Below are 72,089 nucleotides of genomic sequence, written 5' to 3'. Positions count from 1 at the left end.
AAGGCAATAACAACATACAAGCAAGTCAAACGCCTTGAACAATCATGCTTCTTCACAATAACTTCTTCATTGCAACACCCTTTTGAAATTCTCTCAATTTCTCCTTCAAGACCACTAATTTTTCCAAGCAACCCACAGATCATGGCTCTGCCATGCTCACAAACAGGTTGTTCAATGCATCTAAAATATTTGCATCCAACTCGAACTTCAACACAGCTCACAAACCTCCTTCCAGCATTATTATTAGTCCATGCCATCCTTACAACCACCAATCGTCCACAATTGCAAAATTCGGACATTTTGATTCTACTGTCCATCTTTTTAGTTTGGTAAAGTTCCCAGCTGCAGTGTATGGGATGGGTGTGTTTTTATGCATTCATTTATAGTCGTTACTAAGGCTTTTTTCAGATAAGCCACTCAACTTTGCAGCCCTTTGCATCACTACTTAACGTTTCTAACGGTGCACATAACAGAAGCACACAATCTGCACCTTAGTTCAGGTACACATCTTGCTATTTCTAAAGTTGAGGTACATATATTGCACCATTCTTAAAGTTGAGGTACACAACCTGCATTTTACTCATGTATTTTGAGTACACGATATAGGTTACAAAATTGAGATATTGTGTCAATTTTGTGTTTATTTTTTGGGTACATGATACAACACGTGATACACGAAATATATATATTTATAATTGTTGTGCAAGACATGTCTGTACATAACAAGACTAAGTAATCTTGACAACGCTAAGGATAAGTTGGATGATAATCTAAATTTGTATTATGTAATTGTATTCCTTGAGTCTGTAAAAGTGTTAAGTAGATTAGAATGAAGAATTTTTCTGTGAACAATCTTCAAGCTAAGGAATAAACTCTGGAAGAAGATCAAATTCTGATCATGCCTCAGAGTGAAGTGTAGTTACTTGAATTTAAATAATACTGTTCTAGGAAAAATGTTCTAATTCAGATATCGATAAGTCACAGATCAAGGAATATCGAGAAGTCTATCGAGAAGTCCAAAATGACTTATAGAGAAGTCCCAAGAGATATCGAAAAGTCAATATGCATGTAGAGATCTCAGATATCGACAAGTCAAAAAGAACATGTCGAGAACTGGAGATATCGACAAGTCATTTCTTCATGTAGAGATATAGAGATATCGACAAGCCAAATCTTCATGTAGAGAACTAGAGATATCGACAAGTCAAAAGCCTATGTAGAGAACTGGAGATATCGACAAGTCATTCTACTTGTAGAGAACTTAAGACCTCGAAAAGTCAATAACACATGTAGAGAACTCAAAATATCCATAAGTCATTTAATTATCAATATGTGACGACAAACAACTCAGTAATTCAGAATGCAGACAAGTTAAAGATTCAATATTATCAGTCAACAAACAATTCTATCACTGAATTGGAAAGACTACAAAAGCAGTTTGAAGAATTCAAGATCAAGGGCCAAGATTCACTGGATAAAGAAGGGTCACAGACCTATTAGGTTCTGCAAGATTTGCTCAAACTGGAAATGAAAAATATACAAAGTAGCTTTAGAAACTGTGTTAGTCCATTTTAGTGCAAGTCTTGTAACCCGTGCATGTTGATATATAAAGCATTCACGGGTACTTTATTTTAAAAGTAACAAATAATTCTAAGAAAAATTTTGAATTCTCTCTCAAGAATTGTAGATGAGTTCTTATCTTTAAGAACACAGATTTGTAGAAAAACAAATTTGATTATTACAGTCAAGTGAGTTTTTGATAACTTGTTTGTGTGTTTACAGTTAAACATTTTATCATACAAGTTCATATCTGTTTTGTTCAAATATAAGTCAAACACCTTTACAAGTAATTAAAATCAAAGAAAACACATTCACCCCCCATCTGTGTTATATTTCACTGCACTTAATATCTAACAAGTGGTATTAGAGCAAAATCTAAAAGAAAATAGATAAAGATCTTGGAAGTATGAGTGTACAAAAAATAAGCAGTATCAAGATACTTGTCTTTGACAAAATAAACTAAACCTTATTGAAAAAGAAAATAATGTTATTCATAAGGATCGCCAATCCAATGTACATTGAGATTCTCAGGCATGGACCCTTTATTCCTATGAAAATAGTTCCTGAGTCAATATATAGAGACATGGTCATACTTGCACACTTTGCACATAAAATCCCTTTACCTACACAGAACTAGAGAAAGAGCCAAGTGGCTTACAACTCCTATTAATTGAGTCTCTTGATAATGTAATGTACAATAACATTATTAATTGTGAGTCGGCTAAACAAATCTGGGAGAAGATAGAGATCTTGTGTGAAGGAACAGAAGAGGTTAAATCAAATCAAAGAAGAATCTTGGTTTCACAGCATGAGGGTTTTATGAATAAACCAAAGGAAGGTATGAATGAAGTTTTTGAAAGGTTCAACAAACTGATTAATGATTTACAACTTCATGATAAGTACTATGAAGCTGAAGAAGTTAACCTCAAATTTTTGCTCACTCTTCCTGACCACTTGGAACAAAAGATCTCTACAATTAGAGAAGAAAGAGATTTAAGAAGAATAACCCTGAAAGTTTTGTATGGAATTCTCAAAACTTATGAACTAGATATGATGCAGAGAAAATCATTCAAAGCTAGTCAAGGGCATATTGTGGATGTGTCAAGTTCCTTGATAGCAAATGATAATAAACTGATTGAAGATGAAGCTTAATCTCAAACTCAGGTTATTCAAGCTGTTGAGCAGAAGAACAAGGAACCTCAAAAGCAAGTCATTTTAGAGCTGGAAAAGGATGAGTTTTACACTCTTGATGAACTGGATGAAATAAATCAGTCAATGGCTTATCTTGCAAGGAAATTTATAAACATCAGAGTCAAAAAGCCTAAGTACTGGAAGAGTAAAGGCCAAACATCCAACAACAGCAACTGGTGAGGAAAAACACAGTTTAATGCAACTGGAAAAGGTGGCTACAAGTCAGGATCTGTAGACAGATCAAAGATAAGGTGCTATAATTGTGATAAACTTGGCCACTTTGTTACATAGCGCATAAAGCCAAAGAAGGTGAAAAAAGACAAGAATTATTTGGAAATGGAAGAAAAATGTGAAGCAATTTTGAGAAAAGCAACAGGGAAAGGCTTATATTGGTGAGGGCAAAAGTTGGGATGATACAAATGATGAGAAAGATGGTGAAGAATATGGATATTATGCTCTCATGGCTTTGGAGCAAGGAGAATCATCTACATCTAAATCAGAGGTACCTATATTTACTAAAATTGATTTAAATGCCACACAATATAAAGAAGCTGTTGAGAAAATGAGTGTATAATGTTTTATATTCATACAAGCATGGTGACAGCTACTGAGGAAGTAAGTAGGCTATGAAAAACTTGAGATTGAGAAACAGGAGGTAGAACTGCAACTTGTTGGTCTTGAAATAGTTAAGAAAGAAAATGAATACCTCAAGAACAAGCTCAAGTGTGCCGGAGAAGTAGAGGCGGTGTTGAGAGAAAACTGAGGAAGCTCTACTTGATCCTGACTGGATAATTTCTATGCAAGAAAAGCTAAATCAATTTGAAAGAAATAAAATTTGGGAGTTGGTTCTTGCACCAAGAAGCAGAAGCATCATTGGAACTAAATGGGTGTATAGGAACAAGAAGGATGAAAATGAAATTGTGACAAAGAACAAAGCAAGACTTATTGCCAAAGGCTACTCACAAGATGAAGGAATTGACTATGATAAAACTTTTGCTCCAGTTGCAAGACTTAAAGGAATATGAATTTTCCTTGCATTTGCTGCACATTATAATTTCAAGGTGTATCAAATGGATGAAAAAGTGCATTTCTTAATGGTGAATTGGAAGAAGAAGTCTATGTGCAACAACCACCTGGCTTTGAAAATCAAGAATTTCCAAATTTTGTTTATAAACTGTTAACGGCTCTCTGTGAATTGAAGCAAACATCTAGAGCATGGTATGACACACTGTTAGAATTTTTACTCAAACATGGATGCACTAGTGGGACAATTGACAAAACCCTATTCTACAAGCAACATGGTGATGACATCATTCTAGTTCAAATATATGTGGGTGATATTATTTTTGGTTCTACTAATAAAAAGTTGTGTCAAAGATTCTCAAGACTCATGCAGAGTGAATATGAGATGAGTATGATGGGAGACCTATATTACTTTCTTGGACTTCAAGTTAGCCAAAAAAGTGACGGAATCTTTATCAGTCAAACCAAGTATGTCAAAGATTTATTGAAGAAATTTGGAATGGTGGACTTCCCACCTGCATCAACTCCTATGTCTACAGCTACCAAGTTAGATAAAGATAAGAAAGGAAAAAGTGTAGACATATCAAATTACAGAGGAATGATTAGATCTTTTCTGTACCCAACTGCTAGTATATTAGACATCATGTTTGTAATATGTCTGTGTGCTAGATTTCAAGAAAACCCTAAAAAGTCACACTTAATGGTTGTCAAGATGATTTTCAGATATCTGAAAGGAAAAACTAACTTAGGATTGTGGTATCATAAGGGAACTAGTTTTGAAGCTGTTGGATACATAGATGCAGATTTTGCTGAATGCAGGGTAGACAAAAAAGCACAAGTAGAAGCTGTCAAGTCCTAAGTCAGAGACTTGTATCATGAAATAGTAAGAAACAACAATATGTGTCAACTTCCACAGATGTGGCAGAATACATAGCTGCTGGAAGTTGTTGTGCTCAAGTGCTTTGGATTAGAAACCAGCTGATGGATTATGGCATAGTGTTATACAAGATTCCAATCATGTGTGACAATACTAGTGCAATATCTGTTATTGCTAATCTGGTTAATCATTTTATAACTAAGCACATTGATGTAATGTACCGTTTTATTAGAGAACATGTCGCAAATGGTACTATTGAGCTTATTTTTATTCCAACAGAAAAACAGTTAGCTAACATTTTCACTAAACCTTTGGATGAAGCAACTTTCACTAGACTTGTAAGTGAAATTGGTATGTTAAATTCTTCATCCTAAAGGAAGGAACTCATCTAACTAGTTGCAGCTAATTTAATTCCTGATAAATCAAAATTAATTTGATTTAATTAAAAATTAATTGAAATATGATCTATAAATATTTTAAAATTCTCTGAATATTTATTTTTCAAAAAAAAAACTTAACTTAGAATTTTTCTAATTATAAGAGCAACTACCTAAATATTAGTTCACATCATTAATATGTGAATACAAGACAAATATAAAACAGGTAAAAAGTATGTAAAGAACTGAGTTCTCGATAAGTCTAAATGATTTATCGATAAGTCATTTTGTGACTTCTCGATAGAGTTCTCGATAAGTCTCACTTATGACTTCTCGATTGACATCTTGATAAGTCGTTTTATGACTTCTCGACAATCATTGTAGAGATCTCGATATAATTATCGGTATAGAGTTCTCTACAAGTTCAAATTTTAGACTTATCAATAACTCAGAATTGGAACTATTTAATTCAATAAATTATTTCAGTTAAATACTTTTGACATAAAATCATTCTAATTTTATGTTGAATAATTTAGTCCAATAGTGACAAACTGGGTATTTGTACAACATCTCGATAAGTCACTATCCAGTTCTCGATAAGAGTCAAAAAAGTGACATCTCAACATGAGTTCTATATAGGTCATGTGACTTCTCTACAAGAAAATACCTACCGTTCATTCTTCACTTATCGACAAGTCACATTTCTACCCTATAAATACTCAGACATCTCGACATAACCCCTTTTTACGCTTTCAAGATCTCAATTGACCTAATTACTGCAAATGTTCACCATTCGCAACTGTTTCAAGCTTTTTCTCTCTTAAAACACTTACCCATTCAAAACTCAAACTCTTCATTGGCTGCTAACAACGTGAGAGCTGTCATACTCAAAGATGGAACCAACTACTTGGTGTTTGTTGATGCAAACCAAGCACCTAACAATTTTAAGTGCATTGTCAAGTTTATTTTTGAATCCTATCTCTCAGGGGCCTTGACTGGAAATCATGTGCTGTATCTGGATAAACTGAATGAGTTTGGGAACACATCAGTTATCAATATTATAGTTCATGACAATCAAGCAGTTTCTCTTATGGTTAACTGCATAATTCTAGATATAGTTGTTGAGTTCAATACAGATGACATCAACAAAGCACTGGGCATCCCTATAGACAAATTGGGTCGAAGCTCCTACTACTCAAGAGTTGGTTGAATTCATGGACTTCATCAACTATAGTGAGAAAATAGATTTGGCTAGGCTCAACAAGAAAAATCTGAGAAGGGAGTGGTCCTTGGTCTTTGACTCAATAATGAGGGCTTTCACATGCAGGAAGACTGGTTATAACAACATCTCCAATATGGTCCAAAAACTAGTTTACTCAATGGCCTACAACAAACACCTCAATGTTGGAAGCTTGATCCTGGAAGAACTAAGAACAAGGCTAACTATGCCTTTGGTACGTAGAGGTAAGAAGATATTCTTTCCTAAATTTATTATATCTACTTTAAATCATAGAGTTAATGACATACATATGTTAGATGGTATCGATAGAAATTAAATAGACATCTGCAAACAAGTGTCCAAAATTATATTTGGCTCACTAATTACAAATAATCAGGTAAATGTAAGTCTAAATATTACTGATTGCATGTTAGAGAAATTTAGAACTTACCCTTATCTTATGCCTGATACGAGGACACATTATAAATCTAGTACAACTATGGCCTATGCACCTGCAGAAGAACCCAAACAGGATAGCACACATGGGCCTTCCACAGATGAGACCTTTTCTTCAAGACCACTAGATGCTAGGAAACCAACTACTTCATCATCTCAAAAGGGTGGAGTTAGTAAAAAGAAGAGAAAGCAAACACCTCTAGTAGTAGTTAGTGAGAATGATGAGGATCAAACACAAACCTGAGTCACCCTTGGTCAAAAAGCCAAAGAAGCAAAGAAAGGTTGAGTTGACCACTCAAATGACCACATCTGCATCTTCTCAAAAAGATGCAGTTGTAACACAGGGGCATAAACAAACTCTAGTGGCACATTCTCAACAAGCTGTCACTATTAAAACAAGCATTCTCCCCAATGCACCTTGTACAGAGTCTGCACCCCCTTTTAGGCACTCCCAAGAGGGTGAAAAGGTCAAATGGTTGGCACACACACTAAGAGCACATCAATTAAAACTCCCTCATCCATTCAGGGGGAGTTACACTCATGCCTGAGCTTACACACCTAATTTCTCAAATTTCTTCATCTTTTAATGAGGGGCTTAAATATTCTTCTCAAGCCCTGTAAAAATAAAATGACACAGTTCAAGAAGCCGTGCTCACCACTCAGGCACGATCTCTAGATGGTGAGAGGCTATATGTTGAGGTAGACCTTTTTATGCAAGCCATGCCTGTACATAACAAGACTAAGTCATATCGACAGCCCTAAGGATAAGTTGTATGATAATCTATATTTGTATTTTGTAATTTTATTCCTTGAGTCTATAAAATTTTTTAGTAGATTACACTGGAGGATTTTTCTGTGAACAACCTTCAAGCTAAGGAATAAACTCTGAAAGAAGATCAAATCCTGACATGCCTCAGAGAGAAGTGCAGCTGCTTGGATTTGAATAATACTGTTCTAGGAAAAATATTATAAGTCAGATATCGAAAAGTCATAGATCAAGGGATATCGAGAAGTCTGTCGAGAAGTCCAAAATGATTTATAGAGAAGCCCCAAGAGATATCGATAAGTCAACTTACATGTAGAGATCTTAGATATCGACAAGTCAAAATGTATATGTAGAGAACTGGAGATATTGACAAGTCATTTCTTTAGGTAGAGGTCTAGAGATATCGACAAGTCCAAATCTTCATGTAGAGAACTCAAGATGTCGACAAGTCAAAAGCCCATATAGAGAACTGGAGATGTCAATAAGCCATTCTACATGTAGAGAACTAGAGACTTAGACAAGTCAAATATACATGTAGAGAACTTAAGATATCGATAAGTCATTTTACTTATCAATATGTCACTTCTCTATGGAACAAAAAGAGATCTCGGCAAACTATCTCAAATTCAGAATATAGACAAGTTCAAGATTTAAGATTATCAGTCAACAGACAATTCATTCACTAAATCGGAAAGACTACAAAAGCAGCTTGAAGAATAAAGATCAAGGGCCAAGATTCATTGGATAAAGGATGGTCACAGACCTACAAGATTCTGCACATATTTTCTAACACCGGAAAAGGAAATAGATAAGATAGATTTAAAAAATGTGTTTGTACATTTTAGTGCAAGTTTTGTAATCCCGTGTTGTTGGTCTATAAAGCATCCACAGGTCCTTAGTGTAGAAGTAACAAACAGATCTAGAAAAATCTTGTATTCTCTTCCAAGATTTGTAGTGTTGAGTGGCATTTATGACACTTTATAATGCTATATTAATCTTTGAATTGATGTATTTGTACTCAAGTCGTTGGTGTTTTAATGTGTTTTCTAGTGTTTTTGCATTTCAGGCATTATTCTAAGAATCATGTGAATTAGCATTATTTTGGTGCTAATATTGTGTTAGGATGGTGTCCAAAGAATAAAGCTCGGGAAGCCAACTTGATTGCAACATGAATTAAAGAAAATCAGAAGTTTTTCCAGAAGCATGGCGCGTGCGGCCGCGCCGAGTCGGGATCGCGGAATCCTAAATCTGGTTGATTTACAATGGGAGGACTTCTATCTTGCATGGGCTGCTATATATACTTAAATAAAGGACGTTTTCTAGAGATGGATATACCAGAGCACAAGGAGAGTCGTAAGAAAACCGTGTTAGCACGATTCGACGAAGACGAAGAAGATCTTGTTTTTACTTGTGAATCTTTGTTCTAAGTTATAACTTGGATGCTAGTTTTCTTATTCGTGAACCTTACTCTTATTTTGTACTTGGTTTTATTATTTATTCAGTATAAAGACTACATTTATTATACCATGCTTTCATTGGAACCCACGTTGATGATGAGTCCGATAATGGGCTAATCATTATCGTGGGGTTCTAGCGGATTTATTTATGGATTTCTTTAGTTAATTTGTTTCGATATCTTAGTGTGTGGTGATTGTATGATAACCTAGTATCAGTTGTGCTTATTCGTCTTATGAGCGTCGCGAACTTATAAGATAGCGTGTTAATCTTTAATGAAGCGACAGTGAATTAAAGGATTTAGAACTTGTCATGCTAGCATAGGTTCATGTGTTATTGTTATGCATGATTCGTAGGTAATTTTAACCATCTTACTTTCCCTATGTAATCACGATAGATAACTTGTGCTTAAACCTTTATGTTCTCAAATTCTATAGACATATAGGGTCTCAATATAATTGGTTTTTATTCAGCTTCTATCTCTTTTGTGGATGTCTGTTAATATGTTATTCGTGCAACGAAAGTTGGCATTTAGTAGTTTCGTGTTATCTGATTAATGCATCACCATTGCATGTTAAGATTAAGAACAATAAGACTATTGAATGAAGTATTTAATAAAGTTAGAATCCCATGTTTGTCTCATATAATATACAACTCTTCTTACTCTCTTAGTTATAATTGTTAGTTTAAATCATAGTTATAATCAACCCAATTTGTTATCGTCTTAGCATTGGATAATAACCATATCATTGGTGCATAAGTTCATAAATTACATAGGTAACCAAAGCCAGTCTCCGTGGGAACGAACTAGAAATAATTCTATATTACTTGCGAACGCGTATACTTGTGTGAATTATTAGTGTGTGTTTAGCGACTAACATGTAGCTGAGTTCTTATTTCTAAGAACACATATTTGTAGCAAAACAAATTTGATTAATATAATCAAATGAGTTTTTGATAAATTGACTGGTGTGTTTACTGTCTAACAATTTATCTCTACAAGTTTATATTTGCTTTGTCCAACTTAAGCCAAACACTTTCAAAAGAGAATTAAAATCTAAAAAACACATTCACCTCCCCCTCCGTGTTATATTTCATTGCACTCAATATCTAACAAGTGGTATCAGAGCAAAATCTGAAAGTAAACAGATAAAGATCTTGGAAGAATGAGTGCTTAAGCAGTATTAAGATACATGTCTTTGACATGATCAACTACACACTATGGAAGAAGAAAATGATACTATTCATAAGGATGGCCAGCCCTATGTGCATTCAGATTCTCAAGAATGGGCCCTTCATTCCTATGGAAAGGGTTCCTGAATCTACAGATGGAGACTTGGTCATACCTGCACATTTTGCACCGAAAGATCCCTCAACCTACACAGAGCCTGAAAAACAAAAGGTTTCACTTGATAGCATCTTACAACTCATATTGATTAAGTCTCTTGATAATGTGATGCACAATAATATTATTAATTATGAGTCTGCTAAACAGCATGAGGGTTTTATGGCTACACCTAAAAAAGGTATAACTGAAGTTTTTGAAAGGTTCAATAAGCTTATAAATGATTTGCAGCTTCATGACAAGTACTATGAAGCTGAAGAGGCCAACCTTAAATTCTTGCTCACACTTCCTGATTATTTGGAACAAAAGATATCCCCTATTAGAGAAGGATGAGATTTAAGCAGAATGACTCTAGAAGTCTTGTATGGTATTTTCAAGACCTATGAGCTAGAAATGTGACAGAGGAAGTCAATGAAAGCCCATCAAGAGCATGTTATTGATGGAACTAGTGCATTGGTAGCCAATGACAGCAAAACATCTGAAGATGAACTAGAAGCTCAAACACCAGTTGTTCAAGCTGTTGAGCACAAAAATAAGGAACCACAAAAGCAAGTCATATTGGAGCTAGAGGAAGATAAATTCTACATCCTTGATGAACTAGATGAGATGGACCAGGCAATGGCTTACCTTGCAAGGAAATTCTCTAACATAAGGGTTAAGCATCCAAAGTACTTCAAGAGCAAGGGTCAGACATCCAACAACAACAGCAATTGGAAAGGAAAAGCTCAGTTCAATTCAACTGGAAAAAGTGGCTACAAGTGAGGGCCTGTTGACAGATCAAAGATAAGGTGCTATACCTGTGATGAACTAGGTCACTTTTCCATTGAGTGTAGATAGCCAAAGAAAGTGAAGAAAGATAAAGCTTATTTGGAGTTGGAAGCAAAATATGAAGCACTCTTGAGAAAGCAACATGAAAAGGCTTATATTACTATAAGACAAAATCTGGGATGATACAAATGATGATGATGACTGTGAAGAATATAGAATTATGCTCTTATGGCTCTAGAGTAAGGTGAATCATCTGCAACCAATTCAGAGGTACCTATTCCAACCACAATTGAATTAAATGCCACTCAATATTAAGAAAATATTGAGAAAATGAGTGTAAAGATGTTTCATATTTACACAAGCATGATGGAAGCTACTGAGGAAGTGAGTAGGTTGTCAAAAATCAATGAAAAGCTTGAGATTGAAAAACAGGAGCTAGAACTGCAGCTTGTTGGTCTTGAAATAGTCAAACAAGAAAATGAGTACCTCAAGAACAAGCTGAAGTATGCTGGAGAAGTAGAGGGAATATTGAGAGAAAGAATGCATCTCAATTGTTTGGTCAGTATCATGAGAAAAAAACCATGTGCTAACATAACTATTGGTTTGGACTATGAGGCCTTGAACTCTCACAAGAAAACTGAAGCTGATAAAGGGAAAGAAATTGAGAACCAAGATGTTCCTGTAATGCTGAAAAGAGTAAATGGACCTTTATATTAAGCTTATAAAGGAAAATTTCAATAGAGTGGAGTTAGAAATCAAACAAGAAATTCCAGATGAAGACAAAGAGAAGAAAGATGCAAAATCCACTCCCATCATTGAATGTGAGAAGAATCATGTAGTGAATCAAGCTACTAAAACACCAACAAAGGAGATCAAGACTGAAAACACTGGGAAAAAGAAGAAAAACAGAAATGGAAAAATAGGTGTAAACAAGAGCAAAAATTATGTATATGTTGCAGATGCTCTAAGGAAGCAATGTCAAAAATTTGGCTCAAAAAATCATCTAACTCAACTTTGTAGAAAGACTGTTAGTGAACTAAAGTTTGGAGCATGCAAGTACAATGAGGCACTGGATGAAAATCCCTATTCCTTCTCTGATAAGTTTGATTGCATTCCTTGCAATATGAAGGTTATGACAAGTTATCATAAGTTGAGAAAAGATCTCAAGGAAGTCAATCTTGGATCCGTGATTAAAAGGAAAATAAGATCAAAATATAAATGTTGTTCTATTTGAATGTTCAAATTCTACTTCTGCAACTTTCGTGAAAAAGAAAAAAATGCCCAATACTTCTTGGGTAGCTAAGCATACTTAATCCTCACTATGTGCAAGGCAAGAAGAATAAAGTCATATGGATCATTGACAATGGATATTCCAGGCATATGACAGGTGATAAGGCCCATCTATCATAGTTTGAGGAGATGGCTGGCCCATTGGTGACTTTTGGAGACAACATCAAAGGATTCACAATGGGATATGGCAAGTTGACTGGAAATGTTGTCATTGATGATGTAGCACTATTTACTGGTCTTGAAGTAAATCTTTTCAGTGTCAGTCAGTTTACAGACAAAGGTTTCAAGGTAACATTTGACAAAGAAGATTGTTCAATCACTAGCAAGAAAAATTGTGAAGTTACTTTGAAAGAAGCAATGAAAGATAACCTGTTTGTTGCAGACTTGGATTCAGCAAACAAGGATGTAATATGTTGCTTCTACACCAAGGCATCCATTGAGCAAAGAAAACTGTGGCACAAGAAACTCTCTCCTGAATTACAAAGCAATCAATACCTTGGTGAAAAGGAATTAGTAAGAGACATGCCTACTCTGGAATTCGCTCAAGATGAAGTTTGTGAGGCTTGTCAAAAAGGCAAAATGAAGAGATCCAGTCACAAGAGCAAGACTGTAAATTTAATAAGTGCTCCACTGCAACTTATTCACATGGACTTGGTGAACCAGTTAATGTTTTATCTATATCCAGAAAGAAATATGCATTGGTGATGGTGGATGACTACTAAAGATACACTTGGGTGGAATTTATGCATTCAAAGAATGAAACTCCACACGTCATCATTAAACACATAAAGAAAGTTGAGAAACGGGATGAGGATTATAATTATGTGAAAAGATTGAGATGTGATAACTTGGAATTTTCTAATTCTAAGAAAATTCGTCAAATTTTTAATTTACATTTTTAATATATGAAATTAATATAAGACGGATATCAGTTAAAATCAAGAGTATATAAAGAACTGAGTTCTCGATAAGTCTAAATGACTTGTCGATAAGTCAATTTGTGACTTCTCGATGGAGTTCTCGATAAGTGTCTTTTATGACTTCTCGATGGACATCTCGATAAGCAATTTTATGACTTCTTGACAAGCATTGTAGAGATCTCGATATACCTATTTATATGAAGTTCTCTACAAGTACAAATTTTAGACTTATCAATAACTCAAAAATGGAATAATTTTATTCAATAAATTATTTCAGTAGAATAATTTTGACATGAAATTAATTCTAATTTTATGATTGATTTATTCAATATGAGTTGGAATAATTCAGTCCAATCAGGACAAACTAGGTATTTATTTTACATATCGATAAGTCACTATCTAGTTCTCGATAATAGTCGGGATAGTGACATCTCGACATGAGCTTTCTAATTTACGTGACTTCTCGATAAGCAAATATCAAATGTGTATTCCTTACGTCTCAAAAAGTCACATCTCTAACCTATAAATACCCAGACATCTCGACATAACCCCTCTTTACGCTTTTGAGATCAATTGACCTAATTTCTGTAAAGATTCACCGCTCTCACTCATTTCAAGCTTTTTCCCTCTCTAAACACTTACCCACTCAAACTCAAACACTTTCAATGGTTTCCAATAATGTTAGAGCTGTTATTCCAAAGGATGGAACCAACTACTTAGCATTTATGAATGCAAATCAAGCACATGATACTTTCAAGTGCTTTGCCAAATTCCTTTCTGAATCCTATCTTGCAGGAGCTTTGACTGCTAATCCTATGTTATATTTGGATGTATTTAATGAGTTTTGGAATTCAGGTGTTGTAAACACAGTTGTCCATGAGAATCAAGTAGTCTCCTTGGTGGTCAACTGCACAATTCAAGGTATACCTATCGAGTTCAATACTGATGATATTAACCAGGCCTTGGGCATACCCACAGACAGCATTGTGGAGGCTCCAACAACACATGAGTTGGCTGAGTTTATGGATTTTATAAACTATAGTGAGAAGATTGATATGGACAGGCTGGACAAGAAGAATCTAATGAGAGAATGGTCATTCATCTTTGACTCCATCATTAGAGCTTTCACATGCAGGAAGACTAGATATGACAACATCTCGAGTATGGTGCAGAAGCTGGTGCATTCCATAGCATACAATAGGCACCATAATGTTGGCATGTTGATCCTGAAAGAACTCGGCACAAGGCTGACTATGCCTTTGGTAAGTAGAAGTAAAGAAATTTTCTTCCCTAGGTTTATAATTTCTACTTTAAATCATAAAGTAGCTGACATTCATATGCTTGAAGGAACAAATAAAATCAAACTGGAAATTATAAACAGGTGTCCAAAATCTTATTAGGTTTACTAACTACAAAGAATCAGGTAAAGGTAGCTCTAAATGTCACTAACTTCATGTTGGAGAGATTTAGAACTTACCCTTACTCTATTCCTGACATGAGATCAAGTGCTATGACTAGTACAGATATGGCCTCTGCACCTGTAGAAGTACACAAACAGGATAGCACACAGGGGCCTTCCATAGCCGAGACCTTTCCTTCTCAGCCAGTACATTCTAGGAAGCCAACTACTTCATCCTCTCAAAAGTATGGAGTTAGTAAAAAGAAGAGAAAGCAAACACCTATGGTAACTGTTACTGAGAGTGGTGAGGACCAAAAACACATTGAGTCTCCCTTGGTCATAAAGCCAAAGAAGCAAAGGAAGGTTGAGTTGACCACCCAAATAGCCACCTCTGCATCTTCTAAAAAAAAAGTAGTTGTAACATAGGGGCAACAACAGACTCTAGTGGCACCTTCTTAACAATGTGTCACTATTGAAACTAGCATTCTCCCCAATGCATCTTGTCAAGAGTCTGCACCCTCTCTTGAGCAATCTCAATAGGGTGAATGACGTCATTTGATTGGCACACACAATGAGAGCACATCAATTGAAACTCCCTCATCCATTCAGGGGGAGTTGCCAAAAATCATTCCTGAAATCACTAATCTCATTTCTCAATTTCTTGCAAATTCATAATGACTTTACCAGCTGCTTCTAAACCTTTCAATTATGGTGGTGCCAAGTTTGTTACTAAAAATTACTCGGTTATACTGGACAACAACAGTGTCAATATTGATTTTCATATATTTCAGGACTACTTGAGATCTCGTGAGATTGGGTTTGCTCTCACAGCTCCACCCACAATATCAAGTGACCGGGTACTAGCTATCCGTAAAACTGGTGTTTATGATGATGTAGGTGCCGATGGGACTCCAAATATGGTGTTTGAGTTTAACAATAAGACAAAGATTGTAACTCCTCAAACTGTAAGGGATGCAATACAGTTGCATATTCATGACTCCTACTCTACTTTTGTGGGAGATGCTGAAATGATGAGGTTTTTCAATGAGATAGGCTATGACAAGGACTTGAAGAACCTTGGTCAACTAAAGAGAAATGGGCTTATGAAGGAATGGAATTTCTTTTTCGAGTGCATCATAGAGGCTTTCAACAACAAATCTTCCAACTTTGATGCTCTTCCTATCATGACACAACAAATAGGGTACTAACTAATTCATGGTGCAAATTATAATTTTGGTAGAGTGGTTTTATCTTTAATAGGTGATAGATTAACTGCTAATAAAAGTACCGTGTATTATGCTAGATTATATCAGTTGATTTTTAATATCTATTTCCATGATATCCATATCCCCACTAATCAAAATTTGTCCTTATTTAAGCTTATAAAAAAAGCTTTCTCTGATCTCATCTCACAAGATGAAAAGAAAGAGGATTTAGTTCCTTTGAGTTTGCCATTGGTTGCTAGGAACTTGCTCATTTCAAGGCTTTTTATGACTTATGGTTTTCCAACAAGCAGAGAGCTCAGCTGCAGGAAATCAACATTGGGAACCCCCTGCAGCTCACCCCAGCACAATAACCCAAACACAAACCACCTCGGGTGCCTCTCAAAAGACATCTATTATAAAAAGGAAGAAACTTAAGTTGGCTGCTAGGGTTAGAGGCTCCAGTTGAGAAACCCTAGGAGGGTAGGAGATCAGCTGCTACAAGCACTGATGTAGCCAAATCAAAATCTGATGCAACACAAGTTCCTCAATCTTCTAAACCTTTAGAATCTATAAGGAGGAAGCTTGTGCTTGCAGGATTAGAATCAGATGATGATGAGGAAAATGCTACCTTATCTTTAAAATTTCCAAGCTCAAATTTTGATTCTTCTCTAAGACCAGTTGTTCTACCAACTGATGAGGGCACACCTACTGATGCTGTTCAAAGTGCCAGAATACTGATGAAACTGGTACAAGGCCAAGGAAAAGGAAGCTGTTGAAAGCCTACTATGCTCAAAATCTGCTCAAGATTAAGGAAGAAATTATTGAGGAGACACAAAGTGCATCTACTCTAAATCCTGATTTACAGACAAATCCTGATTCTCCAGTAAAGCAGCCAAGGAAAAGAGTGAGGGAAATAACTCATGAGCAAGTAGAAGAGAGTATCAAGAGGCTGTAAAGGGAAGGTCTTTTCCCTGGATCAAGCACACAAGAACCTATATCTCAAAGGGATACAACAACTACTATAAATTCTGATCCTATCATACAAGAACCTGCGCTTCAAAGTAGTGCAACAGATATTGAAGAAATAGAGCCTCTTCCTGAAAAGTCCATTCAACAATGACATGATAAAGAATCTGCTAAGATCACAGCTGAAGTTGAAAATATTAAAGATTTTTGTCATTCTATTGAGAAGCATAGTTCTAAGCATAGAGTTGGTTTCAAACTTGGAGCAGCACATGAGTTAGAAACTGAATCTGAGGAGAGGAGTACACAAGAACATGAATGTTAAAGTCATCCAGCAACCCCTGAATCTCCAGCCCCACAAGAACCATTGCATCAAAGTTGTAATGAAGGATTAACTCCTCAAGCAGTGATATTGGTTGTAGATGCTGAAGGTAGGATTCATCCATCACCACCATCTACTGATATCCTATCAGTACCTTCATTGGATATCTTCAAAGAAGCTGAGTCTTAAGAATCACAAGGTATAAATACCGATTCCACCTTATCAATATTTATTTTAAATACTGATTTTATAGTATCAGCATTTATCTTTCATGTTATAAATCATGTTGGTATGATTATATCTAGACCTTTATTTAAGGACTACCTCTAGTTGTATGACCACATAAAACCTTTCTTTAGCCACCTCTTATTTATGTAGGACAAAATTATCTGAGCCTTTCATGTGAGAATGAGAGAAAAGATTTAGAAAAAAACAGAATTAAAGAGAGACGTGATCCTTCCTGGCAAAAGGAGAGGTAGATGAGAGTCAGGATTTAGTAATCCTTGTGAGGAAATTCTAACTATTAAAAGTTATGAGTTGTGTGGTGTGAGGAGTAGTGAGACTGCTTTAAAAGAATATAAAGATTAAGTGTTACTTGTTATATTTTACAGGTTCACAGAGTACAAAAGAAACACCTGATGAACAACAGTCTGTAGTCCCTCGGTTAAACTCTGATGTACCAAGTGCTGATAATCTCTCTGCAGATCTAAATACTGATACTTTCCTGCAGTCTACTCACTCTATCAGTCCATCACTTGTTATTTTCCCTGTTGTTGTTGAAGATGCAGATGCACAACAGTCCATTTATTAAGATCTATTCATAGCAGGGTCACCACAGCTCTCCACAGGTACTGAGGTCTTGGAGATAAATATTGAAGCTCCACCCCACCTGTCTACTATTCTTGAAGATGTGGAGTTAAAAGCTGATGACATGGAAGTTTCTGAAGCATCTGGATCATATACAACACCAATTTATGATTCTCTCTTTAATGCTGAAGTTGGAGATGAAGTTCAACAGATAGTTCAAAAACCACTTGTTGATGAAGAATCTGAACATGAGACAGTATCTAATGATGGTGAAGAGGTTGATACTTCAAATCTAAATGTCACTCTAGATTCTGAGGATGATCTAGATCAATTATTCTTCCCTGAAGATATTCCCACCCATGTGAGGCAACGGAGTTTGAAGGAGAGAGATGCCAAGAAAAAACAGGAGTTCTTTGATGATATCTGGAATGCAAAATGGAAGGATGTTGAATATCCTATATCCAAGAAATATGCTTTCAATCATTTGGAAACAGCTGAAAACACAATTCAGGATCCTGAGATGCTCAATCATCTAAAAGCATCTACTTTTTTAGTCAAATCTTTACATACCTCTCAAGAATCTACTACTTCTCAAATAAATCAAATAAAATATTCTTTTCTTGCTACAAAGCTGACTATTAATCAAGAAATTCATAAGAAGATCGCACCTATTGTTGACAGACAGACTCAAATTGAAGCTAATCAAGCTAGATTGGAGGAAAATTAGAAGCTAATGTGTGGGAAACTTACTGAGATACAAACTTCAATAGAGCTAATTCTTTCCCTTCTGCTTGGTGATGATGCCAAAAGGGGGGAGAAAATTGATAAATCTAAATACAAGCAGCTAACATTGAAAGGTGGTGATGATGAAAATCTTGATGGAGGTAATAAGGGAGGAAGAAAGGAGCTTGTGAAAAGGAGAGGTGAAGAGCTAGTTGGGACTAGTGCATCAAAAATAACTAGAACTCAATCTAAACAAGGTGGAGGAAGTAGGAGGAGTGAAAGGAGAGTACAATCTAAAGAACTGACTGCAACTACTATAACAACTCAACAAACTCTGAAAGTCACAAATGCTAATGATGACCAAGGCATTCTGGAGATAGAAGTCGGTGCAGAAGCAAGTCAGTATCTACAAACTCTGAAAGTAAAAGATAAGAAGACAACTATTTTTCACAAGGACCCAAATATTCAAGCATTTGATTCTGAGGTGAGTAGAAGAGTCTTTGAGAAAGAAAATCCTGAGTTCTGATATTAAGTTGTGACTTTCAGTAAGTCCTGATTTCAGTAAATCATGATTTGGCCTGTTGTTAAGTTCTGAAAACTAAACACAAATCATATTAGACATGACATCAGTTAATGACTCATCAGCTTTTGAGTCAAAGTGCTCATACTCTTGAGTGATTATAGTTCTCCTGTTCTTTTTGATTGCATCAGTTCCCTGGCATCTTGTCTCCAAAGCATCCCATATCTCCTTTGCACTTGCAATTAATTACCCTGTTTGACATGACATTATCAATGGCACTATGCAGCAAATGCCTTACCCTTGCATCATTGGCAATAGATGAGATGTCTTCAGCTGTGTAATCACCTTTCTCCTTTGGTATTGACTTTGCTGGTTGATCAACAACTGCAAAAGAGAGCTTGGTAGGCTTATATGGTCCTTCATTAATCCTATCAAGGTATTTTGGATCTGTAGCTTCCAGAAACATAGCCGTCTTCACTTTCCATATGGGATACTCAGAAGGTCTCAGTATGGGAACCCTAATAGTCTCATATCGACTGTGGATTTGGGTGTTTTAAGTTTCTTGTGTTTTGGTGGGCTTGGTTGGAGTTTGTGCTTCTTCAGACATGATTGTTTGGATCTTTACTGTATGCGTGTTAACAGATAGGATCCGATACCAATTGTAAGGTCACACAACACTGTAGAAGGGGGTTGAATACAGTATTTATACAATCAAATCGATTTCAACACAAGTATGTAACAAAGATCAAGAATATTTAATAAACTCTGTTACAATATGAACTGTTGTTCTCTCTTAGTGATGAATAAATATCACTAAGAGCTGCTAGGTTACAATGAATAACGTTTCTCGATAATGATAACACATATAGTGTAAACCCTAAGTCTGTGTTTATATAGTACACAGTTACAAGATAACTTCTAATTGATATGGAATATAATTCTGTCTCCTAAAATATATCAATCATATATCTTCCACAAGTTTTCCAGTGTTTTAACTCTTTCCATACATATCTTCTTTTGTTTTAGTCTCGATCTTCTCCTGTAAATCAGTTTCATTCCTTAACTGAAAGTCTTCCCGCACTTATGACCTTAAGTTCTGCTATTAAGTTCTGACTTCAGTAAGTCCTGATATGTCCTGTTGTTAAGTTCTGAAAACTAAACATAAATCATATTAGACATGACATCTCAAATATATCTAACACATTAGCTTCAAGCTTCTTCCCTGGGTCCCATTCCTCATGTTCATGGTTAGTTTCAACATCAGAGAAAGTGGGCTTCTTTGGATCAGTGCCATCATCCTCCTTCTCATCTTCAAAGTTTAGGTGAATGTGATTAACACCCTTCTTTCCTACAGGATTTTGCTTCCTCACCCGCTTGCTCAACCTTGCAGACTTCTTTTCCAACGACTCACTCATGCTGCTAATCTACTACAAGTGGTTCAGGATATCCTTGTTGGTAACTTCTCCATTGGGATCGCCATTATTGTCATTTTGACTCTTTTTCGGTGTTCGTTCCTCGTCCGAATTATCCGATATCTTTCTCTCTCAAAAAAGATATTAGAAGTGCCCTCCTTCTAGCGTCAAAAATATTATGAAAGAAAATTGATTATAACACCCCGCATTATTCGTGTTTGAATAACTAATTCACCCTTGATTTTCGGGTGAAATGTGGCTGCTGCAGCTGTTGAACAGAGGTGCAATTGCAGAAATAAAGCTGAAATTGTGTATGAAAAATGAACTGAATCAGCAAAGAACCAAGCAAAATGACTGAGAAATACCTTCTCAATTCCGTCCAAATATACTTGTAAAATAATTACAATGGTTACACGTGCCAATTTGTGTATAAAGTGAATATTCGGTCACCTTTGCCAATTGCCTACATACCCTATATATAGGGATCAAGTTCAATGTAATTCTCTAAGATTGAACTTCATTCCTTGACTAATAATCCACGTTTTTGATAAGCCAAACCAGTTCACACAGTTAATCCAATTACTTTTAAGTAAGGTTCTAGTGTCCAAGTGCGATTGGACACTAGAAACCTAATTTAATCCACAATCGAGACATGATTATCATTAATCCATGTATTTATTTTTTAATTATTAATGATTATCACGTTTATATTGATTGAATCCTGTTAAAAAACCATTCCATAAAGATAAGAACGAATTCCCTTTTTTCCAAGAGGTATCGTCCTAGTAGAAACTCCAATTCTGCCAACAGAGGTTCACTGATGCAAGACTCTTTATATAGCTTAGCTTTCCCGGCGCTTCTAGCACATCATCTGTCCATTATATACTATTCCCGGTAACAATACCTTCTATTACCAGATTTACCTATTACCTATATTACCTATTGTAAAGCTGAATCTTCCCGGTCAGTCCTAACTTCACCAGAAACCTCTTATCTTAGCACAAATACTTTCAAAACCAACTATCCTTGGACCAAATTCTTACCAAAACAGACCTTAATTTATACTAACAAAACTCAATCTCTTTCTGAACCTTAAATGGAGCCTATATAAAATTTTGGATACTTCGGTTTCTCTTTAAAAGTTTGTAATAAGTATGAAGTATCCGTGGTCGATGTTTATCCAAATGTCCAAACAGATAATATCCACCTACAAATCGCCTACTCATTGCCACTCCGATTCTGAAATAATTGAATTGTTTTTCTCTCGAGGACGAGGTTCCAACAAAGTGAGAATGTTCGGCTCTCAGTTTTATACAAGTTTTTAACTATAATATTTTTGTCGGGCCGTTGGCAGCTTTCACCAATTTACCTATAATATTTAAAGGTCTAAATTCTACACTCTAAAATATGTTAATCCATGAATTGCAAATATATCTGTTTAAGTAAGTTTTTTATTACTATTTCAAATTATAAAATCAACACCGCATTTAGATATGGTAGCTAAAAGTATCTGTAAGTCACGATGTCGATACAAAATTGAAAAGAAATTGAAGGACATCAAATCCTGAGAAATGGTTCAAATTTGTGAAGTTGTAAAAGTAGCTAAATTAGTGCATGTTCGGGTATTTATAATTTCATATTACCCCACTTAAACTTAAATGGATAATGATCTTCTTCCAAGTCATCCACACTGTTTGGTTAAATAAGAAAAAGACCATAAACACGGCATATCAGAATGTTAGATATCCTAATATTTAGTATTCCAGTTTTTATTTTCGGTCATTCATTCTATTCATTTTTCATCTTTCTAAATTTTAATAATTTAAAATTTGTGCAATATACGAAATATTTTTAATATTATATAATTTTTTAAATTTAAGTTAATAAAATTTATAAAATATGAAATTAGTTTATTTTAAAATTTTAAAATGATGTTTGTTATTTTTTATTTTAATTATGGTTGAACCCTTTATAAGTAATTTTGTTTTAAACCGAGTTCAATACACCGACTAAACTAAATCAATCTAATTATACTATTTTAGTTTTGTATTTTTAATACGGGTCAATATTATAATTTTATTTTCGTCGAAATGAATAGTTTTATCCCGAGGTTATTATCCTTGTTTTTAAATTTTCTCATTTAATTTTATATTCATATATTAAATTTTTTTAATTCATGTAATTTATAATTTACACTTTAATGTTATTTCAAAAAATATATAATAACTTTTAAGTTATAATTTACCAAATATATTATCAAGTTGTAAGTAACTTATACGTAAAATTATGTAACACCTTTATAACTTATAAGTTACGATATTAATATCACTCCTATAATATTTTTCAACTTTAAATTATAAGTTACGTTTTTTAAAAAATCACAAACGGGCTTACTCGGGGAGCATTCTTTTAAACATTCAAACTACCAAACTTTCCAAAATCAATCTGTCCTTTTAAACATTCTCTCGATGCCGATGACTACGAATTAATAATTGATAGTGTATCATATGCATTTACATAGATCTTGTCAATAACATTATTTCAAAATTTTAAGTTAGTAATTTCAAGTCATTTGACCAAATTTTAGTAGCTAGGGGCATACAGGAAAATTTTTTAACCTCGCAATCGAACCGTATTTTGCGAATAATCGATAAAAATAAATTAATTATGCATAGAAATTTCAATAATTACATATGTGTGATTTGGATGTAATTTTAAATTTTTTTAAAAATCGTCAAACCGGCCGCAAATCACGATATATATTAATAATAATATTTATTATATATAAACTAATAAGTTATTTTATTAAATATTATAAGATCAATAGATTAACATTACTTTTGTTATGATTTCAAGCCTAATTTATTACTTCGAGTATCAATATTCAAGTTCAATTAATAAATTATTAATCGGCCTATTATCCCGTTCACTTTATTAGCCACACATATGCCACTCAAGTCTAAGACGTACGCTCTCATCATGCTTCGCTGGTATTTTTTATTAGCAGTACTAGGAACAACGGGATAGTTGAGAACCGGAGTTCGAAAGTGTCCTGCAATTTATATAAGTTATAACTTATTAGTCGGAGACATTGCATTTTTTATTTCTAAATGTTAACCTATAAAATAACTCAAACCTAAATTTATTAATATTTTTTTATGATTTTAAATGTTTTATATCAAGTTGTTTAATCACAAGCCGAACCCTTCGCTAGTATTTTTTATTAATAGTACGAGGAACAAAGGGGTAGTTGAGTATCGGAGTTCGAAAGAGTCCTGCAATTTATATTAGTTATAACTTTAGTCGGAAACATTGCATTTTTTATTTCTAAATGTTAACTTATAAAATGACTAGAACCTAATTATTATTAATAATTTTTTTATGATTCTTAATATTTTATATCAAGTGGTTCAACCACAAGCCGAACTCTTCGCTAGTATTTTTTATTAGTAGTACTAAGAACAACGGGGTAGTTGAGAACCGAAACTCGAAAGAGTCCTATAATTTATATTAGTTATAATATTGGTCGAATACATTGTATTTTTTATATCTAAATGTTAACTTATAAAATAACACGAACCTAAGTTTATTAATATTTTTTTATGATTCTTAATATTTTATATCAAGTGGTTCAACCACAAGCTGAACTGCAATAATCAGAAATGATGCGGTTAATTGCAACCGTAAATGCGGCGGCTGCAAATGACAATTTTTTAAAATCATTTTTCATGATTTAATTCGATTTTTACGCTAAAATTAATTTTATTCGATCCAAATTACGTATATCCGTATCTGTAATCTACTTAATTATTATCTACGTTCAAAACTCTCGCAAGGGGCTAACAACTATATCAATCTCAACCACTATATCAACAGTTTGGATTTGATTTCCCGAATTGTTGCAAAACAGGGAGACATTAATTTCTTGTTCTAATTACGATCCCATTTACAGGTTATCGATAATTCATCTCTTGATAAAGATAAATGAGTAGCCAGATTTGTTAAAGATTAGATTGTCCTCTCATTTCCCCACTCCCTAGATCAAATAATGCATTATTACATCTAATTTAATTATATAATTAAAAAAAATCGTAGCCTCGTACGAATGTCACGATCTTTAACTTAAATTATGAATTATTAATAGGGTTATAAATTATCAGAGTTGTTCGTAAACAAAATTCGGGATCAGCTCGTTTAATTAAACTCGGCTCGGTTCGTTTTTTTAAATGAGATGGTCTTGAACATGAAAATAATTTCGGACAAATAAACGAGCCGAGCGAAACTTTTTGTTTGTTCGGCTCGAACTCGGCTCGTTTAGTTCGGACTCGGCTCGAATGAAGTTTATATATATTTTAAATAATAAATTATTACTAATCACTTCAATATTTGTATTCGTACATTTTCTCATTATTTATTAATAATTAATTATTTTAAAATTTTTGTTTATATTTTTAAATTTAACACTTAGTTTTTTCGTAACTAAATTATCAAATTGTTATCATGATACATTTATCTCCAATTATTCATATTTCTTAAACATTATTAAATAACTTGTAATTTACGTAAATCAAATTTAAATAAAATAACAAAACATAATTAAATTTGACATCGTCATTTTAAAAAGTAATGTATGATTTATAAAATTACGAATATCTCAATAATTAAAAATAAAATTGGATATATATTTTTAAAAATCATCTTGAAAAATAAAATGATATAGCTAGATTAAGAATTAAGTGTAAAATGTGAGTGTGCATATATAATTTTAAGGTAAAACTAGTAGTTTATCTCGATACAACTTGTAAAATTATAAATTATAATTTAAGGTTATTCGATTGAAAATTATATTCAAGATATTAGTGGATAACTCGACTCGACCCGAGTTCAGCTCAGCTCGGGTGTTTGTGAACAAACTCGTATTCGGCTCGAGTTCGACTCGTTTATAAATGAGTCGAGCTTGAATATCAATTTTCGCTCGGTTATTAAACTCGGCTCGGCTCGTTTTAAAAATAAATTAATTTCGATTGGGCTCATACAAAACTCACTCCATTCTATTGGTTTGCAGCTCTAGTCATAAGCACCAACAAAGGTTATATAAAGAAATAGAGCAACATAGTGATAAGCAGGGTGTAACGCATATCAATAGGTTAATGCTAGTCTCATATAATTGTTAAGTTCCAATCATTTGGATAAAGTTAACAGGCACAAATGGTTTTCATATCAATAGACAAAAGCCAACGTCACTTTTTTTATATATATTCTATTCTTGATATGATTTTACACGTCCAATTAGTGCACATATTCATGACAAATCTAATGGTGAAAAAGTAGAAATAATGAAGTCTGAATAGACATCCACTTTTGTAATTTTCGTCATCAAAAGAAGTTGACATTTCCACCAACCTCCATCATGAGAATTGATAACGTACCGCATGAATGATGCTTCGTGTATTTTAGTTATCATTTCTTACATTCTTTTATCCAACTTGATAGGCATCAATTTTTTTGATACGGCTTATATATATATATGTATATATATATATATATATTTCATTTTCTATATATCAGGGTGACACTGTGCATTTCCGTGAGGATGGATGGAAGATTCATTTTTAAAGGTGGAAATGATGAAACTTAATAATCTATTCACTGTGAATGTAGCCGTCTCGTAATATACTTCCTCCATTTCATAATAGTAGTCTCGTAATATATACTCCCTCCCTCCGTCTTTAGTATCCGGATTATAATTTGGAAACTTGCCTTGAGAGTTTAGCTCTCAATCTGATTGGATTTGGTTTCCCTTGTCCATCTTCTTTAGTATCGACATCTTTTGCTTCCGACTGAGACTGACAAGGATTTGGCGGGACATCTATTGCAGGTGAGCAGTTAAAGAACTGGTGTGGCTGCACCACCAGATAAGAATTCTCAAGAGGGCGTACAAATAAAAACACAACTTAAATGGTCAAGATTCAGATTTAGATTAGATTTTTCACTCGAGTGCGGGATATCTATTATTGATGTATGCAGAAAATGTGAATAGGATACTGCCAATATTGATCAAGACCGACGATCCATCATGATCAACGATTTCACAGTTTCGAAAATAACGAGACCCATTATACAATCATACTAGAACTTGCAAAGTTGCAATGAAACAATAGTGTGATTTCAACTAATAATAGTGTATGTTATAATAAAAAAAAAAAACTGATAGTAGTAGTGTAAAAATAGGTGCTTAGAAGTTAAAAGCAAACTGTCTGGTAAAAAAACACATGCTGGATGCTTGGAGACGGAACAGAAACAATTTTTTACTATTCTAAGGAATCCTGATACATACATGAAGCATGAAGCTAATGCGTTCTACTGGCACCACAGGCCAGTCTTCCAATCGAGGAACGTGTGTCATTCCAAATACATACCTAGATTAACAAATGCAAAGAGAATTAAGCATTGTCATGATGAAGAATTTCTTGTCTTCTTTTTCTGTTGCCAAACAAAATGTAGCCTATCAAGCTCAACATATGCATGGCGATTTCAGGTCTTAGTTCTATAAACGCATCAGAATACAGATATACGCTGTCCATCTGCAATTATATATTCTATTTCACAAAGTCTGCAAATCGTAAATTGTAATGATGCATCATATATTCTGTATAAGTGTCACGTAGCAGGATGGAATTTGAAGGAAGAAATAAAAAATTAAACTTGAGCTTGCAAATACTGATCTAGGGTGTGCATTGGCAAAGACCACTTCCAAAATGAAGGGTTGCTAAAGTTGCAATCCAATGGCAATCTCGCATTGCTTGCAATTCTGATTTAAGCACCGTTTCTTTGGTATAAAAAGCATTGTTGTGAACATTGTCCTTCCCGAATTCTTGGGCTATAACATCAACCTCGACAACTTACATGATACGTTATTTAAAATAGGATCAGAAAAGAAATTGTGGAAAGTTTCATGGCACGGGAGATAGAGCGCATTGTCAGTAAGGTTTGAAACAATACAGGTCAACAGTACAGAGCATATAAAATAAGTTAATGACACAGAATCAGGCTTAGATCAGGCTTTTAAAAATGAAGATGCCATGCCATATACTGGAACAGAAAAGTGTGCATATAGTGCAAGGGTGAACCAGTAACTAGGAAGTATGTGTGAAAACAATCTGCGATTAATACAAATAATCAAACAAGTGTGTGCGTGAGTAAACGAAATCAAACGGAGGAAGAAAAGATATAAACAGAAGAGAGATCCTCGAGTCCAGTTGAAACTGTCTCCTTAAAGCTATTTCGCCTCTCACCGTATGTGCGAGTCGATAGCCTCCCAGGATAAAACGAGGTAGCGGCGGCGTTACGGATAACGAGCACCTTCAGCGAGCTTGAACGGGCACGAAACTATCACCGAGAGAGAGAGATTTGTGTTTAGAGACGAATATGTTTTTGGTGTGTCTAACCCTAACGCCTTAGAGGTGTTTATATAGGTGTAGATAGACTTGTGCGCTACTCTTTTCCATAATTAAATATCATTAATTATGGAATCGGTGTAATACTTGCAAGCTACTCTATTCCATAAATAATCTGAAACAGAATCAGATTGAATATATCAAGACATACACCATATCAATTAATCTGAAACAAAATCAAATTAATTTATGCCATAATATTTGAGCCAAATTCTAATGGAAAATAATAATTTCCATTATTAAGAGAATATCATCATATCTCACACATCTTTTAGTCATAATGCTCAAAAATATGACTTACCAATATGGGACTTATACCCATATTTTCCAACAATCCCCCACATGGGTGAGATTGGTAATCTTAGTAGCACACACCAGACAGACAGACAGACAGACACGGAGTTTGACTTGGTGATAATTTCTTCGATCAGATATAGCATACGATAGGTAGAGAATGCTCCTTGAACCTTCGCTCGAGTAAGCATACCGACTTTACTGGTAGACAGTAGACGTGCTTGTCCTTGAACTGTTCGACCGTTTATGTAAACGATGATATACTTATCACTATATCGTTTCTGACTCGTTCAGCTCTCATGAGTATGTCCATTTTGGCCATGGAACATCGTCCTGGTTCTGCAGAAGTTTCTAAAGAATTGTGCCTCGCAATTCTCCTTTGAAGCGGCCCCACTTCTCTCCCACATAGGTGATCTTTATCTTATAGAGTAACCCGCGTTTACTCAACTGAATTCCATGCGTTCACTCCTGAGCTCCACGTATTCATCAAAGATCATTAAAGGCTCAAAGCTTAACCTCGTACCTTACGGGTCTCACTGTTTCCTCATCATAGGAACAGGCCAGGGGTTACCCCCACAGTGATTTGGTCATCATGATTTAGTTGTCCCATTGAACCAAGTTCTTGGGATCTCCAGTCAGCAATGGTTGGGTGTCCACCATGATGCCGTTAAGCAATAGGCTTAAGGCCCATCCCTCTCGATGATTTCTCAACCACTTCTCTTGATAACCCTTTGGTTAGTGGATCCGCGATATTATCCTTTGACGGTATATAGTCAATAGTGATAATTCCGGTTGAGATCAATTGTCTAATGGAACTGTGTCGTCGTCGTATATGACGAGACTTTCCATTATACATCGTGCTCTGTGCTCTGCCAATAGCGGATTGACTATCACAGTGAATCCCTATTGCAGTTACAGGCTTTGGCCATCTTGGAATATCCTCCAGAAACTGACGTAGATATTCAGCCTCTTCGGCGCATTTATCTAGTGCCACAAACTCAGCTTCCATCGTGGAATGAGTTATCACCGTTTGTTTTGAGGATTTCCATGATATTGCCGCTCCAGCTAATGTAAACACATAGCCACTCGTAGACTTAAGTGCTTTCTTGCTAGATATCCAATTTGCGTCAGTATATCCTTCTAATACTGCTGGGTATCTGCCATAGTGCAGTCCATAGTCTCGAGTTCCCCTCAAGTACCTTAGTACCCTTATAATCGCTTTCCAGTGATCAGCTCCCGGATTACTCGTAAACCTACTCAACTTGCTAATTGAGTATGCAATGTCTGGTCTTGTACAACTCATGAGGTACATCAGACTACCAATTATCCTCGAGTATTCCAATTGGGAAACAGCTACACCTTTGTTCTTGGATAGGTGCAAAGTCATATCTACAGGTGTCCTAGCTTTCTCAAAGTCATCCTTAAGAAACTTCTCAAGGATCTTGTCAACATAATGTGGTTGACTTAATGCGAGACCCTCTGATGTTCTAGAAATTTGAATTCCCAGAATTACATTTGCTAGTCCCATATCTTTCATGTCGAACCTTGATTTCAACATGTCCTTTGTAGATTTGATAACTTTATCATTGCTTCCAGCAATAAGTAGATCATCTACATATAGTGTCATCATGACATAGCCATTGTCATTCTCCTTGACATAGCTGTTCTCGTTATCCTTGTAATAGGCACAACTATCACATTCATTGATTTTAAAACCATTGGCCAGCACGACCTCATCAAATTTTTCATGCCATTTCATAGGCGCTTGTTTCAAACCATACAATGATTTCACCAATCTACACACTTTCCTTTCTTGTCCTGGGACAACAAACCCTTCAGGTTGTTCCATATAGATTTCTTCATCTATGTCTCCATTTAGGAAAGCTGTTTTCACATCCATTTGATGTACAGTTAGATTACGCATTGCAGCAATAGCAAACATCATCCTTATGGACGTTATTCTCGTTACAGGAGAATATGTATCAAAGTAATCAAGGCCTTTTTGTTGCTTGTATCCTTTAATTACAAGTCTGGCCTTATACTTATCAATAGTGCCATCAGTTTTCAACTTCTTCTTGAAAACCCACTTGCTACCTAATGGTTTGCAACCAGTTGGCAAGTCCACTAATTCCCAAGTATGATTTTGCATAATTGAATCAACTTCATTCTTGATGGCCTCTTTCCACATAGGTCCATCAGGTGAGGTAACCGCCTCCTTATAAGTTTTTGGGTCACCTTCTTCGAGCAAATAGGTCATAAAATCAGACCCATAGGATTTCTCCGTTCGTTGTCTTTTGCTCCTTCTCACTACCCCCACATTTTCGTCTTCACTTTCGTCACTCTCATTATCGTCATCTACAGACTCATGAGATCGTTTAGACGTCGTAGGTTGTTGGTTTCCTGGATTACAGGGAAACATCGTCTCAAAAAATGAGGCATTTCTTGATTCCATAATGGTATTCTTTTGAATATCAGGAATCTTGGATTCATGAACAAGAAACCGATATGCAGTGCTGTGTGGAGGATATCCGATGAAGACACAATTCACAGTCTTAGGACCTATCTTCACCTTCTTCGGTGTAGGGATCAGTACCTTTGCAAGGCACCCCCACACTTTCAGGTGTTGGTAACTTGGTTTCTTTTTCTTCCACATTTCATAAGGACTTACATCCTTATTCTTGCGCATCGTAATATTTAAAATATTATTTGCGCTTAAGATGGCTTCTCCCCACATCGATTGTGGGAGCCCAGAGCTTAACAACATCGCATTCATCATCTCTTTCAGAGTGCGATTCTTCCTTTCAGCCACACCATTTGACTGAGGGGAGTATGGTGCAGTGACCTCATGGATTATACCATGTTGTGAACAGAATTCCCCAAACGGTTCAACATATTCACCTCCACGATCACTTCGTATCGTTTTGATTTTCTCAGTTTGTTGTGTCTCAACTTCTTCCTTATAGATTTTAAATTTATCTATAGCTTCGTCTTTGCTTTTCAACAAATATACATAGCAGTATTTTGTACAATCATCAATGAATGTAATAAAATACTTGTTTCCTCCTCTTGTTGGAGCGAATTTTAAATCACATATGTCGCTATGTATTAGGTCTAGCACTTTGGTGTTCCTTTCCACACGTTTAAATGATGATCTCGTTAATTTTGCCTCAACACAAGTCTCACACTTATGTTTTGGATCGATAGTAAGTTTAGGTATGTATTCTTTTGCACTTAAACGTCGTAAAGTGTCATAATTTACATGTCCTAATCTAGCATGCCATAAATTAGGAGACTCAAGCAAGTAAGCAGAAGAATTCTTCATTTCATTATCGTCCTTAACGGACATTACATTGAGCTTAAAAAGCCCATCAGTTAAATAACCCTTGCCTACAAACATACCACTCTTAGACAAAATAACTTTATCTGACTCTATTACAATGCGAAAGCCATGCTTATTCAACAGAGAACCAGACACAAGGTTCTTGCGAATATCAGGCACATAAAGTACATTCTTCAAAGTCAGATTCTTCCCAGAGGTCATCTTCAGGATCACCATGCCTTCACCCTCAATGGTAGAAGTTGCTGAATTCCCCATGTAGAGTTTCTCACCAGCATCGGAAGCTTTGAGGCTAGAGAAAACCGCCTTGTCTGAGCAAACATGCCTAGTAGCACCAGTATCAATCCACCATTCACGTGGATTAGAACCGACCAGGTTCACTTCAGAGACCGTAGCACAGAGGTCTATGTCACCCATCTCCTTGGAGATATTCTCTACCATGTTTGCTTCTTTCTTCTTGTTGGGCTTCTTGGGCTTCTTGCAGTCAGAAGACCTATGACCAACTTTATCACAGTTGTAGCACTTCCCTTGAAATTTCGACTTCGAAATCCCTCCCTTGGGTGCCAGCTTTGCCCCTTTACCAGAATTAGCCTTCTTGGGCTTGGAGCTTTGAGCATGCTCCACCATGTTTGCCTTCTCAGTGGCAACGTTAACTTTCTTCTCGGACCCTCTGTTGTCTTCTTCAATACGAAGTCTAACAATAAGATCCTCCATAGACATCTCCTTTCGCTTGTGCTTAAGGTAGTTCTTGAAATCTTTCCATCCAAGTGGAAGCTTTTCAATAACAGCAGCAACTTGGAAAGACTCACTTATGACCATTCCCTCAGCATGAATGTCATGAATGATCACCTGCAGTTCCTGCACCTGACTGACCACCGTCTTAGAGTCTGCCATCTTATAATCAAGAAAGCGGCCAACAATCCACTTCTTTGCCCCAGCGTCCTCGGTTTTATACTTATGGTCAAGTGACTCCCATAAGACCTTAGCTGTTGGCTTTGCGCTGTATACGTTATACAACGAGTCAGACAAACAATTTAACACATAGTTCCGACAGATGTAGTCGGAGTGCTTCCAAGCATCAGCAGCATACACAGTCTGCATGTTACTCTCAGCAGTGAGCAACGGTGGTTCTTCCTTAAGGAAGCGATCCATATGCAACGTGGTCAGATAAAAGTGCATCTTTTGTTGCCAACGTTTGAAGTTCGTTCCGTTGAACTTCTCAGGTTTTTCAGCATGTGCAGCAGGCACAGTTGGCATAACAGGTGCAGCAGGCACCACGGGTGGAACAGATGGTACGTGCGTCTGTACTACAGGTGTATGCACACCAGTAGGCACCGCAGGTATGATCGGAGGAGTGAATCCTGCCGATATCTGTCCAAGAGGAACACTAAACTGTCCAATGACAGTGTGTCCCACAGGCACATGTCCCGAAGGCACATGTCCCGAAGGCACATGTCCAACAGGCGTTTGACCCCCATCAGATCGTACGATCCGTGCGTTAGGGTTAATCGGCTGCTGGTGAACCCCATCAGATCCAGTGATCTGTGCGTTGGGATCAGCCGTCATGTTCATCGAATCGTTCACAGTTTGGTTCTCCATCGATCTGTTACTCAACAAAACAAGCAGATACAGATGTATCAGTCACAGATGTATATAAAATAAATAGCTTTAAGATTGTGAAAACAATCTGCGATTAATACAAATAATCAAACAAGTGTGTGCGTGAGTAAACGAAATCAAACGGAGGAAGAAAAGATATAAACAGAAGAGAGATCCTCGAGTCCAGTTGAAACTGTCTCCTTAAAGCTATTTCGCCTCTCACCGTATGTGCGAGTCGATAGCCTCCCAGGATAAAACGAGGTAGCGGCGGCGTTACGGATAACGAGCACCTTCAGCGAGCTTGAACGGGCACGAAACTATCACCGAGAGAGAGAGATTTGTGTTTAGAGACGAATATGTTTTTGGTGTGTCTAACCCTAACGCCTTAGAGGTGTTTATATAGGTGTAGATAGACTTGTGCGCTACTCTTTTCCATAATTAAATATCATTAATTATGGAATCGGTGTAATACTTGCAAGCTACTCTATTCCATAAATAATCTGAAACAGAATCAGATTGAATATATCAAGACATACACCATATCAATTAATCTGAAACAAAATCAAATTAATTTATGCCATAATATTTGAGCCAAATTCTAATGGAAAATAATAATTTCCATTATTAAGAGAATATCATCATATCTCACACATCTTTTAGTCATAATGCTCAAAAATATGACTTACCAATATGGGACTTATACCCATATTTTCCAACAGTATGTGCCTGATTGAATACTTCTCCACAATCAACAGCCATATCCATACGAGCAACAAAAAAGTGCTAGTGAAATGGTGCATACTGTTATCAATCTTGTACGATAAAGACATTATTATATATATATTGAATATATAACTAATTCATAAGAACATTGCTAATTCTTAAATCACATAAGCATATAAGAATTAACAATTAAATTAGGAGAAGGGTTTGAGAAAACAAATAGAGATTGGATTTAATCTCGAGTCCAGAAAACTGTCTCCTTAAAGCAGTTTCGCCCCGCACCATCCGTGTTTAGCGACCTGCTTCCCAGGATAAAACGAGATACTAGTATAATCGATAGATCGAATATACTCTCAGCGAACTTGAACTGAGCCCGAGAACTATCACCGAAATATTGGAAAAATTTAAGACTAAAGAGACCAAGAATGAAAGAGATGACTCTTATTTCCTTGACTTAATAAAACTGGTGCCCTAAGACTCTATTTATAAAGAGAGGCTTGAAAGGACTTGTTTTTCTTTTCGATGTGGTACATGGTATTTATAAGAAAAACTAAGGAATAGGTTTGTGCTACTCTCGATGTGGTACAAAACCACTTTTCATATTAAAAGGTAAAATTTTGGAATATCAGTTCTCATTCACCTTTTACTCATTTTGAGCGTGTTAATATGCGTTGGAATCCCCTCGAAGAGAAGAATACGTTCCAATAAATACACACCACTAACACATAATGTGTCTCACTCATATAGAGTCTCAAAATGATTCACAACTTAGTCTAAAATACTAAGTTTGTCCAACAATCCCCCACAAATGAGATTGATGGTCCAGTAGCACGCACCACATAGACACCACATAGACAGACAGACGCGGAGCTTGACTTGGTGATAGTTCTGGCGGTCAGATATAGCATACGATAGGTAGAGAATGCTCCTTGAACCTTCGCTCGAATAAGTATATCGACTTTACTGGTAGACAGTATGACGCGATGTCCTTGAACTGTTCGACCGTTTGTGTAAACGATGACATACTCATCACTATATCTTTCCTGACTCATTCAGTTCTCATGATTATGTCCATTTTGGCCCTGGAACATCGTCCTGGTTCTGCAAGAGTTTCTAAAGAATTGTGCCTCGCAATTCTCCTTTGAAGCGGCCATACTTCTCTCTTACATAGGTGATCTTTATCTTATAGAGTAACCCGCGTTTACTCAACCGAATATTATGTATTCAAACTTGAAATCCTTGTATTCGTCAAAGATCATTAAAAGCATAAAGCTTAACCTCGTACCTTACGGGTCTCACTGTTTCATCATCATAGAAATAGGCCAGGGGTTACCCCCACAGTGATTTAGTCATCATGATTTAGTTGTCCCATTGAACCAAGTTCTTGGGATCTCCAGTCAGCAAGGTTGGGTGTCCACCATGACGCCGTTAAGCAATAGGCAATGCTCATTCCTCTCGATGATTTGACAACTATCTCTCGGTCTAACTAGATTCCCTTGTCTTAAACAGATTCACTCAGTTTAACCATCTGGTCAGTGGATCCAAACATTATCATTTGACTTTACATAGTCAATCATGATAATTCTCGTTGAGAATAGTTGTTTAATGGTATTATGTCCTCATCATAGATGTGAGACATACCATTTCATACACAATAATGTGATCTCCCAATTTGCATATTGATTACACGATATATGCATATTGAAGACACATTTTCCTTGTCATTTAGGAATATCCTTACAAAGTGGCTACTCAGCCTTTTAACTGCATTTATTTTATGCACCAGACCCGTATTCCATCATGAATCGAGCTAAGTTTAGGATTTCCATGACACGACTGCTAAGTGTGAAATGTATTCTCGAATGACTTTTAAGTTCTTAAAGTCAAATATCTAATTTACATACTATATTCACATAGTACAATTAGATATCTTTCGTATTGCAGTCCAAGCTCACGAGCACATATCATACACCTTAAATCTCATTGCAATCACTTCCAAGTGACCAATTTCCATTGTACTCGTGCATCTACCCAGTTTACCAACTGTATAGCCTATGTCTAATTTTGTACAATTTTAAAAAGTACAACAGACTTGCAATCCTTCTTGAGAGATCCTTGTTCATCTACGCTTGGATAAATATAAATCCATTCCAGCTATGACAACTTTAGCTTCGTTGATCTCTTCAAAATTCACATCACCAACATGTGACATGTATCATCTAAAACTTTTAAAGTCACGAAGATTGTAATCTTCAAATAAAACTTTTCAATCTCATCAAGATTTTCAGAGATGATCCTCTTGTCATTACTTCTCGTAATGATCAGATCACTCACATGCAATCAATTATGACTTGCATATCATGTGTAAATAACACATGCACGCTTGTCAATTCTCTGATTTTGAATCAGTTTGACATCTCATATTGACATATTTCACATTTATGAAATAACTTTACTAGTTATTACTTAAGGCTTCACTTGTTATTGATATTACCAGCTTTTAGCGTCCCAAAAAACCAGCAATTTCAGTTTGCATCATTACCGAGTTTAAGCGTCCTTAAACTGGCAATCCTTATTCACATAGCAACCAATTTTGTGCGTCCTCAAAATGGCAACCATGTCATTTATTTGAAGCCATTGCTTATCATAGCAATATCAAATTTAATATGCCATTATTTCGTGTCAATATTGTTTCACTCAACATGATCACCGAAAATACAGATTTTCTACTCTTGCTTTATCTAGAGCAACTCTCGGGTTCACGTAAATAGATATTTCTCCAAATATCTATTTAGAAAGACCATCTCAATGTTCATTGATGCACTTTTAAATTTCACAATACGATAATTTTAGTATCATCTTAATGAACATTATTCTCAAAACTCGAGAATATTTCATAAATTATATAAGGTCATCACTTTCGACTGTAATATTTTTGTATCAGTCTGACCTTATACTTCCTTCAGACCCAGATATATTTTTCCAATTTAAAAATTCATTTGGGTCCTAATGCTTCTATCTCGTAAGAAGATCTATATATTTTTTAAACAAGATTCTGTCAAACAGAACCACTCTCTCTATTTCTTAACATCCTTTCCCCCACCCATAGAGAGAACATGCACAATCCATTTTCTAGTACACGTGCTAGAAAATCTTGATTTATTGACTCTTAGTAATAGTCAAATTTTCTCTTGATATATTCACTTATCAAGAAATTATACGAGAAGCGCATTGCTTCTATTAAATTTACGAGTTCACCTTCAAGCAAATTATCAAGACAATCGGGACTAGCAATTATCCAAGTCTTTTGCTCTCTGCAGGTTCATCATCACATTCATCCAATAACTCGTAAGTTCATTTAGATGACTTTTAATTACAGATCTACTAGGATCTACTAGCTTATCGCATAAGCATTCCTAAACTCTGTAATAGTATTCTTACGAATCTCAAAAATTAGATTCATATATCGGATATTATTAGACTCAACCATTGTCTATGTATCCATCCAAAATATCTCAATTGATTTTGGATCTCATGCTACCAACAGAGGTATTGGTATCAAGTTTCGAGATACCCCCACATTTCAATTATTTTCAAGAATGTTTAATTACATTCCACTATTCATAGAAAATTCAATAATTTTCTATTTTAGATACCCCCACAATTTTAATATTTTACAGAATGTCAGAAAATATTCCAAAACTAATAGGAAATTTAATTATTTCCTTCTGTGGTATCATGTTTAAGGAACGATTAGCCCTTCGTAACTAATATCCTCAAATTCAGTAATAGTCTGAGCTGATCACAATCGTTTTGCATCTCTCTCAGAGCGCAACTCAAGCCTGCATCAACTCCATTTATTTAATGCGAGTAAGGTGCAACGACCTCATGAATATTCACGTTGCAAACAGAATTTGCCCGGTGATTATTCATCATCAAATTTATTCACTACCATCTTAATTATCTGTATTAAGTTGGATTTGCCCTTGAGTTTATAGAGCACACATCTCTCTATTTAGCTTCAATATTGACTCGACTACGAGTACGAGTGATAAATGTTTTACTATCAAACCAGACAGTAAACACGTATCGTGTCACTACCTCTCATCTGAGCAGGTTTTACGTCATTCATTAAAACCTATAAGATTTTAATATCATGTTTAAAGAACTTCCCGTGGTTCTTATCATTAAAAATTCAATTACCGAATTTCTCTAAAATATTTACATGGTTCACACGAACCTACATTTCTGGCTCACCTACTGGTATAACCATAAAAGGCCCAAGGAAGAATATAAATCTTCAATAACCCCACATTCAGTGATCCTTGATCAACTGATGCGTTAGGGTTAACAACTTTTCGGATTCTCTCCAAAGTTCAGCGTAACTACTGAGATCAATATTCGCCGTATTAAGTATCATATGGATCACTATAATAGGCTCGTGTGTCACTGCCGCAGCAGACCGACACCAACACGTGAAATTACTATTTAACTGGAGGAAAAATCCAACCAGAAAAATATAATTTATGTGCCGACCCATAACCTGTACTCCAGGCCCATTAGGTTTTTTTAATGTGGAGAATCCTGAGCAATTGTAAATCTGGTTCACTTCAGCTGCCCACCTCGTCACATTATTTAACAACAAACATGTTACTGCATTCTATCCAGTATTACAAATTTGTGATATAACTCCATTATTAAAGATTAAACAATAATAATTGATGCTTTATCATCACTCAACAATGATTAAAAAATTAATCACCAAATAATCAAGTTCCATCATGAAGGGTCACATTTATGTAGCCATATCATTTAATTGCATAGCAATATCATGTTATGAACTTGCAAACACGCATGTAAACTATAGCATATACGATTCTTGTATCAGTGTACTAATAATTCCAAAATCAATTCAGAATTAAGAAATCAATCACCATGTTAACAAAACATAATAAGCTATCCATTAATAGCGAAAACATGGACGAATTATAAATTTGGGTTTAATCTACCAATTTATAATGATCAACCCGAGAGAGATGTCACCAAATATGTCCACTTGAATATAAGTTGATCATAAATCAATAACCATTAAAGCATCAATAGCCTTATAAGAAACCAATTATCCAACAACTTTGTGCTTACTTTTGCCTCGTACCTGTTATGCTTAAACAAAGCACCACTTAAAATCAAATTTATATTAATTTCAAGCACATGACAACAAGTGATCAAAGAAATTAACGCACTAAATTTAATTTAATTAATGAGGCAAATAATGGCCACTCATATACCCATAAATAAATCCAATTTAAACAATAAAATTGACCTTTGCGTCTACTCACAAGAAAGTATGAAAATTGAAGAAAACTGCTTTAAGATTGTTATCAATCTTGTACGATAAAGACATTATTATATATATATTGAATATATAACTAATTCATAAGAACATTGCTAATTCTTAAATCACATAAGCATATAAGAATTAACAATTAAATTAGGAGAAGGGTTTGAGAAAACAAACAGAGATTGGATTTAATCTCAAGTCCAGAAAACTGTCTCCTTAAAGCAGTTTCGCCCCGCACCATCCGTGTTTAGCGACCTGCTTCCCAGGATAAAACGAGATACTAGTATAATCGATAGATCGAATATACTCTCAGCGAACTTGAAATGAGCCCGAGAACTATCACCGAAATATTGGAAAAATTTAAGACTAAAGAGACCAAGAATGAAAGAGATGACTCTTATTTCCTTGACTTAATAAAACTGGTGCCCTAAGACTCTATTTATAAAGAGAGGCTTGAAAGGACTTATTTTTCTTTTCGATGTGGTACATGGTATTTATAAGAAAAACTAAGGAATAGGTTTGTGCTACTCTCGATGTGGTACAAAACCACTTTTCATATTAAAAGGTAAAATTTTGGAATATCAATTCTCATTCACCTTTTACTCATTTTGAGCGTGTTAATATGCGTTGGAATCCCCTCGAAGAGAAGAATACGTTCCAATAAATACACACCACTAACACATAATGTGTCTCACTCATATAGAGTCTCAAAATGATTCACAACTTAGTCTAAAATACTAAGTTTGTCCAACACATACAGTCTAAGAGCAATTAATGTACCGTACTTTCGAAACTCCCCTGGCTGCAATGCACCCAAGTTAAGGATTCCAGTAAGTTAAGTGAGTGAGCATTTTTTCCAAAGCCATCTTCCCCTGCATAAAATGCATTTTTCCTGTAATGTGGATCATTTGGATCGCCATAGGGTACAACTATCTCCACAAAACTCAACCTATGGGCTATGGGCCTTCGCCCCCTACTTCCATCAACGTATGCAATGGAATGTAAAACCAAACCTTCCCTGGGGGTGAAACCAATTCGAAAACTTCACTGCCAACAAGCAAATTACATACAGTATTAAGTTTATAATTCTCCCTACTAGTACAACATTTCCGATACTGTTAACAGAAGAAAGAAACGAACCTTCTGCCACTTAACAAAATATCCACTAACATGAAAGCTTGGACCCTTGGGCTAAACAATTTGCAAAGTCTTCACATCACTTCGATCAATTCCTCCTCTTGTCTCGCCAGGAGTGTAATTCCTTAAAGGATCTGCTGGAGGTAAGGGCACAAGTTTGCGGTCTTCAAACTCAATCACAACCATGTTTTGCATATCAACCAGCAAATAAATGCCTTCCAGCGGACGTGCATAGCCATTTTCCACTTTCTGTTCGGCAAAATATAAGTAGTTTGGCCAGTCTGCGGCTAGGAGCATCAGCATTGCTATAATAAGCAACACCCCTGTTTAACATTAATTAAGCAGATTATTATCATTTTCTTTTATCGCTTCTTTTATCACCCATAGTGATGCAGAAATCTTTTAACTAACCAAGCATCAACCATGACAAGATCCATATCCTCAATACCCCTTTTCTTCATAGCTTTCCCGAAAGGAGAATACTCTTTCACAACTCCTTCGCATTCAGCATACTCCACAACATCCTATAGTAGAAACTGAATAGCATGACCGTTGGAGAGAAATATATGATTATGCAGCAGGTAGACTGTATGGTCAACTTTCCCAAGTGCCATAAGTAAGACAAACATATATCTGAAGCCAGAAAACATAACATTTCAGAATGGCTTAAAGTTTTCAGTATCATACTATCATGAATCGACAGCTTACATATCTTTAAGCATTAAACTTACGATGCACCAGTTCTAGATTGTGAAGTTATAAGAACAGTGAACAGTGATTATTTACTAAAAGTTATCCTAAATTCATTAAGTGCACAGTCATAATTTTCAAAAACAAATTTCTTCTCTTTAAACTCTATTAGAGTAAAAGGGCAGTCTAGTTTTTTCCTATAGGGCAACCGGACATATTAGTCTTTGTACATCTCAATTCTGTTACTAGTTAGTTACAGATATATAGTGCTGAAATGAAGCAAAGAGAAATTTTGAGAATGTATGCTGTATTCTAGAGAAATGAATAAATGTTTCTTTCTGTTCAAGATCTGATCACTTCATCTCTTTCTTTATGGTATCAGAGCTGTGAATCTTAATTCTTGAATTCGATTGAAACAATTCATCCTTGCAGATAGAATACGAAGTGATACAATCAGAGCAGTTGCATTTAGAGTTTGATTTCTGAAATTGAAGCTTTGTTCAACAGTGTTGAGTGTTGATTGAGGATAAAAGCTTGATTAAAAGAAATTGAGGCTTGTTAATGACGACTGGAAGTAGATTTTCGTTTGCGGATATGCAAAATCCGTTGTTTTTGCATCCAAGCGATGGACCGATGTCAGTTAATGTGTCGAAACTGCAAGGTGCTGAAGATTATCGTGGTTGGAGACGTTCGATGGAGATTCAATTGGCATCGAAACGAAAGCTAGGGTTTGTGAATGGATCTGAGCGACGAAGCACAACTGATACAACTGAAGCGGTGCAGTGGGACACCTGCAATAGTATGGTAATATCCTGGATTCATAACAATATCTCTGATTCGATTAAGAAATCGATTTTGTTTGTTAATTCTGCTGCTGATGTATGGAAGTTGTTAGAACAACGATTTCAGTTAACGAATGGTTCGCGAAAGTATAAACTTAGTAAAGATTTGTTTAGTGTTAAACAAAATGGATCAACTTTAGTAGAGTATTATACATCGTTGAGTTCAATTTGGGAAGAAATTGATGTGATGACTGTGTTACTAGTGATTAGTGTTGTTAGTGATGAAATTAGGTCATTCTTTAAGGCAATAGATGTTCAAAAACAAGAATCTCGATTGTTTCAATTTCTCAATGGATTAGATGATTGTTATGCTGCACAACGAAGTCAGATCTTGATGTTTGATCCACTTCCAACTGTGGAAATAGCGTGCTCTGTGATTCAACAAGAAGAATCACAGAGAACTGCTCTTAATAATGTTGGATATGAAGTGACTGCTATGTACAGCAAAACACATACTAATGCTGGCACATTCAATGTATGTCCTGAATGTGGAAGAAAAGGTCATGGTCGTGATGATTGTTGGAGGCTGATTGGATATCCAAAGTGGCATAATAAGCATAAGAGAACTGGATCTGTTAGTCATAATGGAAATAGTTCAAGACCACCAGAAAAATGGAACCAAATTAAAGGTGGACGAATGGTGAATGTAGCACAGAGTGATGAAACTGGTAGTTTGGGAGAATCTGGTAGCAACAATGTTGGTAATGTTTTGTTGACATCAAAACAGTTTGAACAGATCTTAAAATTGCTACCTGGAAGTCGGCATATACATAAAGGGATGGAGGATATGGATGCTCCTTTTTCTCTATTAGCAGTTGCTGCAATACAAAATTGGTTTGCTGTTCAAATGGACGTTATAAACGCTTTTTTACATGGTGATTTGGAGGAGGAGGTGTACATGTCACTGCCACAAGGGTACACTGGTCTGGGCAGTCGCATTGGAGGAGACTTGCAAGTTGTGCATCCTGGCATTTCTGGTGGTAGATTGGTTTGCAAACTAATCAAGAGTTTGTATGGTTTACGGCAGGCTCCACGATGTTGGTTTAGTAAACTGACGAGTACACTAAAAAAGGATGGTTACAAACAGTCCAAGGCTGATTATAGTTTGTTCACAAAAGTGGAAGGTGGTTTTATTACTCTTATCCTCGTTTATGTTGACGATTTATTGATTGTTGGTGACTCTGAACAAAAAATTGATGTGCTCAAGCATATGTTAGCTAGCAATTTTCACATGAAAGACCTTGGGGCTGTTAATTACTTTCTTGGTTTAGAGGTCCACCGCTCAGCTAATGGTTTCTTCATCTCGCAAAAAAAGTATCTGATGGACCTGCTCAAGGAATACCACATGGTTGGAGCTAAACCCAGTAAACTTCCAATGCAGACCAAGCTTAAGTGGGGACCAGACAAAGGTGTTGTATTGGCTGATCAGCAGCCTTATCAGCGCCTATTGGGTAAACTTATCTATCTCACAGTCACACGGCCAGATATAGTTTACCCTGTTCATATTTTGACACAGTATTTGCAGTCTCCTACATCTGAACATTTAAAAGCTGCAAAGAAGTTGCTTCGTTACTTAGCTGGTAACCCAGGCCAAGGCATCCTTCTTGCTAGCTCCTCTGCAGCTCGTTTGAGAGCTTACTGTGATTTCGACTGGGCCTCATGTGCATTCTCTCGTAAGTCGACATCAGGCTACTGTATTCTCCTTGGTTCTTCACCTATATTCTGGAAAACAAAAAAGCAGTCAGTAGTAGCTAGGTCAAGTGCAGAGGCCGAATATCGTGCCATGGCTGTTGCTAGTTGTGAAGTAACTTGGCTGCATTCCTTACTTCATGACATGGGTCTTAATAACTTGCCTCCTACTGTTTTAAAGGTGACAATAAGGCTGCTTTGGCGATAGCAGCTAATCCTGTTTTGCATGAGCGTACTAAACATGTAGAGATTGACTGCCATTTTGTTCGTGACAAAGTGGCTGCTGGTGATATTGTTACTCAACATGTTCCCTCATATGCTTAAGTTGCTGACATATTCACAAAACAACTCACTGCCTCTCAACACTTATCCCTTATGCGCAAACTTGGTGTGATTTCTGATGTTTCTCTGCTTGTTCCTGACTATTCTGCTTCTTCACCCCATCAAGTTTGAGGGGGAGTATTAGAGTAAAAGGGCAGTCTAGTCTTTTCCTATAGGGCAACCGGACATATTAGTCTTTGTACATCTCAATTCTGTTACTAGTTAGTTACAAATATATAGTGCTGAAATGAAACAAAGAGAAATTTTGAGAATGTATGCTGTATTCTAGAGAAATGAATAAATGTTTCTTTCTGTTCAAGATCTGATCACTTCATCTCTTTCTTTAAACTCAACATTGTGTTCCAGCATTCAGTTGTAACTAATTTCGACATCCTGTATGCCAGCTTTGAACTTGGCACACGCCTTCATAATAGTGAATTTAGTTAATTTATTCCTATCAGCAGAGTAAGCAAGCAATTTGTATTTAACAAATTGACGGCTATGAAAATATTACTTAAGATAACAAAATAGTGGAAATACCATTGACGGCTGGACGTCTTTAACAACTTGAGAGGCTATAAGTTTTCCCCTATGATGTCCACCTCTAGTTGCAGTATGTACTTGAGAGAGCTCCACAGCCCAAATACTCGTCTCATTTGACTTTTTGTTGTATACCAGCAGTCTAGCTTTCCTAGCAGGAAGCTTACTAGGAATAACCGCTACTCCCTTTGTTCTTGGAAATAACGACTGTTGAAATGGTAGGAAGAAGTATGCATCTGCCAGTGCAACAATATTTTTCGGAGTTAAGCTTACTAGTAACGAAAAACTACTCAAGTACCTTTATTAGAGGAAATAGAGGCGGAATCGGGTGGGATAAGGGAAGCAATGGGGACACGAGTTAAGGGCTGTTTGTCATAGAAAGGAATGGGAGCTGAAGCACAAGCAGAGGATGATGATGTATTATGCAAGTAGTGGTTGTCTTTTTCGCAGTTGAGGCCATTTTCTGGAATTTACAAGCTCGTAAAATCCACAACAGATGAGTGTATAGGCGGGAGAAAAACAGGTAGCCTAAAGTATTACTATTAGTACTTGTAAAATTATTTGTAACTACCATTTTCTATCAAGTCTAGCTAATTAAGAACTCATTGCATGGCCGGAGGGCAAGTCATCGCTTAAGGCATCTATCATTCAGGGATAATTTTTTTCCCAAAAAAAAATCTTTCAGAGTTTTTGAAATTGATTAGGTTGTATCTCTTTTCTAGTATTATCACAAGAATTGTTGAATATGTCGGTTATATGATATATCGAGAAAGAAATGCCAACAAACTCTTGTTTTATAGCATTAATTAAAGATTTTTTACTAAAAATGTAAGGAAAGTAATTTTTAAGTTGTGAGTTAACATTTGTTTATTAACGAGAGCTTTTTGATCTTATTGATTTGTTTTTTTGTATTCTATTATAAATAACAACATATTTTTCTTATCAAAAAAATCATTGCTCAAACTCTTTTACAACATGAAAAAACATTAGTTATGCACTTATGCTATTTCTGGTTCAATAATAACTCAATTTTGATACTAGTACATCTTTGAGTGGATTCTGTTTTCACCTTATAAGCTTCAATTTTATCGAAATTTTCTCACAACCATTTTTGTATTTGAAAAATATTTCGGAAAGAAAAGTAATCTATCGGAACAATATTGAATCCCACATAAAATTTTGAATTTCGAGAGATACCCACTTAGGGACAATTTGGTCATACTTTGGCCAATTATCCTATAATGAGACTTCCGAGAGTCAGAAGCGTAAACAGATCAAAATACTATAATCTTAGCATGCATCCTTCACCCCTCGCATGATTTCGAATAAATTAATTTATTCGAAAAATATCTTGTGTTCAAAAACCTAAAATAAATATTTTGAATTTATTTAAGAAAATAATGAGGCAAATTTTTCTGACATAGCATAGGACATCTCAAAATTCAGGACTACTCTTCTTTAGGTTTTAAGTTCCGCGTCCTGCTTCCGTTAAGAACATGAAAAGTGAGTAACCATTTTACACATGTTATTTAGTGCACGTGTACTGGTAATCTTTGATCTTTCCATCTTTTGGGGTGATGAACTGATGATGTCTCAAAAATGTAGTATGTTTTATTATCCACCTACTTCAAGCTTGTATCTTTAAAAATATGAAAAGCAACGGCAAGCAACCAGAGCCGGCTCCAGCATACTGGAGCCTTGAGGCAAAACAAAACATTGAGGTTCCTAAATAATTCTTCTTGCCTTTTGATGTATAAAAGATTTAATAAAATTTTTGTAGTTTAGTTCAGCTGCCATTTTCTTCTCTATACATAACATAGCCAAACCATTTAACCTCTCCTGTGACATAGTTGATCGAAGATAATTTTTTATCAACTTCAATTTGGAGAAATTTCTCTCAGTAATAGCTACTGGAACAGATATTGTCAATATTATTCTATAAGCAATTCAAGTGTTAGGAAAAGCAAAATAGCTTCCCTGGAGATGGTACTGCAAGCAACCATTTTACACATGTTACTTAGTTCACTTGTTCAGGTAGTCTTTCATGTTTGAGGGTTATGAGACCATCTTTAGTGCAAAAGCCCATGTCCAACTCCTTTGGGACCCTTTTACATGCCACATAAGTCAAAACAAATTTTATAAAAAAATCGTCCAACTTCCTCCAATGCAGCACAGCCCAAGTCCACTTCTCAATGGTCCCACTTATTTACTTTTTATCTACTTTGTACATCATTTTAAATAGCTATTAATGATCCAATTAGTTTTCTTTATTATAATAATTTGTATGAAATGATAAATAATCATTTATAAAAAGAAAGATAAATTTAAAAATATTTAAATTAAATTACATAATTAAAAACACACATTACAAGAATAAAAAGCACGCATTACAAAAACTAGAAAAAGTTGATTAAAGAGTTGTAATCGACGTTCTTCCATTGAGTTGTCTACTAAAAACTCTTCAATGATTTCTTCAGCCTCTGCACAATCGCGATCCATATTGTATATAAACTTTAATGACGATAATGAAATATGAAATGAGTTATCAAGTGCTACTGAAATGAATTTGTTATATAGGGGATAAAGGAATACATTCCAACGGCTACTACAACGATAATATTATAAAAAGAAAAGGACAGATACAAGCTTACAACAACTACATTACAAGAGGAAAAGTACAAATACAAGATTACAACGGTTACATTACAAGAAGAAAAAGACAAACACAACGGCTACATCATCCTTGATTTCACTTCAGCAAACATCTTATCGTAAATCTCCCGTTGAGCATCAGTCATTATAGTTGTATCGGCCATTAAGAGACGTGAATCAATATCCTTTTGTTGGACATGATTAAATTTGTCTATTAGATTTAATTTTCTAATATTATCGGCCTTCAACTCTTCATATTCATCTTCCATATCTTTTCTTGATTTTGCCTTCCCTTTTCCTTTCTTAGCTGTTTTTGTACCTTTAAGACGAACAGGAGATTCCACTATATTTTCATTGGTCTCATCATTTCCCGATGTTGAATAAGCTCCAGAATCACTCAATTTAGTTCGCTTTCCACTTCCACAACTTGGCGTTGGAGCTCTCCACTTAGGTTGTCTCCGAATCTCGTTCCAATGTAATTCAAAATTTGACTTCTTTTTGTATTTAGCTTTGTGGAGATCATGAGCTGCTTCGACTATGTTGTCCAAGTTCGAACCACTTCCCACTCTCCGCTCGGCTTGTTCATAGCAAGATCCATATTTTTGAGCTCCTTCATTTATTCGTTGCCATCTTTTTTTTATAGCAATAACACATCTTTTGGTAAGCCCGGGATTACTTTCTTCACAATAGTGGCGAATACGATCCCAAAATGCTTCACCTTTTTTATCTGCACCGATTATAGGATCAGTAGATACATTCAACCATGCGCTAATTAGAAGTTTTTCTTCACTCCATTTCCACTGAGTTATAGAATCTCGCATGTTTTCAACTTCGATAACATCATCATTAAGATCGATAATGTTAGTAGTATCGAAAGCAGAAACTTGTGAGTGTGGAGAATTTTCATTGCTAACAGGGATTTGTTGGATTCTGGTTTGTGGATGCATATTTTGAAAATTTTGAGCAAAAGGAAATTGAGAATTAGGAGGATACGAAAAATACGGATTGGGAAACGGAAATTGAGAATTTGGATTTTGAGAATTAAAATTTGGATTTTGTGGACTTGAAAATTGAGAATTATCGATATTTGGATTTTGGTTGTACGGAAAATAAGGATTCGAGAATGGATATGGATATTAAGTATTCGGGAATTGAGAATTTTGGAGGTTTGAGTTTTGTGAGTTTGAAGGAGAATAATTATTTGGGTTCATTTTTTATGGTAAAAAATATAAGCTTATTTGAGAAGGAGAAAGAAGTGAATGTGAGTTTTAGAAATTTACTAAGCTTACTATTTATAGAGTAAAATTTTGGAACGTTAAAATTTTAAATATTGCAACGGCTATTTAAACGTTAATTTTTTGTAACTTTATTTTGATCAGAAGAGTTTGCAGCTTTTCCATTTCATGCAACATAAAATTAAAATACAGAATAATACAAGGCAATCATGTACATTAAAATAATTGCATGGGGGCACATGTTTGCAGATAAAGTAAAGAGTTGGTCAGCCCAACTACTCGGGTCTGACCAACTCACTCAACATGCTTCAGTGCTGTAAAAGGAAAAGAGATCTGTGACACACTCTCCAACGCAACACTTGGGCTTGCGTTGGAGTTGATGTGATGCCTAAAAATGTGTGTTTTATTATTCACCTAATTTAAGGCCCTACCGTTTAAATAATGAAAAGTGAGCAACCCTTTTACACATGCTACTCTCTCCCGTTAAATGTTTCTTCTTTTGACTTTTGATATTGTTCACGGTAAGCGATTGACTACTAATTTACGTCTAATCTATAATATCAAACATGGTAATGAGTGATCTCGTTGGATTCGATATAGTATATATCAGTACTTTAATATAGTGAAATTTTTATATTTAATACTAATACGAAATTAAAGATATTAACAATTAAAAGTGTGCATTGACAAACGTGTTCAACATAAATAAGAAACGTTTTTTGGGACGGAAGGAGCAGTATTTAGTGCACTTGAGGCAAAACAAAACATTGAGATTCCTAAATAATTCTTCTTGCCTTTTGATATATAAAAAATTCAATCAATTTTTTGTAGTTTAGTTCAGGTGCCATTTTCTTCTCTATAGATAACATAGCCAAACCATTTAACCTCTCCTGTGACATAGTTGATCGAAAATAATTTTTTATCAACTTCAATTTGGAGAAACTTCTCTCAGCAATAACTACTGAAACAGGTATTGTCAATATTATTCTATAAGCAATTCAAGTGTTAGGAAAAGCAAAATAGCTTCCCCGGAGATGGTACTGCAAGCAACCATTTTACACATGTTACTTAGTTCACTTGTTCAGGTAGTCTTTCATGTTTGAGGGTTATGATGCCTAAAAATGTGTGTTTTATTATCCACCTAATTTAAGACCGTACCGTTTAAATAATGAAAAGTGAGCGACCCTTTTACACATGCTAGTATTTAGTGCACTTGTACGGAGTACTAATGTTTTGAAGTAATAGGATGATGATGCCTCGAAAATGTAATATAACCGACCCGCGTATCTAGACTAATCATATAGACGTAGACGGCTAGCATAACATACCATGTCCTATATATTGGTGTTTCGTTTTCATGTCGTGATTTGTGTAAAACTTAATAGAAATGAATAAAAAAGTATTCTGATTATAATACTTGCATGAAGGTTATGCAATCTATGTATATTTAGGTAGAAAACATCCTCGCATAAATTCATTACCGACTTCTTGGAGGAGCCTAAGTATCTCCTTTCCCCCTGCACAGCTTGAGGTGAAGCTGGTTCGCATGCAAATAATAAGTATTCACGTTCGAATTCTGAAAGCTGAAGTAGATATAAAATTAAAATTAATTGGAGGTTGTACTTCCGTTCCGGCTATCAGTCACAACACCAAAACGGTATTTAACAAAATATCCCGCGTTTAAGGAGTTCTCAAATCTTTACACTTATACTACTTGTTTGCGCGAGCAATAAGTGATGATTGTTTGCAAGAGGAATCAAGCATCACTGCATCACCCCACCACCACAATAAAAAAAAACATAAAAATACTTGTTACATTCGACAGGGCAGAAAATAGTCGAGGGAAAACAACTACTCGTGTGCAAGTAATTATTTTAATTATACTATTATACTGTACAGGTATGCTGTAACTAGAGATGCACAAAAAGTCCGGCCCGATTAAAAACTCGAAAAAACCCAGTTATAATCTAATTATTCTAATATATTTTCTTATATATTTATAAATTCACATTTACTATAAATATAAATAATATTTTAAATACATATATATTTACATATTTTTGATTAATAATATTATTTATATACTTTGTTACATAAATAATAAAAGAAGATATAATAAGTACACTATATATATTTGAATATCATTGTTATTAATATTTGGATATCATTGTTATCATAACAATGATAAAACATATTATTCTATAAACATGTTTATTTTTTGCCGAACTTAAATATTTTCAACGAAATAATGTTTTCATAAAATATTTCATGTAAACTAATACATTTTTACGATGATCTAGTTGCTAACACATGTATTTTTCGCAATCTCTAATAATACTCGATCCGATTTAAATTAGAAAAAAGCCCGGCCTGATCTGGCCCGAAAAAAAGCCCGATTAGGCCCGTCTCGAGGGCCCAAACGGGCTCTGACATTTCCGGAAAACCCGGACCGTCCCGATCAAAGTCAAAACCCGGCCCGTTAGGCCTTTTGTGCATCTCTAGCTGCTGGAGTGAGGACTGATATGAATTCTGAAAAGGCCGGCTAATTTTGTAAAAAAAAAAAAAAAAAAATTTGTCACATTAAAAATTGCAGTACTGTTAGAAAAAGTGCTGTTGTAAAAATCAGATGACTGTTTAATAATTTTTTTGATACGTATATATGTTGATGCAAAAAATTAAAAATAATGATGTTTTTGATAAGATTTGATGGTGAAACTTCCCGCAATAGCTGAAAAGCAGTTTTTTCTAAAAGCATGGGGGGACTTGTTTTCTCTAATAGCGGCTTTTAGGCCAAAAACACTTTTCCGAAAAACAACTTTTAAATTTTACCAAACAGTTTTTTAGCTGCTTTTCAGCTTTTGTTTCTGTCTGCAACAGCAATACCAAACACCCTATATTTGTGAACAGTTTGGGATCTTTTATATTTTTCACAAGCTAATTACAAGTAACATACTTGGCAATCCAACGGCTATCTATATCTAATTGTAAGTTTTTTTTTTTTGAAAACCTTACCTCTCTGTAAATGAAGCTCTGAACCCCATTAAAATGTATATCAACGTCTATACATATTTAGTTCAGATCATCAACAAGGAAATTGAGAAAACTAACAATAATTGGCAAAACAGTTGTAAAAGGCTGCTGACAAAAACCTTATCAGAAGATGGCTAATTTTAACTTCACAACAATTCAAAGAAAAAACACAGCACAAGGGGGAGGAGCCAAGAAATAGTACAATAGGTCCTATCTTTAAGCTGATTACTTTTTTAAATGCCAAAAAGGCACATGCAACACAAACATATCGTAATACAGCTCTAATATCATACACGAACAATTGCAGGTTAATGAAAACTATAACATTAGCAGGTTATTGACTCTACATTAACTAGCTTTAAATTGTATAGCAAGTTACAATTCCAAGTTCCAACAACTTGTTCACAATTACATACACTATTTTCAGGCAAGTTTCCCCCAATCAGTTTCCCTGGATAAGGGGGTTATTTTATCCATAAAACCCCCTCTATTTTCAGGCAAGTTTCCCCCAATCAGTTTCTCAATTACATACACTAACATTATTACATATATGGACATTTACATATCTACACACTCAGGAAGCATGCCAGATGTGCAAGCTCTGAGAAATTGATTTCAATAACGTTTTAAACACAGAAAAAACAAGTGCAGCAAACAAATTGCAATACAACTAAAATACTATACATTAACTACTCCAAGCGGAGAGAACTCCAAAGATTTTGATTTTATTAGCTTCCAATGAAGCACACCGGATTTACTTTATAAATAAACTCTAAAATTAGCAGCTTATAGAATCTACATCAACTAGCTTTATTGTAAAGCAGGTTGATGTTGTGCCGACGACTGCACAAAGTTCACATTTCACAAGCCCCCCCTTATCCACAATAAAATTAACAAGTTCATACAATTCTGACATTAAACTTCTTGGACTATACATGGATAAAATTGGTAACATTAACTAGCTTTGAATTGCGTTTACTAACACTAACTAACTTCAAAATTGTGACAAACCGTTGTATCATCTATGTAGACACAAACATGCAGATGGTGGCAAAGCATTAATACAAGGGGATTCTAGAAAAGTTTTTAACGTGCCCAAGGTGGCACAAAATGACTGCTGACATCAGTTGATCCTGTTTTAATCTTAATATCAGTTATTAGGTAGAAACAACCTCAGACAGATAGCCCAAGTAAATTCTCTCCCCCCTGCACAGCCATGAGGTGAATGGTAGCATGCAAAGAACAGGTATATACACATCCAAATACTAAACTCTGAATTAGATATTAAATGAATCAATATAATATGGCTAGCCACCTATCCCTGTAAAGGAGATTGCTACACTTGTTCCTAATAGGAACTAAGCACAGCAAAAAGAAAAGAAACATTCTAGCAAACAGACTATGGTAATGGTAAAGCAACAGAACCAAGTAAAGCTAGCAAATGCTTACTAAGGACAACTGCAGTTCTTAATTTTTGAGTTCTCCGCACAATTTGACGTGAAACAGACATGATCAAAGTAATCGCAAGATATGTCTGCACACTGCCACTCAGTTGAACACTGAGTTGAAAAAGAATCCTCAACTTGAGCCTCAGCAAATTCAACTCAAGGTGTAAAACTCCTTTCCAACTCAATGCTCAGATCAACAGAGTTAATACCATATTAACAGAAGCAATCACTGACGCCTTGACTAGAAACCCACACCAATGCAACATGAATAAAACCGCAAGGAGTAAAGGTAAAGGTAAAAGCACCACGACAAATTTAAAAACACTTAATCCCTAAAAAAACATAACTAGTAATCACTTAACATCAACCACAGCATAATAAAACCAAGCAAGATACTATAAAAATCCAAAATAAAAAAACTACCATTATCCATAGCAACATTTTAAAACAAAATTACGCAATCAAAAGATCCAAAACCATCATTACAAGCAATAAAATCCATTAATCTGCTTAATCAATGAAAAACACAAATCAAACCTAAGCAGTGAGCACAACAGCACCACCAGCCTCCTTAATCTTCTTTTCAGCAATCTTAGAAACAAGTTTGGCCTTAACGACAATGGGTTGCGACACAGACCCCTTACCAAGGACCTTAAAGTACCCCAACTGAGTAACATCAAGCACAGGAGCCTTATCACCAGCAACAGCACTCTCCTTAACATCTTGTGGGACCATTGACCAGAGCTTATCAATGTTGACTATTGGGCAGTAGAATTTGTTACGGAGCTTGTGAAAGTAACGCATACCGACTTTACCGAAATAACCGGGATGGTACTTGTCGAAGAGGATGCGGTGGTGGTGCATGCCTCCGGCGTTTCCACGACCGCCGGGATGCTTGCGGTGCTTTCCTATACGACCGTGGCCGGCGCTGACGTGACCGCGCTTCTTGCGGTTCTTCTTCAAGCGGGTTGTCATTTTGGGGATTAGGGTTTGGTTGAGCGGCGCTGAGGAGAAATGGATGGATTGTTTGGTTAGGGTTTGGTTTTTGGGGATTTATAAATGAGAGGAGAGTGCGTGTGTGATGTTTGTTCGAGTTGTTTTACTGTTTTGCCCTTCTTGAATTTTTTGGTGAAACTGAAAACTGGAGGGCAGGATGGTAAATTGGGAATTATATTTTTTGGTTCATCTCGGGGAAACGGAATGGAAACGGAATGGAATCGAGAAAGGGAAATGAGGAGAAATGAAAGGAAAGACCCAGAATTGTTTTACGTGTTTGTTTCAGATCCGAAAACGGAATGAAAATTTACATGATTACATTTATTTTTGATTTTTTAATATTAAGCAATCTCAATATAGTTGATAGGGATAAATAAATCATGATTGTATAATTAAATATTGCAAGGTGTGGGCTGCTAGGCCCAATAAGAAGATGTATGACATTCAGACCAAGAAGGTCAACACATTGATCAGGCCTGATGGACCAGATCAGGCCTGATGGAACAAAGAAGGCCCAAAAGCCCTGATTATTTATTAATTTCGTAATTAATAAATAAAGGAGGAAAACAGCTATTAAGATAAGTCCTAGTGGGGATATAAATCCTTGTAGATTGGCCTCAAGGGGACCTAAAAGGATAAGAAATCAGTTTCCTACTATCTACGACTCCAAAGTCCATTCTAATTATGAGACTTGCCCACCAAGTCTCCTATACCAAGTCCAATTCAAGGACTCTCAACATCTATATAAGGGGTCTCTCCCCAAAAATCAGAACTACGTTTTTTGGCTTGATTCTCTAATTCACAGAGATACGTATGCATCTCGTAAAGGCAGAATTAAGCTACGAAACACGAGAGCAGCCATTAAAGGCCTTGAGCTCCCGAATCTTAGTAATAAATACAGCAAATAATAACCTTAGTTTTTTATCCATAACATTTGGCGCCGTTTATGGGAAGAACAACAACCATGGCGAGAACACGGAGAACAACTAGCGCTCTGGAGGAGGGAACACCATCAGGGACAACTCAGGTGATTTCGTCAACCGTGGAGATTCCTCCCCACTCAACTTATGCATCTACTCAAGCGGAAACCCAGATAGGGGCAACTCAACCTCATCCACAAGGGACGACTCCCCCGACTATTCAAGGTACGAATCCTCAAGTTCAACAAGTACATATACCTGTGAATTCTCGACCCGTCGGGTATGAATATTCAACTGTTGTTACTACTAACCCCCCTTATGGGATGCCCCTTTACCCCGAGGTTGGAGGAAGTAGATATGCTGGGCGAAGTGAAGCACGAGGGCAATCGCCCCCTTATATACGAGGTTTGGCTCCTATCCCCGAGGATCGGGAATTTTCTGGTCCTTACACTGAGAGAGATTCCGAATCTTCGGATGATGAAGTGGCCCCAAGAAGGAGACGTCTAGGCAAGGAGCCGATGGCCGATGGAAGGCAACGCCCTCGAAGCACCCCAGGGGCGAATCCCCAGGAAGTGCAGGAAAGGATAAGGGCTCATGAGGCTGAGATCCAAAGGCTGAGGCGTGACTTGGAAGCTCACCAGGCCACCAGACCCCAGATACCTCCTAGGGGGAGAAATCCTCCTCCTGTCATAGACCTGGATGGTCCGGTACGAAGAAGGGTTGTCTTCCCAAGAACTGATCCAAGCAATCTCCTTCCCCTTGGAGATCCTGATGATCCAACTCCACCCTTCACAGAAGAAATAATGAATGCCCATATCTCAAGGAAATTAAAGATGCCCACTATCAAAGCCTATGATGGCACCGGAGACCCCGCTAACCATGTCAGGACATTCTCTAATGCACTGCTGCTGCAACCCGTGAATGACGCTATTAAGTGTCGGGCCTTCCCTCAAACCCTGTCAGGTATGGCTCAAAGATGGTACAGTCGCTTACCCCCAAACTCTATTGGATCGTTCAGAGAGTTAAGTCAGGCTTTTATTAAGCAATTCATCAGCGGGAGAGTCCATGAGAAAAGTTCAGCATCTCTTATAAGTATTGTGCAGGGAGCTAAGGAATCCTTGAGAGATTACCTGAATCGTTTCACAAAAGAGGCTTTAAAAGTCCCGGACCTTGATGATAAGGTAGCCATGATAGCACTACAACAAGGAACTAGGGACGAGTTTTTTAAGATGTCCTTGGCCAAACGTCCCCCTGAAAGCATGTTGCAGCTCCAAGAGAGGGCAGGGAAGTATATCAAGGTTGAAGAAAGTATGAGGAAGACCGTAATAAGTAATGAGCCCACTGGAGGCAAGAAGCGGAAAACTGATCTAGAATATATTGCAAAGGACAAATATCCTAGAACCGAACAAAACCCTGATTCAACCCCCAAGAAGGGAGGACCTGGGCAAAAGTTCACTGAATACGCTAAGCTGAATGCTCCTAGAAGTCAAATTTTGATGGAGATTGAGAAAGATAGAGATATTCGTTGGCCTAAGCCCTTGAAGGCTGATCCCGCCAAGCTAGATAAGAGCAAGTATTGCAGGTTTCACAGGGATGTTGGCCATGACACCGATGAGTGTAGGCAATTGAAAGATGAAATTGAGTTTTTGATTCGAAAAGGAAGATTGAACAAGTATACTGGAGATGGAGGGGACAGAAATAATAGTGGAAGGAAGAATTTTGAAGATTGTAGGAGGGACCAAGACGATCAGGGGCGGAATCCCCAACCTAGAGGGCCGGTTATAAATGCAATTTTTGGAGGACCACGACGCCATCGAGGACTTGTGATAAACACGATCTTTGGAGGTCCGACTGCTGCTGGATTGTCCAAAAATTCAAGAAAGGCATATACTAGAGAGGTTATGCATATTGTTGGAGAAGCCCCGAAGAGGGCCAGGACATAAGTAACATTGGCTTTTGATGATTCTGACCTAGAGGGCGTAAAGTTTCCTCATGACGACCCGTTGGTCATAACACCAATAATAGGAAATAGCCCGGTTAAGAGGGTTCTTGTGGATAATGGTGCTTCTGTGGATATATTGCTCCATGACACCTTTCTAAGGATGGGGTATAACGATTCCCAGTTGACACCAACCAACATGCCGATATATGGATTTGCTGGAGTAGAATGTCCTGTGGAAGAAATAATCAAACTGCCAACCACCAGAGGTACGGAACCAAGACAAGCAACGCAGATGTTGGATTTCGTGGTAGTAAAGGCTAGTTCAACTTATAATGCTTTCATGGGGAGAATATGGATAAATGCCTTTAAGGCAGTCCCCTCTTCCTACCATTCAGTTATGAAGTTTCCCACCCGAAACGGGATTGGAGAAGAGAAAGGAGATCAAAAAATGGCTAGAAGCTGTTATGTGGCCTTTTTGAGGGCAGATGGAGTCGGGGGGCAGGTTCTTCCTATTGAAGATATGGATGTCCGAGAAAATGACGAGAAGAGAGGAAAGCCAACAGAAGACTTGGTTTCGGTTCCTTTAGACCCCGAGAATCCTGAGTGGATGACTTTCATTGGAGCCACAGTAGAGGAGCCCCTTAGAGGGAAGTTGGTGAAATTTTTGCAAGAAAATAGTGATGTATTTGCATGGTCAGCAGCTGATATGCCAGGCATAGACCCGGAGTTGATTACTCACAAGCTAAATGTGGATCCAAGCCGGAAGACAGTGAAATAAAAGAAAAGAAATTTTGCCCCGGAAAGACAAGAGGCTATAAAACAGGAAGTGGAGAAGCTCCTAGAGGCTGGTTTCATTGAGGAGATTCAATTTCCGGAGTGGTTAGCAAACCCTGTAATGGTGAAGAAGGCTAATGAAAAGTGGAGGATGTGTATAGACTTCACTGATCTGAATGATGCATGCCCTAAAGACTGTTTTCCATTGCCAAAGATTGATACTTTGATTGATGCCACTGCTGGGCATGAGATGCTGAGTTTCATGGATGGATTTAGCGGATATAATCAGATTAAGATGCATAAGGATGACATTCCAAAGGTATCATTTATCACTGACTTTGGTGTTTATTGTTATCTTGTTATGGCGTTTGGTCTTAAGAATGCGGGAGCCACCTATCAAAGGTTGGTAAATAAAATTTTTAAAGATCTTATTGGTAAGACTATGGAAGTCTATGTTGATGACATGTTAGTCAAGAGTCTAGTAAAGACTGATCATATAACCCATTTGAGGGAAGCTTTTGAGATCCTGAGGTACCACAAGATGATGTTGAATCCTACGAAGTGCGCTTTCGGAGTAGGATCTGGAAAATTCTTGGGATTAATGGTCTCAAAGAGAGGAATTGAGGCTAACCCCGATAAAATAAAGGCAATCGTGGACATGGAATGACCAAAAACTGTCAAGGATGTTCAGGAGCTCACAGGAAGGGTCGCGGCGCTAGGACGATTCATCTCCAAGTCAGGAGACAAGTGCTTGTCATTCTTCAAGTCACTAAAGAATATCAAAGACTTTGTATGGAATGAGGAAAGCCAGAAGGCATTCGAAGAGTTAAAGAAGTATATGGCTCAGGCCCCGTTGTTGGCCAAACCATCTTTGAATGAAGTTTTATTCTTATACTTGGCCGTTTCAGAGAGCGCCTTGAGCGCGGTGTTGGTTAAGGAGAAGCTAAAAGTCCAGAAACCCATATATTATGTCAGCAAAATTCTGCATGGTGCTGAATTGAATTATTCAACTATTGAGAAATTTGCTCTAGCCTTGGTAATGGCTTCGAGAAAACTGCGTCCTTACTTTCAGGCTCATCAGATTGAGGTGCTAACGAATCAACCACTGAGAAATATCATTCACAGTCCCAAGGCAAGTGGGAGGTTGATTAAGTGGGCAATAGAGTTGGGAGAGTTCGATCTCAAGTATAAACCACGTACGGCCATAAAAGCCCAGGCACTAGCTGACTTCGTGGTGGAATGTACCATACCCAACCAAGAAGTCGGGGGGCAGGAAGATACCATACCTCAAGACAAGGGAGTCGATTATGGGGACAAAGATAAGGATGATAAGGAGAAAGAATATTGGGTTCTCTATTTTGATGGAACATCAAAAACAAATTCCAGTGGAGCAGGGTTGGTTTTGCAAAGCTCTGATGGATTCTTAATTGAGTATGCTATGAAGCTAGACTTCCCAACCACAAATAATGAGGCAGAGTATGAAGCCCTGATTGCTGGCCTTGGTCTAGCTGGGACACTTAGAGTCAAAAACTTAAAGGTTCGTGGAGACTCGAAGCTGATCATATCCCAGGTAAAGGGAGAATTTGAGGCAAGGGATGATACGATGGCTAAGTATGTCCGCCTAGTAAGGGCTGTGATGACCCAATTTAATGAATGCCATGTTGAACACATTCCAAGGGAAGAAAATGCTAAGGCAGATGCGCTATCAAAGTTTGTTTCATCTGAGATAGAAGAAAGTTCGGGAAGTGTGTACTTCCGTGTTTTGAAGACACGAAGCATAGATGTTAAGCTTGTGGCTCCCATAGGCCTGAGGACGCATGGATTGATCCTATCAAGGCTCACATTCAAACCGGTTGGTTGCCAAGTGATGCAACTGAAGCACGGAAGTTAACTGTTCGAGCACTAAGGTACTCTTTGATAGATGGGATTCTTTACAAAAGATCTTTCGTGGTTCCCTACTTGAGGTGTCTCAGGCCCGATGAGGCACGCTTGGCTCTTGAAGAAGTGCATGAAGGTATTTGTGGACAACACTTGGGGGGCAGGGCCTTGGCTCATAAGATAACTCATCTAGGCTTTTATTGGCCGGAAATGATGGCTGATGCCAAAGAATATGTGAAGAAGTGCGATCGCTGTCAGAAGCATGCACCTGTTGTTAGACAACCTCCCGAGATGTTGACATCTATCAACTCGCCTATTCTCTTTGCTATGTGGGGGATAGATATTCTAGGGCCTTTCCCTATGGCCACGGCATAAAGGAAGTTCCTGATTGTAGCCATTGATTATTTCACTAAGTGGATTGAAGCCAAACCCTTGGCCAAAATCACAACTAAACAAGTTGCACAATTCCTGTGGGAAAACATTATGTGCCGATATGGAATTCCCTGTGTCCTAGTCACCGACAATGAAACGCAGATTAACAACGAGGAATTCAAGAAGTATTGTGAAGAAAATGAAATTGAGTTACGGTTCACCTCCGTGGCTCACCCACAAGCCAATGGGCAAGCAGAAGTAGCAAATCGAATAATCCTGGATGGACTAAAGAAGAGGATCGAGAAGTCAAGAAATAATTGGGTGGATGAGATACTTCCCATATTGTGGGCCTATAGGACTACTTGTAGAGTCACGACAGGACCAACTCCCTTCATGTTGGCGTATGGGGCAGAAGCAGTAGTTCCAGTGGAGATATCACATTCCTCTCCAAGGATTCAGGCTTTCAATGCTGAGGAAAATGAGGAAGGACAAAGGTTGGCTCTAGACTTAATCGATGAAGTGTGAGATGAAGTACATGCAAAGATAGTGGAGTATCAGAAGAAGGCTTCATTCTACTACAACTTAAGGGTTAAAGAAAGGTTCTTTAAACAAGGTGACCTAGTCTTGAGGAAGATAGAAGCTTCTGGGGTAGGACAGAAAGGGAAACTTGCCCCAAATTGGGAAGGGTCGTACAAAGTCAAGAGCGTTCAGGGTAGAGGAACCTACAAGCTGGAGACTATGGATGGTTTTGAAGTCCTGAGAACCTGACACGCACAAAACCTGAAGGTGTCAGTGTGACAAGTAGGTTTAAAAGCACCTTGAAGCTTTGTTTGCGTAGGATTTTTATTTTCTAGCTATTATTGATCAGGGTCGAACCCATATTATGTAAGGTTTTCAAAAACCAGACTTGAAATTGAAGAGTTCGAAATTATTTCAACCTATGGATGTTTGAGTTGTGATAATACTTGTGTGGCCCATTAGGCCAAGTTTGAATATTAAAGTATCTGAAAAATAAAGGAGAGAGATGCGAATAAGGAAAGTAGCATATAAAAACCCCGGAGGGTAATAAGTTTTAATACAAACAAAAGTCCAGACATAAGTTAAGGATAAAATTACAGAATAGAAAAACTACTCCTCTATACGGGAGCCTTCATTCTCTTGCTCCTTATCAGCGCCTTTAGCATCCTTCGCAGGAGAAGCGGGAGGAGAAGCAGTGTTAGGATCCAAGATGCGATCATCTGGCTGAGGGGAGTTGAAGAGGGCATCTATGCTGTCCTCCGACTCAGCCTGCTCGGGACTTATAAAGTCCTTAGGGTCGACTAAGCCCGGGTGCTTCTCAGAAACCGCCTTTACGGCTGCATCCCATCCCTGAGTAAACTGTAGGGAATAAAGACCCTCATCATGAATCTCCATGAGATTCTTAAACTTATCAGAATCCATGTAGTCATCAATGAGCTTATCCTTATCGCTCCTAAGTTTGACCAGCTCGGAATGAGCCTTAGCCAGCTCCTCTTTCTTCGTGTCCAGCTTCTTCTCCAGGACCTTGGCTCTCTCCTCCCATTTCTTCATCTCCTTCTCAAACCCATCTGAGTTACCCTTCCAGGACCTAGCCTGGTGGAGGGCCTCCTGTAAGTAGGTATTACTCTGCAAAAAAATATGTATGAGTTCGTTGAAATACGAGAAAGTTGGGATTCAAAGAAAAAGAAAAAAAAGAAAGTTACCGCAGCTTGGGCTTGAGAACCCAGAAGCTCAATAGTCTCGATATCGCTCCCCGTAACAATGTCAGTAAAGTCATGGAGAGTGATGGAATGGTACGACCAATCCTTAACATGTTTGGTGGATCCAACCACCGTATCGCTCCTCCTGAAGCCCCGGTTAGGCCTGAAGGAATGTGCCTTAAGTGGAGGATCCACATCGTCCCCCAACTCGACCACCGGGACGTGGGGCTTAAGAAAAGAAGGACCGTCAGGTTTGCTCCTGGGGTCCTTGTTTAGCTTGGCCCTCTTCTGGCGGCCTGACTCCCCTTCCTTGGGCCTGTTGACATTATTGATGGCCTCGCAAGATGAAAAAGAAAGATAGAAAGAATATTAAATTGCAGGAGAGATAAAACGTTACAATTAAAGGGAAGGAAAAATGGTTATCCAGTTATAAATTTACCCTTATCACTGGCCTGAGAGAGACCGACTTTCTTCAAGGAAAACTCCTCTAAGAGGGTCCAGGTGTCTGTTTTCCCATCATCTGAAATTAAGGCTTGGTAGGCCACCTCCTCCTCATCAGATAATCTGATGCTACCTGGACTCCCATCTGACACTTTGCAAAAGGGCCTACGAAAGAGTGTGGCCCAATCACCCCCAGCCCAGGTCAGCCTCACAAACTCGTCCCTCCATTTGGGGTTGTTCTCAACTATGGAATTACTATCAAAGATATGAGGGATTTTGGGCCGTTGACGAATTAAAACCCAACCTGGTTGACTCATGGCGCTATTATAGAATTGGAAAACTTTCCTAAAGACAGCTACGGAAAGAGGAAAATTGTTTCTAAGACAAAGGACCATAAAACAGATAATATTCCTCCAAGCGTTAGGAGGGAGTTGACAGGGGTTAATTTGTACATCGGCAAGCAAGCGAGGAATAAATTCATGGAATGGGAACCTAAGACCCGCGGTCAGGGCTCCTCGATATATAAACAAAGTATCCCCCTCCCAATTATAAGTCCTATCCGCAGGGGCGGCTGGAGTGATCCTAAGGTGGGGTGGAAGTCTGTACAGGGTGTTCATAGACTCTATCCTACCATCTAACTCATGAAAGGTGTTACCATGGTTATACGAATCTAACTCAGATAGAGAGGGATATTCATCACCTCTCGAGTTAATCATATCAAGTAGGGAAGTATATGGAGATTGAATTTGAATATTTGTACCTCTCTTAGAGACATTCATCTTCTGCAAACGAGCCAAGTCACGATCCGCCATTGATATGCTTCGATTGAAGGCTTGAAACCCAGAAAAATCTGAGAAAGGTGGAGCTGCGGTGGCTGAGGACGCCGGAAATCGCCTTCTCAAAGGGAGAACTCTAGAGAGATTTATGAGAGAAAATGAGAAATGTGAAGTGAAGTGAGGATTCTCACTTTACACTACACTTATATAGGAGAAAAGCTCGGAATACAAGGCATTTCTAGGCCCATTTAGCCAGGCCCAACCTAAAAGCCCATCTACCAGAAATATCAGGAATAATCTAGAAGCTACTGTGGAAAATGAAGGGACGAAAATTGACCAGAATTTTAAAATGGTTCGATCAGAGTCCTAATCGATAAAGAAAAAAAATCCTAATCGATACTTCAATCGATCAAGAGGGAAGAAACCTATTAAGTTCGATCATAGTCCTGATCGACGCCAAACAGGATCCTGATCGATACTTTATTCGAACAGAAGGAAAGAAATCCCCTAAGTTCGATCAGAGTCCTGATCGACTCCGAAAAGGATCCTGATCGATATCTCATTCGAGCAAGAAGGAAGAAAAACATTAAGATTGATCAGAGTCCTGATCGACACAAAAGAGAATCCAGATCGATGTTTCATTCGATCAGAACGGTAGAAAGCCACCTATTTCGATCAGAATCCTGATCGATTTCGATCAGGAATTCTGGTCGATTAAGCCCATGTTTCAGTTGACTAGAGTGTCACTTTGAAGGCCAGTTCGATCAGAGTTCTGATCGAAATCGATCAGGAATCCTGATCGATTCCGCATAGATCCTGATCGAAGATCACGTCGACCAGAATGTTAGTTCCTGAGCTAGTTCGATCAGGATCCTGATCGAAATCGGTCAGGAATCCTGATCGATATTTTATACATCCTGATCGATTTTAAGGCAGAAAATTAGGGAAAATCCAGAAATTAAGGATAAATCCCAGAAAATTAGGGAAAAATCCAGAAATTAAGGATAAATCCCAGAAAATTAGGGAAAAATTCAGAAATTAAGGATAAATCCCAGAAAATTAGGGGAAAATCCAGAAATTAAGGATAAATCCCAGAAAATTAGGGAAAATCCATAAATTAAGGATAAATCTCAGAAAATTAGGGAAAATCCAGAAATTAAGGATAAATCCCAGAAAATTAGGAAAAAATCCAGAAATTAAGGATAAATCCCCGAAAATTAGGGAAAACCCAGAAATTAAGGGAAAAATCCAGAAAATTAGGGAAAAATTCCTGGAAATTAAGATAATTCCTGAATTAAAGGAAAAGTCGTTGTAAATGTGTAGGTCGCTCCACACTTTACGCAAAAACGAAACCCTGTAAGGGAATGAATAGACTTAACTTCTGCGAAACCTAATCAATGTTTCCCAAAAGTTGGGGGGCAAATGATAGGGATAAATAAATCCTGATTGTATAATTAAATATTGCAAGGTGTGGGCTGCTAGGCCCAATAAGAAGATGTATGACATTCAGACCAAGAAGGTCAACACATTGATCAGGCCTGATGGACCAGATCAGGCCTGATGGAACAAAGAAGGCCCAAAAGCCCTGATTATTTATTAATTTCGTAATTAATAAATAAAGGAGGAAAACAGCTATTAAGATAAGTCCTAGTGGGGATATAAATCCTTGTAGATTGGCCTCAAGGGGACCTAAAAGGATAAGGAATCAGTTTCCTACTATCTAGGACTCCAAAGTCCATTCTAATTATGAGACTTGCCCACCAAGTCTCCTATACCAAGTCCAATTCAAGGACTCTCAACATCTATATAAGGGGTCTCGCCCCACAAATCAGAACTACGTTTTTTGGCTTGATTCTCTAATTCACAGAGATACGTAGGCATCTCGTAAAGGCATAATTAAGCTACGAAACACGAGAGCAGCCATTAAAGGTCTTGAGCTCCCGAATCTTAGTAATAAATACAGCAAATAATAACCTTAGTTTTTTATCCATAACAATAGTCAAATATATTTATATTATAACAGTATAATATATTAATATTATAATAAATAAACAAATTTAATAGCACCATTAACTTTTTTAATAAATTAACATATAAATTTATATCAAAATTATTTTTAATTTATAAAAACTAAATTATAAATCATTTTTAATTTTTAAAATTAATTTTGCTTTTTTGGTCCAAGATTTAAATTACAATTGAAATAAGAAAATAAATAAAAGTGGAAAAGGGTGTTCAAATACCTAGTGGGAGGTGGGGAATTGAGTGTGAGGAATAAGGGGTAAACCAACAACTAAAAAAGGGAAAGAGAATGATTGTTTTTACTAAACAAACATCAACAAAGGGAATGAGTCTAATTTTTTATCTTTCCCTTTGTTGAATAGCTTGTACCAAACGCCCCCTAATTAATCACCTTGTGTGCTTTTTTATATTTGTCATTTAACTTTTTATACTTTAATAATTAATTTTAATTTGTTTTGTAAATTTTTGTTTTGTAAATTTTAGCGTAAATTATATATTTTGAGAAAAATGTTTCCATGTACGTATTTAGGGGAGGACGGTAGGTATATGAGTATATAGTGTATTTTAATAGTAAAGTTATAATTTTTTAATTAAGTGCTGCAATTACAAAAGTACACATCGTGTATTTACATTAAAGTGCTTTGTACTTGCATAAATTAGGTGGTTATGTACTTAAGAGTGTTAAGCCCATTTTGAGAAAAATACATACTTGGGAACATAAAAGTCAAATATTCAATATAAAAAGTTTGAGGAAACAATGAAAATTAATAAGAATCATAATTTATTATGAATAGAAAGGCAAAATTTTCATGAATCTAGTTTTAAAATCTTAAAATTTTAGAGCGATTTGTTCTCAAACAGATCACCCGCAACCTTAAGTATAAGCTATAATACTATGATCAAGGATAATAAGTATCAAAATATAACTGTAATAATGCTATCTTAAAACCCGTGCGATGCACGGATCACACATATTTTTTTTACTATTATATATATTTTTAAAAAAAAAATTAAATTCAATTCTTAATTTTGTTCATTTAAAACTTTAAATGATATGACTACATGATAATTACATTAGTAGATGTATATGTTCGTAACTTTTTAAAACATTTTAACTTGTATAAGGTGATAGCATTGGTAAGGGAGAAATAATATTGTAACGAAATTATTAAAAAATATATTATTTTAGCATGGTGATTACTTTGTTAGGTCACACAACACTATAGAAGGGAGTTGAATATAGTGTTTATTCAATCAAATCGATTTAGAACACAAGTATGTAACAATAATCAAGTTTATTCAATATAATAAGCTCTGTTACAAAGTAGGTTAAACTACTCTCTCAGTGATGAACAATATCACTAAGAGCTGCCAGGTTACAATGTATAATGTTCTCATGAATGATAACACTTATAGTGTAAACCCTAAGTTTTGTTTATATAGTACACAGTTACAAGATATCTTCTAATTGATATGGAATATAATTCTGTCTCCTAAAATATATTAATCAGATATTATCTTCTACAAGTCTTCTAACTGTCAAACTCTTCATGCATATCTTCTATTGTTTTAGTCCAGATCCTCTCCTGTAAATCAGCTACATTCCTTATCTGAAGTACCCGCACTTAAGTCCTGATATAACTCCTAACGGCCTTAAGTTTTGATATAAGTTCTAACTTCAGTAAGTTCTGATTTCCAGTAAGTCCTGATATTAAGTTCTGAAACTAAACACAATAGATTAGACATGACATCACAAATATATCTAACAATCTCCCCCAACTTATAAATTATGAAAAATATACAAGTTAATAGATTTGATGATGTCAAAAACATTTAAGTACAAATGCAATGAGAGTATATTTAGACAATTAACTACAACTTACAGTCCTTGTAGGTTTTACCAATCTTACTGAGTCAATCTGAATCCAAAGTGATTCTTGACAAAGTTTGATATCAGCTTCTCTTCTGCATTCCTCAGGACTCGAGCTAATGTAGCCTTGACTTGCTTCATTTCTTCACCTTGACTTCCAATCTGGTAGATTGCAGTCCTAAGCGCTGAGATGTGATTTCTTTCCAATCCATCACCAAGTCTGATTACTCTTGGATAAGATGAGTCTTCATAATAGCACATACATTTCTCTTTCGGAATAACTTCAAGTTTAGCCGAATCCTTCTTCATTGAAATTTCACTTCCATCATCTTCAACTATATTTGGAACAAATTCTGTAACCCTTGATCTAGAGATTCTGGTTTTATCCCTTATGGTCTTCATTATGAAATTTGACCATCTTCTGGTAATCTCAGACTTTATCTCCAAAAGATAATGAAAGAATCATAGTTCTTTCAGAGATTTGTTCAGCACATCTGATTCTGAAATTCTGTATGTTCTCCCATCTTCAAGAAATAGAATCAGTTTTTCTTTGACATTGCTCTTATCATGAGCATCCAATACCACCTGAACAGATATAACCTTGTCAAGGTGTTTCTGTGTAACTTTCTCAAGTGGTTTGTCAGTTAATAAGAATGGATCTCTAGTAAGTACTTCAACTCCTGTCTTGATCTTGGCTTCTTCAGAACCTAATCCAGCTCTGTCTCTTACTTCTCTGACTTTCAATCCAACAGTCATGATATCAGATAGCAGTTGACTTTTCTTAGCATCTGATGGATTAACATTTTTCCATAGGGTTTTTCTCTTATCAGTAACTGTCATTTTGTTCAAATCAACTTGAGTTTTGTCAGAGGTTGATGTCTTGATGACTTGATCAGGATTTGTTATTTCTTCTATAGCTTGTTGTTCTTCACTCTGAACAACTTGAGCTATGTTAGAGGTTGTCTTAGATTCTTCTGTTATCTTCCTTCTTTTCAGAGTTTCAACAGTTTTATCTTCAGCATCTATATCATCAAAAACTTGAACCATTTTGCACACTGGTTTCATCATGATTTGAGGAATCTTCATCTCATGTGTTTTTGTTGGTTCATCAATCTTTCCTTTCCCTTTTGTCTTGGGATCAATTTCAACTTGTGATCTTGTCTTGGGCTTTGAAGCCTCAGAGCTTTCCTTGATCACAATGCCTTTTGCCTTAGGCCTTGGAGGTTTCTTTGTATTAGAAGCTTTAGACTTAAGATTTGTCTTCCCAGCTGCAAATCCAGCTTCTTCCTCCTTGAGAGTCTCTAAATTCATTCCAGGATTATGCTTGAGAAATAATCTTCTAGCAATTTCTTCATCAAGTGTCTGAATCTTGGGATCTTTATAGTTACAGTAGTCTCCCTTCCCTTAAGTTTCAGAGTTTGTAAAAACTTCTGAGAGTCTTGACTTCCTCCTTGAATGAGAATATCAGAACTTGATATCAGACTTTGATCATCAGAACTTGCATTCAGAACTTGAGCATTCACAGCTTCAAAACTTGTATTCTTCTGTTTAGAAGATTTGCTAGAATCAGAAATTAGTTTCTTTGAAGAAACTTTGCTGCTTTGCCCTTGATCTTGACCCTTGCCCTTGCTAGGGTTTCCCTGGTCATCTTCTTTATCATCCTTCTTCTTCTTCTTCTTCAGTACTTGACTAGTTGAGCATTTGGACTTCACTACCTTCTCCCCCTTTTGGCATATTTGATAGGAGTAGAGATAGAAGAAGTTCTACTGAAGATTGGATTTCATTCAGTTGAGTCTGTTGAGAGGCTTGATTCTGCAGGACCTTAGTCAGTTGGGCCTGTTGCTTTTCTTGAACTTTCTCAATAGCCTCTACTTTCTCATGAATAGGTCTAATAAACCTGTTCTTGTCTAGCTTGAGCATCAGGTCCAGCTTATCAGAATTTTCCTGTAGTTTATCAACCTTGGCATGAGTAATGGAGTGTTGACCTTGAAGACTTTTAGTACTGAGAGCTGTGACTTTAAGTTGAGCTTTAAAATCAGAATTTGTCAACAACTCATCAGCTTTTGCAATATGATCTGATAGAACTTTTGAGCTGGGAATAAAGTCAGATTCATTCCACTTCTTGGTCCATTCAACTCCTCTGTGAGTTTCTTCCCATGGAACAGGAGCTTCTTTTTCAACATATTTCAACAGTTCCTCATTTCCAAGAATTGAAGCTGGAGTGTTTACTGGAGATGACTCTCTAAAACTTGCTAGAAACTCATCATCTTCTGACAACACAAGTGTGTGTGTGGCTGAAGGAGATTCTGGTACAACTTCATCTATTTTCACATCCAGAATTGGAGTAGTTGGAACTGCAGCATTTAATGGAGAAACAGGTGGAGTTGTCACTTGTCCTTGTGGTGCTTCCAGAAACAGGACAGATGGAATGTGCAGCCTATGAATGTCAATTTCAGGACTTAATCCTGAATCTTCAACTGTAACATTTTCTTTGATAGGAGAGACATGAGGTGTGATCACTGTGTCATGAACAATGTTTCCAGGTGCTGCAAGGGCTTCAATTACCATAGGTTCTGATGAGATCAGAGATTCCTGATCCCCTTCCTCAGCTTCCTTAGCATCCTCAAAGTGAGGTTGTGCCATATGCCTTCCTGCTCTCATCTTTTTTGATCTTCTGGATGGTGGAGGAGTTGCTTGAGCAGCATCAGAACTTGAAGTTCTTTTCCTCTTTAAAATACCAGAACCCTCAGCTTCAGTTTCCTTCTGAGGAGTTACCTTTTCAGCTGCTATCTCCTTCTGAAAAATTATATTTTCAGCTTCTAGTTCTACAGGTTCTGATGTGGGAACCTGTGCCTGCTCATCTTCATCTGATTCATCTCTAAGAATCATCCTTCTTCTCCTTGGTGGAGATTTAAGAACAGATTTAGTCCTTTTAGGCCTAGAGGTTTTGTCAGATTTTACAGCTGTCACTTTTTGGAAAGTACTAGAGGTTGGTTGAGAGGATTGTGTTGGTTGGAAATAGGTTCTGATGGTAGGTTGTGGTTGTGGTTGAGAGGATTGAGCTGGTTGAGTATTGGTTGTAGGTGTTGATGAAGGTTGAGAGGGTGCAACTTCAGGAAATTTGGGTGTGTATGTGTTAGGGTCAGAGTTTACTAAGAACTGTTTTACAGAATCAGGAATTTGAAGGGGTCTTAGTATCCCTTTCTTATTATCAGTAGATAACAAGTATGTGAAGGCCCTTTTAGCAAGTTTAAAAGGTTGAATTGTCTCATTATAGTTTTGAGGCTTATCAGGATAACAAAAACTGTAAATTAATTGATAAAATCTAGCAAAGTACATAGTATTTGGGTCCTCATTCATCCTATCCCCAATAAAACCAAGAATAGCAGTAGCATAATCAAAGTGAGTTTGATTTAGAAGTGCATACCCTATTTGCTGACTGAGAATGGGAATGCCATCAAAGTTGGAGCATTTGTTGGCAAAAGCTCTGGTGATGCAGTCAAAGAAGTAGCTCCACTCCTTTCTGATGTATGGCCTCTTCAGCTATCCCAGCTTGGACAAACTTTTCTTATAGCCAAGATTGGCCATCATACCCTGTAGAAGTGGTTCTTCAATCTGAGAATTGAAAGTGCAATTTTCTGGCAGATGTAGAGCTTGTCTAACAGTAGACAATTTAACCAGATACTCATCTTCCCCTGTTGTGAAGATAATACTTGGGGACTCAGCTTCACCACCATCATCATAAACACCAGTCCTCCAAAACTCCAGTATCTGTGTTCCTGAGAGTAATTGTGGTTGGGTCAAAGCATACCCAATCTCACTTTGAGCCAGAAAGTCTTGAATAAAATGAAGATCAGAAGGAGCATCATCCTTACTAAGAATAGCCATATAGTTGTTGGGGACGAACTTGACTCCATTAAAGATGATGTCATTGGGTGCCATTTATGTAAGAAATTAAGTGAAAGTTGTGTGTACGAAAGGTGTTTGATAAAATGCCTGTAAGAAATAACTTCAGAGAATATTAGAGAGTGGGAGAGAATAAGAGAGATTAGAAAATAAGAATAGTAGGTAAAAGATTGTAAAATTTTTTAACTCTCTTATTTATACACCCCACGTGACAACGGCTATTTTTTGTGAAGCATAACAGACCTTTTACACCTGGCAGCATGGAAACAGTCAAAAAAATAATGAGTGGGCACGGTAAATGTGCAGTAATTATTGCTCACATGTTGTTACCAAAACAAACACGCAACCCATTAACCAAATGATTATCACTGTTTTTATCTTAATTATTTTCTGACAAAATATAACCGTTACAATAAATACTAAAAATAAGTCAAGTAATTAAATAATGCCACGTAAGCATCAAGGTTTTCATCAGGATTTGCATCAGAACTTGACTATTATCAGAATTTAACGGTCATCAGAATATTGCCTCTGTACTCAAAAAGTGAATGACCGTATCTGTGATTCTTCACATAAATACTGACTGGTTTCTTCAAAGTTTAATCATCAGAACTTTCATCAGAACTTGTCCTCAGAATTTATGCAAATAATACTTAACTGTTTGTCAGAAATAACTTAATCACCACAGTACTTTTCATCATTCATATGGAGTGAGAGTGTGTGCATTTGCAAATGATCAGATAAAGATTAAAGTCTGATAGACTTCAGATATCTTAGAAATAAGGCATATAAAAGAAAAATGCTAAATATCTGTCTTTAAGTCTACTATAAAATAAATTTATGCAAGAGTCCACCTCAACTATTTGTGCTCATTTTATGCATCTTTTGACATTCTTTTTACAGTGGCTTCTCAGTGTAAATGAGTCACAACTGCTATCAGAATTTATGTTATTATCAGAGTATTTCTCCAGTAATCAGAGAATATGAAAAGTCACCAAGAAAAAATTATTTGCTTTTTTAATGCATATAACTTAATACCAGCAATGCACTTGGGTCTTACCTTTCACATATTTACTCTAGATCTCAAAGGAGTACTTGACTTTAATTTTTCTTTTCTTTTGTTTTCATCAGATAAGTGAGGCTTATCAAGCATGTAGTTCATCCTTAAGATTATTGACATCAAAATTTGACAGATAAGAAACAATAATCTAGTTTGTGACTTAGTAATAAGTTATACAAAGTAAATTTGACTAAGATTAAAATCAGAGTTTGCTTGTGTTATGGATTTCCACATAAACAACTAATTCAAACATGGGATACACAATTTGTTAAAGACTACTAAGTCAGCATCTAACATATAATCCTCATTGCAGTGAATAGTCACAGAACATTCAAAACACTATCAGAGTATATAGAATCACATTAGATAATAATCAATGTTTTATATATTATAATTTAAGCACAGATTACATTAAGATTATATAATCTGTAAACACTGATCATAAAGTCTGATGCATGAGAACAAAAACTAAACAGATTTT

At 36.4% G+C, this 72,089-nt stretch overlaps 1 protein-coding gene and 1 pseudogene across 1 annotated transcript; both read right to left on the bottom strand.

The window, feature by feature from the left end:
- Positions 1-24,606: 24,606 nt before the first annotated feature.
- Positions 24,607-48,167, bottom strand: LOC141685151 (uncharacterized; annotated as a pseudogene).
- A 5,141-nt stretch (positions 48,168-53,308) lies between these two features.
- LOC141686821 (large ribosomal subunit protein uL15x-like) lies at positions 53,309-53,981 on the bottom strand. The gene has a single exon (XM_074491902.1). It carries the CDS (start codon positions 53,906-53,908, stop codon positions 53,471-53,473), a length of 438 nt encoding a protein of 145 aa, XP_074348003.1. The 5' UTR covers positions 53,909-53,981; the 3' UTR covers positions 53,309-53,470.
- Between the last annotated feature and the right edge of the window lie 18,108 nt (positions 53,982-72,089).

This window comes from Apium graveolens, chromosome 9 (assembly GCF_009905375.1).
Source record: "Apium graveolens cultivar Ventura chromosome 9, ASM990537v1, whole genome shotgun sequence".
Taxonomy (NCBI): Eukaryota; Viridiplantae; Streptophyta; class Magnoliopsida; order Apiales; family Apiaceae; genus Apium; species Apium graveolens.
The sequence above is the reverse complement of the archived record's forward strand: the minus strand, read 5'-3'. Positions and strand labels throughout refer to the sequence as shown.

Bases quoted from the DNA above. Each gene is read 5' to 3' on its own strand.
- LOC141686821 (XM_074491902.1), bottom strand. From the start codon at position 53,908: ATGACAACCCGCTTGAAGAAGAACCGCAAGAAGCGCGGTCACGTCAGC.